Source organism: Panthera uncia, assembly GCF_023721935.1.
Source record: "Panthera uncia isolate 11264 chromosome A1 unlocalized genomic scaffold, Puncia_PCG_1.0 HiC_scaffold_17, whole genome shotgun sequence".
Lineage (NCBI taxonomy): Eukaryota > Metazoa > Chordata > Mammalia > Carnivora > Felidae > Panthera > Panthera uncia.
In genome coordinates, this window is record NW_026057577.1 from 121,247,480 (window position 1) to 121,319,568 (window position 72,089).

The following is a 72,089-nucleotide window of genomic DNA, read 5'->3' on the forward strand; positions in this document are numbered from 1 at the left end:
TTCCAAGCTATGACATGGGATTCTTTAATCAAGTCAATTTTAAATCATATTTTAATTTTTATTAGGCTTTACCCAAAACCCAAAGGGGATACAAAACTGTGATGAGCATGTCTCTAGAAACTTGGGATGCATTATAGAAAAGACAACACACACACATGTACACATGTACACAGGCACACACACATACACATGCACACACAAGTCTAATGTTAAGAAGATATAACTTTATAATGGCACTGACAAACAGAACTTTCTGGCTCAGGTGATCAGGAGGATTCTTGGAAGAGATATGAACTAGACCATGTAGATCCCGGCAATTTCAATAGTCGGAGACTGTAAAGAGGAGGGAGAACATTTTCATAGCAGGGCCATGCAGAGTAACTTAGGGTCTGAAGAATAGACTAGTTGTACTGATGTAAAGAATTCAGGGCACCTTGGTGGCTCCATCGGTTAGGTATCTGACTCTTGTTTTCCGCTTAGGTCATGATCTCACAGCGGTGGGATCGAGGCCCGTGTCAGGGTCTGCACTGACAGTGAGGAGTCTCTTTGGGGTTCTTTCTCTTCCTCTCTCTCTGCCCTTCCCCTGTTCATGTTCTCTCTCTCAAAATAAATACATAAACATTTAAAAAAAAGAATTCATATAAGAGAGCTATGAAAGATAAATTTGGACAAGGTCAAATAAGGTAACCAATGGGTAGCCTTGGTTACCCATTCCAGGAGATTGAATTTTTTTCATTGAAACATGAGGAAGCATGTTTGAACAGGTTGAAGTTGGGTGGTCTCTAAGGATATGGCCATTTCGTACCTTCTCTGACCTCATCTCCTACCAACCATCACCTTGCTTGTTCTACTCTAGCCATAATGACCTTCTTGATCTTTGTCAAATACATCAAGACTTACCTGCCTCAGGGCCTTTGTGCTTACTGCTTAGTGCATTATTACTGCCATGCTTTTCTCCCAGATCTTTGTTTAGCTGGCCCCTCACTTCATTCTTCTGCTGCTCAGCATGTTCCTCAAATAGGGATTTTATCATTACTTTGACACTTTGCTTTGGTTTTCTTCATAGCATGACCTAATATAGCTCTTTCTCACACAGGGACACGTACATTTTTTGTTGTTTATTTGTCATTTGTCTCCTGTAAAGAAAATTGAAAAATAAACTTCATGTGGCATGGGTATCCCAACTCTGTCATGTTTACTCCAGAGCTTAGAACATGGGTAGAACCAAAGGAATATTCAAGAAGTATTTATTAGATGAATTAATAACATCTTAATAGATTAACTAACAAATAACCAAAGAAGAATTTCAGGAAGATTGGCATACAATGGGAATCTATGACAATAATCTAAACATGAGGTAGTAGATTAGCCTGAAATGATCACCTTGGAGATAAAAAAAGAAAAAGAAAAAGAAAAGAAAAGAAAAAAGAAAAGAAAAGAAAAGAAAAAGGAAAGGAGAACGGAAAGGAAAGGAAAGGAAAGAAAAGAAAAAAAAGGATATAAAAGCATGGGTTGCCTCACTAGCTTCAGAAAGCTTATCTGTACACAAGGATTATTGAACTAGAGTTATGATCTCTCATACTTGTCCAAAATGTGACTACAAAATATGTGAGTCTAAGTATTATCAAGAAATGCTGATATCATATCTGAAGGGACAGGGAAAAGTTAGAGATGCCTCAAATTCCACCATGGTGGCTTGGAAAATGTCGATGCTTGTCCACAGCTAGGGAGCGGAAAGAGGAAGCAGAGCCAGAAGAAAGCCAGGGACATTATGGAGAAGGTTGGTACAGAAGGAAGCAGAAAGGCCACATTGTGGATCATATATAAGAAAAAGGAGCTCTTTCAAGACAGAAGGATGGTTGATAGAGTCACACTGGGGAGGATGGGGCCTGGAATGGTACCAGAGAAGATTTTAAGAGGTCTGCATGCCTTTGGAGAGAGACATTTCAACGGAGAAATATAGACTCACAAAAAAAAAGTTGTGTTTTTTTTTTTTTTATTTTAGTTAATTAACATACAGTGCAATATTGATTTCAGGAGTAGAATTCAGTGATTCATCACTTACATATAACACCCACTGCTCATGACAACAATGGCTTCTTTAATGTCCATCACCCATCCAGCACAATTCTTGATAATAAAAAACATAGTTGTCTTCTAGGGTATCGCTTCAATCAGAAAACTAAATCCCAAATATTCCCAGCTTTGAACATCTGCCTCATCCAGTACTCTTCCAATGCACACAAAGCTTTCCTCCTTCTCAGCTCATTGTCCTACCTTAGAAGTTACTGCGTAATTAAATCCCTCATTAGAATTATGAGTATTTTAATTGCCTATGACTTTTTTTTAAGAGGGCTTCACACCGAGTGTGGGGCCTAATATGGGGCTTGAACTCATGACCCTGAGATCAAGACCCTAAGATCAAGATCTGAGCTGAGATTGAGGGTCTAACACTTAACCGACTGAGCCACCCGGGCACGCCTAATTGCCAATGACTCTGTCTTGCCCATTCCCAATCTGTTCTCCAGAAAACTGCCAGGGAGATCTTTGTAAAATTTTCCTTGAATCATATCCTACCACCTGCTCAGAAACCAGTGGTTTCTGGGTCTGTGTGTGAGGCTTACCACCACACACGTGTATATTATCTCAAAATTCCTGTGGACCTGAACTACAGTCATGCCTTAGCTGGGCCCTGTGTCAGGGTTTCACCAGGCCCCCCCAGTCAAGGGATCAGCTGGGTTGTATTTTCATCTACAGAATCAACTGGGAAATAAACAAGTTCCAATCTTATTTGTGTTGTTGGCAAAATTTATTTCTTTGCATCTAGAGTAAGATCCCTGTTTTCTTGCTGGCTTTGGTCTGAGAATTACTCAGTTTCTAGAGGCCACCTTCAGTTCTGTGTCACATGACCCTCTCCAGAAGCTTTCTCACAACACACCAGTTTGCTTCCTCAAATACAGCAACAGAGAAAGGGTCTCTCCTCTCAGAGAGTGCCTAATCCCTTTGTTATGAGTTTTCATCTAATTGAGTCAGGCCCATTCAGGATAATTTCACTTTGATTAACTCAAATTAACTGGTTTGGGACTTCAATCACATTTAGAAAATCTCTTCACCGTTGTCATATGCTGTTGGCTGGAAGTAAGCCATAGGTCTCCCCTTCACTCATGGGGACGGGACTGCACAGGGCATGAACATCAGGGTGGGGACTGTGGGGGCCATCATAGCATTCTGCCTGCCACAGCCTTTAATACATGGTTATCTTTCCTATGTCAGGCTTTATCTACACTGTTGCCTCAGTCTGTTAGACTCTGCATTTCACCCTTCACCCTAGTTAATTTCTAAACATTTTCCAGAACTCAGTTCACATATTATTTCTTCATTTTCCTTTCCTGACTATCCTATAAATAGTACATACTGTTGTTTTTTGCCATAGTGTATTTCAAAAGCTTTATTGAGGTATCATTCACATGTTATATAATTCACCTATATGAAGTATGCAATTACAGGGGCGCTTGGGCGGCTCAGTCGTTTAAGTGTCCGATTTTGGCTCAGGTCGTGATCTGGCGGTCCATGGGTTCGAGTCCCATGTCAGGCTTTGTGCTGACACCTCAGAGCCTGGAGACTGCTCCGGATTCTGTGTCTCCCTCTCTCTCTGCCCCTCCCCGCTCATGCTCTGTCCCTGTCTCTCTCTCTCTCTCTCTCAAAAATAAAGAAACATTAAAAAATTTAAAGTATGCAATTACATAAATTTTAGTATATTCACAGAGTTGTGTGATCATCATCAACTTTAGAATATTTTCAGTATCCCCAAAGGAATTAGCAGCCATTACTGATCCCTCTCTCCTCTTAGCTCTAGTCAAACACTAATCCACTTTTTGTCTCTACACATTTGCCCATTCTGCACACTTCATGCAAGTTGAATCATACAATATGTGGTTTTATATGACTGGCTTTTTCCACTTAGCGTAATGTTTTCAAGGTTCATTCATGTTGTAGTATGTTGTCAGTACTTCATTCCTTTTACTGCATTCAATTCAAGTAACATTCAGTTCTATAGAGATAACACATTCTGTTTATTTATTCATCAACTGTAGACTTTTGCGTTGTTTCCAGCTTGGGGTCACTATGACTAATGCTATTGTGAATGTTCATGCACAAGTTTTTATCTGGACATATGTTTTTCAATTCTCTTGGGATATATCCCTGGGAGTGGAATGAGTGAGTCATATAGTACGTCTATGTTTAGCATTTTGAGAAACTGCCAAACCATTTTCCAAAGTGGCTATACCATTTCACACTGCCACCAGCTATGCATGGGGGGCTCAACTTCTCCACATGTTTGTCAACACTTGTTACTGTCCTTTTTTTTCCCTTGTTTTACAGGTGGATTTTACCAACTTAAAGATAAAAAAAAAATTGACACAAGTAAAGTGTGTAAGTAAATTTAATTTTATGAAAGTAAATGTAATTATGAAAGTAAATGTAATTATCACATTAATAACTAAGAAAAATTATATCATTTCTAGAGATGCAGGTAAATACATCTCACAAAATTGAACGCCCACATATGATAAAACTCTCAGCAAACTAAGAATAGAAGGAACCTCTTCTATCTGGTAAAGGACAGTATAGAAAATACTTACAGTAATATTGTGCTTGAGAGTGAGAAATTGAATTCACTCTTGCTAAGATTGAGAACAGGACAAGAATATCTTCTAACTACTTTTATTCAACATTGTACTGAAGGTTCTAGGCAGTGCATTCTTAGAAAACAAAAGTAAGTAAGAAATATAAATATTGAAAAGGAAGAAGGAAATTATCTTTATTCACAGATAACACAACTGTGTTTCTTTTATATTCAGAGAAAGTCCCTACTTCCCCCCAGCTGCTACTACGGCCAGTAAGTGAATTTAGCAAGGTCACAGTATACTGTCAGGAGATAATTCTTGCTGGGTCTCTCATGTTTCTGCCTGACCACAGGGCATGTGGAGTGTCTGATTGATGATTCATACTCTGGGTATTTGGATTGGCCTCAGCAGGCTGGCTGGAACTTCTCTCTCTGTTTCTACTCATCTGTCTCCAGTGTAATATCCTTAACGCCCAATGAAATCATCCTTGATCATCAGGGCTCATAGGCCTCTCTGCTACCTTCCCTGTCTCACTAAGCTTGCTTTCCCATTTTGTTATTGTAGCTACCCTAGTAAGTATAAAGTGGCATCTCATCATGGTTTTGATTGGCATTTCCTTACTGATTAATGATGCATTTTATCACGTGCTCATGGGCCGTTGGCATGTATTTTTAGGATAAAAGTCTGTTCGAATGATTTGCCTACTTTTAAATTGGGCTATTTGTCCTTATATTATTGAGTTTTCAGAGTTCTTTATATACTCTGGATACAAGTCTCTTATGAGATAAGTGATTTGCAAATATCTCCTCCCATTCTATAGGTTGTCTTTTCTTTTTCTTGTTCGTATCATTTGCAGTGCAAATATGTTTTATTTTGATGAAGTCTGTTTACCTGTTTTTTTCTTTTAGGTCTTGTGCTTTGGTGTGATATTGAAGAAACCATTGCCTAACTCACTAAGATTTATTCCTGTTTTCTTCTAAGAATTTTCTAGATTAGCTTTTACATTTAGGTCTATGATACATTTTGAGTTCATTTTTGCATATGGCCTGAGGGAGAGCTCCCATCTCACCCTTTTGCATGTGGACTTTCCGTTGTCCCTACTCATACCATTTGTTAAAAAGATTATTCTTTCTCCCATTGAATTGTCTAGCACCTTTGTTGAAAATAAATTTGCCATAATATATGAGTTTATTTCTGAACGCTAATTCTATTCCATTGTTTTATATGTCTATCCTTGTGTAAGTACCATACCATCTTGATTGCTATAGCTTTGTAATAAGTTTTAAAGCCAGGAAATATGAGTCCTTCAACTTTGTTCCTTTTTTTTTTAAGATTGTTTTTGCCGTCCTCAGTCTATATCCATTACTTTAAGCCCTTGAGAACACATCCTCCCAGCTTACATAATTCCAGACTGAAATGTCTTTTTTTAGTCCTTCCTGAAATGCCAGACCATTCATCCCTTTGTTTGGAAACATGTTGCATGCCTCCCCAAATTATCCCTGACAGTAACCAACAGTGAGCACAAAAAGCAGCTGGAAATCAAGAACAGGATGGAAAACAAGGGCCTGTTAAGAGAAAATGACAGATTTAGGTCACCAGAAAGTCTTTGAATAGGATATTGTGGGAACAAAGTGAGTGTCACAGTGAAAAATTAGATCATAAGTCTTAGAATAAATTCTTAAAACAGTTTCCTTGTGTTTTTCTTTTCCTCGTGTGGACTGGGTAGATGGTGTTGACTAAGTTAGTTCATGTTCTCAGACTCCAGCAAAATGAAATAAATCTGTGCTGTTTCTCATGTACTTTTTGCAGATCCTGCCTTTTGGCCTCTTGTAGCTAATGTTCATGAGATTTCATGCCAGTTAGAAATTAAGCAGTCCATGCTTTCATTGCACTGAAAAGAAAAAAATAAGTTATCATTTGGAGACATACTTATGTTGAGAGAGTTTCAATAACGTTATCCACATGTGAAGTTTTTTAAGATCACATGTCTACATGCCAACTCTTCATATAGTCACATCGGACCTTATCAGATGACCAGAGAAAGTTACTGCTTTCATTTTAAAGAAGCAGAAACTGAAGTTCCAAGAGGTAAATTGATTCACTTACATAAATGAGCATGGAAGGGACACAAACTGGGATCAAACTGTAGTTTGTAGCAGCTGGGATCAAACTGTAGTTTGTAGCCTCTTTGGGTCACTGTTATAGGTTGAATTGCATCTTCCAAAAAAGATACAGTAAAGTCCTAACCACTGGTACCTGTGAGTGTAAACTTATTTGGAAACAGGGTCTTTCTAGATGCAGTCAAGTTGAGTTCATTAGAGCGGGCTCTAATTAAATATGACTGGTGTCTTCACTTAGGGCCATACTACCCTGAACACGCCCAACCTTGTGTAAATGTGACTGGTGTCATTATGAGAAGAGAAATGCCATGTGACAACAGAGACAAAGATCAGAGTGATGGAGCGGCAAGCCAATGAATGCCAGGGATTGATGGGAACCATCAGAAGCTGGAAGAAGCAAGGAAATACTCTACCCTACAGACTTTGGGGAAAGCATGATCCAACACCTTGATTTTGGACTTCTAGCCTCTAGAACTGTGAGACAATAAATTTTTGTTGTGTGATGCAACCTAACTTGTGGTACAGTGTTAAGACACACCTAGGAAATGAATACAGACAATATGTGCTCCTTAACACCAGACTTTATAACAGGAAATGAGCCTTTTCAGAGCACCAAGCAGTGCCTCACAATTTAAGAATGATTTCTTGCTATTCAAACTCAATTCCATTGCACTAGGACAAATTCAATACTGGCCAGTAACTCATTAGAGTTCAGAGTTCGGTGAGTGTACGTTGAACTGCTGGTTTCTAGGTTGCTTAGGTCTAAACGCTTCCCCGCGATTGTGTATGCTTCTAAAGTTCATGAGCTCACGTTCTTAGGATCGCCTTGGCCTCCCACCTCCTGTGTTCATACCGTCAGTCTCTGCTTTGCTTGAAGACAACCAAAGATCCCCAGCATTTAGAGCCACAACTCAAAGATCATAAGCAGGGTCCTTTATATGGCTGTGTAACCAGTGCTGTCACACAGGGTCCCGAGTTTGGTGCCCTGGTTAATGGTCTTGAAATTCTTAATCTTTCTGACTTTGAATTTGCATTTCTGAAGTGAAGTCTGATGAGCCAATGGAGCTTGTACCTTCTACACAGCTCATCAGAAGCTCTCAGAGGAGTCAAGCTCCTATAGCTACAGCAATACCAAATCGATAAATTACTCCTATCATTCCTTTCCCTCCTTCCAGGTTATACTCTTTCAGTCCCCACACCCATTACCTAGGGTAACTTCCCAAGTAAATTACCTACACATGGGACCCTGTTTAAAGTTTTGTCTTCCGAGGAGGAGAAATGAAGGCTAAGGCAGTTGTGACACGAGACACTAAAGTTTAGTGTTCCTGGAATACAGAAACCTCAGAAAGTAATAATAAAATGAAGCGACCTGTGTGACTTTCCTGAGTTCCTTTCCACCTACCCCTTTTGAAAAATTACTCTGAATCATACACTTATTATTCAACACCATTGCAGAACATGGTCTACTTATGCTATGATAAAATATGCAGATGAACAAGGTAACTGATCATTTTACAAGCTTTGTCAAATGGATGTCTATGCCTGGATAACCACAACCATGAGCAATTATCATGGTAAGACTAAAAAAAAAGAGAGAAAAGAACTGTATTTTTAAAAATTCAAATTTTAAGAAATTTGTGAGTATGATACAAAAAAAAAAAAAAAAAAAGGACAGAAAGGAGCTACACTCTGAGTGAAAGACAGCAGGTTTGGTAGAAGGAAGAATCCACAAGTTTAAATCATACGTCTATTCAATTACCTAATTAATAGAAGTCAGATAATGTGTACCAACGGAACAGTGTGCTGTTCAAATAGATTCCTGTTAAAATGTTAACTAGTGCAAAGCTTACATTCCCTATTCATACCACTGCAGCAAGTCCAGAGAAAATAAACTAATTTCTTTTTTTTTTTTTCAGAATGTTTCTTGCCAAAACAGACAAACAGGGCTGTATAATAGAGCAGGATAAGTAGGAAAATACAAAACAAAAATTATTTCGGAGACACCTGGGGGGCTCAGTCGGTTAAGCATCTGACTTCAGCTCAGGTCATGATCTCACAGTTCGTGGGTTCGAGTCCCATGTCAGGCTCTGTGCTGACAGCTCAGAGCCTGAAGCCGGCTTCAGATCCTGTGTCTCCTTCTCTCTCTGCCCCTCCCCTGCTCATTCTCTCTCTCTCTTAAAAAAATAAATATAAAAAATTAAAAAATATATTTCAGATTTATGCAAGGCTTCCTGGAGTTGAGCAACTTTGGGGGGCTAATTTTTTTTTATCTGATTAGGTCTAAGTTCACCTAATAAAAGGAAACTTTCAGAACTATAGTGCAATAAGAATGATTTTTTAAAGTGAGTTTTCCATGAATCAAAAAGAATTGTTGATACTTGCTTTAGTTATTTGTTGTTAAATAACAAATTACCAGGCAAGTTCGTGCTTCATGCTGACAGCATTAGTTATTTAGCTTACATATCTCCAAATCCAGTAGGCATCTGTGAAGAGGACTCACCTCTGCTCCACGTGGCACCAGCTCAACTGGGGACTACAGGATCACTTCCGAGGTGACTCCTTCATATGCCTGGCTACTGGCTGACAGTTCAGTCACGCAGCTGATGCCCTGAGCTTTGGATCTCCTCATGTGGACCTCTCTGCAAGCTGCTTCCACCTAAGTTTCCTAACAGTGTGGTGACTGGCTTGATTGAATGTCCCAAGAGATTATACAAGGCAAAAAAATAAAAATAAATCACCTTTTATGATTTAGCATAGGAAATCACAAAGTGTTACTGTCACTGACAACCGGATTCCAAAATATTAAAAAATAGACCCCACTCCTCCATGAAGGCAGTATCAAAGTCAAGTTGTGAGACGAATCTGTAGAAAGAACATATTGTTGCAGTTACCACTGTAACAAGAGTGAATAAAGGAAAGAGATAAAAACCTTGCATAGAGCTGGTTTCATAGGAAAACTTTTTTGATAACAATATTTGACACATTATTTTTTGTAAAACTGTAGATCGAGACATAGCAATAAAATAAAACAAATCTGAATTTACGGGCTCTGCAAAACTCAGAAAAAAATTAACTTGAGCGGAAGGTGAAAGGGACACCACCGCTTAAGAATACAACCTCGGCCAACCTTTTGATCATCTATAAACCCGAACTTCCTCATCTCTAAATTGGAGTTATTATATTATGACAGTTGGGACATACAATAAAATGTTTTATGTAAAGCAAAAAGTTATCAAATGCGTTCAGACAACAATTATTTGCTTCCTTTCCTGTGCATTGCCTTTCCCTGGCTGTTACCACTGACCACTGAGATCCACAATGTGATAAATCAAATAACAAATATTAAAAGAGATTATTTCTGGAATTATAGTCCACTGAGAAAATTCTAGATAGTGGGCTGTGGAGTGATATATTATAAATTGTCTTTGTTGTCTATTAACTAAATATTTCATTAGAAAAAAATCATTTAACAAGTTAAGTGCTATGTGGGTGTACTTTAGTCTTGGCTTAAATATTCAGAGGCAAAATGTTGTCTACCCAAGAAAAACACAATTAAGGAAGCCTTGGGGAACAGTAAAATTAAAAACAAAAATGGAAAACACCCTACTCTACGTTCAGCAAAAGCAGGAAATGGGTTGTATGAAGGAAATAACGAGATGGGAGCATGGAAGACACTTAAAATACTAATAAAAAATTAGAACCCACGAAGTCAGTGGGATCAGGATCAAGGTGCATTTCTAGAACATTAGGAGCCGTCAAAATATTGAAATCTTTAAAATTAATTATTAGTATTTAATCACAGTTAAACAAATAAATACAAGTAAAGGTGAATGCAGAAAGACAAAGAAAGGAGCAAGAATGACTAACGTTTGGGAAAATGGTAAGTAGGAGGGAAAGTTTGACACATGAAATCTATGCAATCTGGTCAAAAGGAAAACAGGGCCAAGCATTTATTAATAATTGCTTATAAATACATAAAGAGTTTCTAAAAGAATTTCTGCTTTTCCTTTGCTTTCCCTAAAATTTTAATAAAGGGGCTTAGCCAATGACAAAGCTTCAAGTACAGTGGTTTTTAAGCACCTGAGACAAACTGTGAAATTAGGTTTACAGTCAGTCTAGAAAGGAAAGGGAAAACTTTTCACTTTGAAGTATTTATGTGTTTCTAGCCACAAATCACAAACTAGACTGATGACGACTACCAAAATATGATATTCTAGAAAGTAGACTCCCATGGGAAAAAATGAATTACTCTGAAAAAATTACATATGGCCTGAACATTTATGTAATGAAACAGATAAATGCCGTTCTGTTGGCAGTTCCTATGAGAATTCCTTTGATGGAGGAATTGATATTTAAAAGTCATCAATAATCTTGGCTGTGGTGGAGTAAGGCAGACAGTAAGGTGCCTAGAGTACACGCAGTGAGCGGAGTGGTTTTTGTGTTGCTTCTCAGGGGAAGGAGGAAGATGCGTGGGGGCGGGGAGGGTCGACCATGACACCAAGAGACTAAGCTCTGTGAGCCTGACCTTAACACATCTCTTCATCGGCACATTTTTAAAAACTTGATAATGGAATATCACTCAGCCTTGAAAAAGAAAGAAATCCTGTTATTTGCAACAACATGGAAACACCTGAAAGTCCTCATACTAATTGAATACTAAGTGGAATAAGCCGACAGAGACATAGATTGTATCCCTTATATTTGGTATCTAGAAAAAAAAAAAAAAAAGCCAAGTCATAGAAACAGAGAATAGGAAAGCATTTGCCAGAGACTGGAGGAGGGGGAAATGAGGAGTTTGTCAAAAGGTACAAATGTTTGGCTGTAAGATGAAGAAGGTCTGAGGTCTAATGTAAAACATGGTGACTATAGTTGGTAACGCTGGTATCTTGTAACTGAAATCTGCTAATGGAGTAGAACTTACCTGTTCTCAAAAAAGATAAATATGTGAGACGATGGTTCTGTTATTAAACTTGGAGGCAACCATTTCACAATGTTTATGTATATCAAACCATCACTTTGTACACTTTAAATGTCTTACAATTTTATTTATCAATTATGCTTTAGTAAAGCTGGAAAAAGAACTTTACAAAACGCTTGCTCAGAATAACCAGATTTCTTATGAAAACAGTTGAAGGAAGCTGAGATTTGCACCTACCGTGCTGTGGGGATGGAGGTACTCAGTGAGGTGCTAAGTGCAGAGTGAGGTGGTGCAGTTAGTAAGGGGACAAGGGATTGTCTGCAGAAGATTTAAAGACATTCATAAAACCAACTAAGTGGTTTGTCTGCTTTGATGAGCGATTCTGAACAACATAAAGTGACACAACACTCATCCTCAAAAAAAACTTTTTTTGTTGCTGCTCTAAGTTCTAAATCTAAACAATTGTCCTTAGTACTGTTGAAATTAAATAATCTATGAAGAAGCTACAAATTTGCATGTGTCTTATCCTTATCTTTTAATAGGCATTGTGCTCTACATGGAAGTTAGTTTGGAGAAATCCTGATTAAACCAGCAGCCCCCAAAACATGCAGACTTGGCATCATGTGTTTGTCTCAAGACTAAGAACTCAATTCTCATTTCCATTTGATCATCATTATGGTATCATTGTTCATTTCAAATTGACTGTTAAAAGGAGAAATATGTTGTATCAGAAGTGAGCTCAGATTTTCCCAAGCAATACATAGAAATTATAATTTGGAAGGGAATATATCATTTGAAAGTTGCTGGAATTGATACAAACAGATATGATAGTTTTACAATTTCCTGAATGTATTATGAAATGGGATTTTTATGGGTGTTTTCTTAACATTCTTATGTTTATAACTTTTCCTAAAAGAAAAGGATATTAGGTAAAAAAAAATGAAATTTAAATAAAGTATGTGCTTTAGTTAATAATAATGCATATATTAGTTCATTAGTTGTAATAAATGTACCATTTTTTAATGCTTATTCTTGTGAGTGAGAGAGAGAGGCATGAGCAGGGGAGGGGCAGAGAGAGAGAGAGACACAGAATCTGAAACAGGCTCCAGGCTCTGAGCCGTCAGCACAGAGACCGACGTGGGACTCGAACTCATGAACCAAGGGATCATACCTGAGCCGAAGTCAAATGCTTAACTGACTGAGCCACCCAGGTGCCCCTATAAATGTACCATTCTAATGTAAGATGTTAATAGGGGAAACTGAGCATTAAAATTCATAATTTTTCTGTAAATCTAAAAATGTTCTGAAAAGTAAAGTTTAAACACTCTTAAAAATGTTCTAACAATTCATATGACCATTGCTGCGTATGAAAGAAATATCTCTAAATTAAAATAAAAAATTGCTTTTGATCAATTATGAGCAAATATCAATGAAAAAAATGTCCTGCTGTCTATTGAACATGAACATACAAATAAAAATAATATCTATAAAGTCATTTCAATTTTTCAGAAGTTAGAGATTGAAAACAGATACTGTAATGTGATTATTTGCAGGCTAAAATGTGGTTGTAAGTTTTTATTTCTTGTTTCAAAAGGTGCATCAGTATAGATAAAAATATTAGCCCATGATTTTCCCTTTCTGTACTGTTATATTTATTTTATTTTTAATGTATTTTTGCTGGCATACTTATACATATTTAACATATAATGAAGTACAATAACCAAGAATTTCCATTCTTTTTTCTGGCCATTAGTATTTTTTACCGACTTCATGATTAGAACTGAAAATATTTTGTTTTGTAGAAAGAGAGTTTTACTAAAAAATTATCCACTTCAAATTGTACCAGTGGGTAGATCCAAACAGCATCAAGATAGAATAAATTCTGATGATTAGTAAAAATCTTGTCAAGGGTCATATTATGATCCCAGGGCCAGGAGAATTCAACTGTTACCTTGGTTCCATACTCAAAATAACAACAACAAACAAAACAAAACAGAAATTGGGATGTGGGTATGTGTGTAGAAGCTAGGTATTTTATAGAGACACAAGAGTGACTCTTCTATATCTAGAAAAGGAGTTTTCCTACTAGTTTGTTTCCAGCAACTATTCTTCTCAAATACATTGTCTTCATGTAGGACACTCGTTGTCAGGATTTGTTTTTTCCCATCCCAACACGCAGGATTATCGCCGTTTTAATGTCCAGGCAGAGGGGAAGGAGGACAGAAAAATCAAAACATGACCATAGGTATATATTGGAATTTCTGAAGTTCAGTATGTGGTGTAAATATGATCTCCCAGATGATTCATGGTTCTGAATAATCTACCCCCAGGGGGTATGACCCCATCTTCTTGCAATCCCAATTAACGGATGTTGACTGTTCATTGTATGATCATTGGGTTTCTCAATTGCATTCTTCCCATTAGCTCATCACATTATTGGTATCCTAGTCTATCTTTGGGGCTGGCTAATCTTCTGGCCATGCTGGATCTCTCTTCATCTCAGCTCAAAAACTTTATTAATAATATTCATGATTCCTAAATTCCAAACATCACTATCTCATATCACACACCACACTACCTGGCTTCACTTTTAGGATCTGTCCTCATTATCTCGTCTTTTGGTATTTACAATATTTGAGAAAGAGGAGGAGGAAGAAGAGTGTGGAGTTTATTCCCAAAAAGTTCAAAAGAAGAATCTGCAATTGTTCATCATTTTTGTTTTCATAACCAGGATTTGGTGTCATTCTTAGGTTTTAGACCACTGGTTACACAGTCTCATTTTCCAAGCTTAGGAAATAAATACAAAATATAAATACAAAGATAGTTGATCAATTTTACACTCATATGGCTCTCAGATTTTCAAGGATAGTAAAAATTATTTACTATTTTGTCCTTTAAGAATATTCATATTTAGCTGATTGTATGTCCTTGTTTTCTGTACAATATATAATTATACCCTTTCAAATTCAATAAGAGTATATTGAAGTTCCTTTATAGCATCATATACTTAATGGATAAATTATTTGAGTCCTTCCCCGCAAAGCCAGTTTTCCAATTTCTATTATTTTTATGACTCCTCTTGTGAGTGAATATTGTCATTGCAACAATAAAACAGACAGCTAAGAGGATCAAGTTAGAGAAAAAAATAAGTCATCATCAAAGTCAGTAAATGCACTCAGGATCTCCCTCAGCCCCCACAAATGGACCCATGCTTATTTCAGCATTTGGAGTAGCAAAGTGACTCTGGGTTCTGCCAAACATGGACACAATATGCTCTCCTCCAAACCCTATATGTTTCTTTCCCACTTAGTCTGTTCCCAACTTTAATGAACTATGTTCCAGAAGTCCATTAATTGAGTCTATTTGGATTTGTAATGCATTTTCCCAGAGAAATGTGATGAGCATATTTCCAGGCCTGCCCACAAACTCTATTTATTCACAGAATGTTAGAGCTAGAGGGACTTAAAAAATCATTTAATCTAACCATTTTAAAACCATAATTTGCTGAAATGATAACAGCTGCCCCCAGAGAAACTTTGGAGACCTTCTTGAGTTTGTTGAGGCTCCTCTGTGTCCTGACAGGGCCAGTTTATTTGTGGTTATAGAAGACAACATCCAAGGAGCTGTACCAAGAACTGTGGTTATCCTGGGAAAATCTTTGTGAAAGCAAGAACATTCTCTAGGTTTGGAGATCCATCAGGGAAGGAGCTCTAGCAGCAAAGCAAAGCAAATCATTCCCTGAGTAGAAGTGTCTCACTAGGAAGCAGGAACTCTCAGTCTAGAATTTCTCTACATAAACAAGATTTATCTGTTTTATCATTACTTTCCTTTACTGAGTTGACTTTACATGGTAGTTTTCTTGAGCAGATGATGAAAGGAAGCATCATCTCAGTTAGCACCAAGACACTACACCTACTCAGGGAACTTGGAATGGCAGCAATGTCACAGAACACAGCTTGTGCAATCTCACATTTATTTCCCAAATGCTTAGGCTTAGGATGGTTTACCCTCTATAGACTCCATACAACATCAGGAAGAAATCAAACATTATCCTTAGATGGTAGAATCCCAATGGAGCAAAATAACACTCATAAATTTCTTCTTCCTAGCAAGAAGGATCACAGAACAAGATTGTCCCACCTTTTCTTTTTAAAGCCATGTCCCTTTTTGTTAATTATCTAAAGAGAATCTCATCTTCTTAATCCCCATTAATTAACTAAAAAAAAAACTCATCTCCTTCACTTAGTTTTCCCTAAGATGACAAGGACCATCATAAAGACTTACTGTCCTAGGACTGATTGAGTTTTTGTTTGTTCTTTTGTTTGTTTTTGTGTTTTGTTTTGTTTGTGTAGAGAAAACAAAAACCCATAGTATTCTATTTGGTTGTCTATGAAATATTATGATATTATGATCATAAATAGTGACTTTTTACTTCTTACTGGTGAAATCAGATAATTTTTCAGGTATTTAACACAAACTCTGGAGTCAGACTCAAAATTTTGTCCCACTATTTTAATACTTATAAACTTGGGAAAGTTACCAGATCATGCCAAGCCTTAGTTTTTACCACCAGTGAAATGGTGATAATAATAGCATTAAATTCATAGGGCAGTTTTAATAATTAAAAGAGTAGGAATACTCAGGGAGGAGGGCAGAGTAGGGGGGTCCTGAGCTCACCTTATCCCACAAACACAATTAGTTAACACCCATATCATTGTAAGTAACCCAGAAAATGATCTGAAGACTGGCAGAATAGACTCTCCACAGCTAAATGTTGAGAAGAGGCCACATCAAAGAGGGTAGGATGGATAGAGACACAGTCAGGAGCAAAATGGACACACTAGACTGCCTGCAGGAGGAAAAGACACAGTGGGCATGGAGAGGTAGATGAGCAGACTTCCACACTAGGCACTGCAGGCATAAGGGACCCTCACAGGGATGACAGATCCCCATAACAATTGACCTGGCTTTACAAATTGTTACAATCAGAGGGGCTTAGCAACTAGAACTTTAAAAATTAGTGGACTCAACTCTGTGAGAACCATAGGAAACTAAATTCCCACCCAGAAAGAGACAGCATAACAAACAGCCATGCTGAGATACAGCATAAAAGTAATTTGAAAAACACCTAGTGTATACAGGAAGGAGATTAATTTACTAACCTCAGAGTGTGTGCTGGATGAGCAGGGATCTTCAGGATACTTCTTCAAGAACCAAAGAGCTGGCAGATGCCATTTCCCTCCCATACCACCCCAGCCTAGATACCTGAACATCTATAGGAATCAAGTCAGTGCCAACACTCTCCTCCTAGCTTACTAACAGCATGCCCTGACCCTGCACACTTCTGTAAGTCCATCCTCAACAACCCGGTCAGCCTTGAGGGAAATTTTCTCAGATAGCTGATGGTACCCTCCTGAAGCAGACCAGCATGGATCTTGAGGGCACTGTGCAACCCATTCCCAAGTTTTCTGTGGACCTACCCCCTCCAATCTGGGGTAAGCCTTGAAGGGAATATTCCCAGGCAGATCAGCATGGACCTTACTGGCACCACAAACCTCACGCCCTTGTTCTCCTGCAGATCTGTCCCCTCAATATGGCCTTGGCTAGAACCTATCCAAAGCCATGCCACAAACCTGGCAGTGTGCAAGCAGCCTGACAAGGGTCAGCACCATTCCAAAGTGACTTCTGCCCCAGGGAGAAAGGAAGATAACCACACACACCAGTCCCATTGCAGCCCTAGTAGTGGGCTAGGGGCAGACATCTGGTTAGACTATAAGCCCTGCCCACCAAAAAAGCTTCTCAGAAGACAACATGAGGAAAGTACTCTGATGTTCTGTGCTACTGCATCTCTGTCAAATATTTAGTCTGACTCAACTCAAGCCCAAGGTGGCCCTAGTCTAGCCCACTAACAAAACAGAGACCAAACCCAGCCCACAACATGCAAATAAAGCCATTGTAGATGACTGGACTGAAGGCAAATGTGGCTCAGCCACAAGAGTAGGGCATAGACAACACATATTGGAGACACCCTAGAAGTACAAAATTCTGATGAACAGGGGACATTGCACTGCAGGGCACTACAGATCATCTTCATCATAAGGCCACTACTTTCAAGAGCAGGAGATGTAGCTGACTTTCCTAACACATAAAAAGAGACACAGAGAGTTAGATAAAATGAGGAGACAGAGGAATATGTCCCAAATGAAAGGACAGGAAAAAATCACAGCAAGAGAGCTAAATTAAATGGAGATAAGTAATATGTTTGATAGGGAATTTAGAATAATGGTCATAAAGATACTCACTGGACTTGAGAAGAGAGTGGGGGACATTAGTGACACCCTTAACAATGAAATAGAAAATATAAAAAAGAACCAATCAGAGATGAAGAGCTCAATAACTGTAATTAAAATTACACTAGATGGAATAAAGAGTAGACTAGAGGGAGCAAAAGAAAGGATGAGCAATCTGGAAGGCACAGTCATGGAAAACAATCAAGAACAGGAGAAAGAAAAAATAATGATAAAAAATGAAAATAAACTTAGGGAACTCAGTAACACCATAAAGCATAATAACATTCATATTATAGGGATCACAGGAAGAAAAGAGAGAGAAAAGGGGGAAGAAAATGTATTTGAAGAAAAAAAGAGCTGAAAACTTCCCAAATCTGTGAAAAGAAACAGAAATCCAGATCCAGAAGGCACAGGAAGCTCCCAAGAAAATCAATCCAAGGAGGATCACACCAAAACATACAGCAATAAATAGAGAATTTTAAAAGCAGCAAGAGAAAAGAAAACAGTTACATACAAGGAAAACCCCATAAGTCTATCAGCTGATTTTTCAGGAGAAACTTGGCAGGCCAGAAGGGAACAACATGATATATTTAAAGTGCTAAAAGAAAAAAAAAAACAAACCCAAAACTTACAACCAGGAATACTCTAACCAGCAAGGCTACCATTCAGAATAGAAAAAGAGATAAGAGTTTCTCAGACAACCAAACATTAAAGGAATTAATTATCACTAAACTAGCCCTTCAAGGATTGTTAAAGGGGACTCATTTAGTGGAAAGGAAAGACCATACACAGGAGTAAGAAAATTAAGAAGCACAAAAGCAGTAAAATTAAGGGTATCTAGATCCTGAAAAACTTAACAGAAGACCATGGGGGAGGGGAAGGAAAAAAAAAAAAAAAAGAGGTTAGAGAGGGAGGGAGCCAAAACGTAAGAGACTCTTAAAAACTGAGAGTAAACTGCAGGTTGATGGGTGGTGGGAGGGACGGAAGAGTGGGTGATGGGTATTGAGGAGGGCACCTGTTGGGATGGACACTGGGTGTTGTATGGAAACCAATTTGAGAATAAATTTCATATTTAAAAAAACATAAAAAAATTAAGGGTATCTATAAAAATCAGGCAAGGGATTCGCAAAATAAAAGTATGTAAAGTATGACACCATGTAGCTAAAACGTGGAGGTGAGGAGGAGAGGAATAAAAGAATGAATTCAAATTTAACTGGCCATCAACTTAATAGACACTGCTATATGCATAAGATGTTATATACAAACCGAATGGTAACCACAAACCAAAAACCAATAATAATTATGCAAAAAAATAAAAAATAGAGAAAGGAACCCAAGTAAGCAAACCATGAGAAACTAAACTAAGGCAAGCCAGCAGAACATGAGAAAATAGAGCAAGAGAAGAAGAGAACAGAGTAGAACTACGAAGACAACCATAAATTAAGTAACAAATGGCAATAAGTACATATCTATCAATAATTACTTTGGATGTAAATGGGCTAAATTCTCCAATCAAGACATAGGGTAATGGAATGGATTAAAAATAAGGACCATCTATATGATGCCTATAGGAGACACTTTTCTGACCTAAAGACACATGCAGATTGAAAGTGAAGGTATGGAGAGGCATTTATCATGCAAGTGGAAGTGAAAAGAAAGCCAGTGTAGCACTACTTCCACTGGACAACATAAACCTTAAAATGAAAACTGTAACAAGAGACAAAGAACACTTTTAATCATAAAGAGAACAGCTTAACAAGAAGATATAACACCCAACATGGGAGCACCCAAATACATAAAGCAGCTAATAACAAACATAAAGAAAGTAATCAATAGTAATATTATAGCAGTAGGTAACTTTAAAACCCCACTTAAATCAATGGGTAGATCATTTAAACAGAAAATCAACAAGGAAACATTGGCTTTGAATGACACTTTGGACCAGATGGATCTAATAGATATACTTAGAACATTCCACCCTAAAACAGCAGAATACACATTCTTTTCAAGTGCATATGGAACATTCTCCAAAAAGATCACATATTAATCCACAAAACAAGTCTCATAAAATTCAAGACTGAAACCATACCATGCATCTTTTCTGACCACAATACTATTAAGCTAGAAATCAACCACAAGAAAAAATCTGGAAATAACCCAAATACATGGAGGTTAAATAACATGCAACTAAACAATGAATGGGTCAACCAAGAAATAAAAGAGAAAAAAATACATGAAGATAAATTAAAAAGAAAACACAATGGTTCAAAAATTTTGGGATGCTGCAAAAGCTGTTCTAAGAGGGAAGTATAGAGCAATACAGACCTACATCAAGAAGCAAGAAAAATCTCAAATAAACAAACTAATCTCACACCTAAAGGAGCCATAAGAAGAACAAACAAAACCTCAAACTAATAGAGGAAGAGAATAATAAAGATTAGAGCATAAATAAATGAACTTGAAACTAAAAACAAAACAAAACAATAGAACAACAGATCAATGAAACCAGGAGCTAGTTCTTTAAAAAGATCTGAAGAAAATGATAACCTTCAGCCAGACTCAAGGAGAAAGGGAGAGAGAGAGAGAGAGAGAGAGAGAGAGAGAGAGAAAAGACTCAAATAAACAAAATCAGAAGTAAAATAGGAGAAATAACAAATGCCACAGAAATACAAAGGATTATATGAGGATATTTAGAAAACTATATGTTAACAAATTGGACAACCTAGAAGCAATGGATAAATTCCTAGAAACATATAACCTCCTAAAACTAAACCAGGAAGAAATAGAAAGTTGAATCAATTAGTTACCATTATGAAATTGAATCATCAATAGATAACACTCCCAACAAACAAAAGTCTCAGGACCAGACATTGTCACAGGTGAATTCTACCAAACATTTAAAGAAGAATTAATACTTATTTTTTTCAAAGTATTTCAAAAAAGAAAAAAGAAAAAAGCTTCTAAACTCTATGAGACCAGAATTATCCTGATACCAAAATCATATAAAGACACTACCAAAAAAAATTAATAAAATAAATTAATAAAATAAAATAAAATAATAAGAGAAAGAGAGAACTACCGGCCAATGTCCCTGATGAACACAGATGCAAAAATCCCCAACAAATAATTAGCAAACTGAATCCAACAACGTATTTAAAAAATCATTTACCACAATCAAGTGGGACTTATTTTTGAGATGAAAATATGGTTCAATATTCACAAATCAATCAACATGATACATCACATCAACAAAAGAATGATAAAAACTATACGATCATTTCAATAGATGCAGAAAAACCATTTGACAAAGTATAACATGCATTCATGATAAAAACCCTCAACAAAGTAGGTTTAGAGGGAACATACCTCAACATAATAAAAGCTGTATATGAAAAACCCACAACTATCATTATACTCAATGGTGAAAAACTGGGAGCTTTTCCCCTAATATCAGGAACAAGACAAGGATGTCCACTGTCACCACTTTTATTCAACATAGTACCAGAAGTCCTAACCACAGCAATCAGTCACAACAAAAAATAAAAACTGAAAAAAAATTAAAAAATAGAAGTCCAAGTTGGTAAGGAAGAAGTGAAACTTTAACTGTTTTCAGATGACATGATACTATATATACAAAACCCTAAATATCTACCAAAAACACTACTAAAATTGATAAATGTGACAGGAAGGTAGCAGGATACAAAATCAATATACAGAAATCCACTTAATTTCTATACACTAATAATGAAGTAGCAGAAAGAGAAACTAAGAAACCAATCCCGTATAAATTGCACCAGAAGTAATAAAATACTTAGGAATAAACTTAGGGAGGTGAAAGACCTATACTCCGAAAACTATAAAACACTGATGAAAGAAACTGAACACAACACAAAGGGAAAAATATTCCAGGCTCATGGATTGGAAGAATAAATATTGTTAAAATGGCCATATTACTCAAAGCAATCTACAGATTTAATGCAATCCCTATCAAAATACCAACAGCATTTTTTACAGAACTAGAACATATCATCCTAAAATTTGTTTGAAACCACACAAGACCCTGAATAGTCAGAGAAATCTTGAAAAAGATGAACAAATCTGGAGGTATCACAATCACAGATATCAGGAGATACTACAAAGCTGTAGTGATCAAAGCAATATGGTACTGGGACAAAAATAGATACAGAGCAGTGGAACAGAATAGAGAGCCCAGAAATAAATTCACAATTATATGGTCAATTAATCTGTGGCAAGAAGACAAGAATATGCAATGGGAAAAAAGACAGTCTCTTCAACAAATAGTGTTGGAAAAACTGGACAGCTACATCCAAAAGAATGAAACTGGACCACTTTTTTACACCATACACAAAAATAAACTCAACATTGGTTAAAGATCTAAACATGAGACCTAAAACCATAAAAATCCTAGAAGAGAGCACAGGAAGTAATTTCTCTGATATCAACCATAGCAACAGTTTTCTAGATATCTCCTAAGGCAAGGGCAACAAAAGCAAGAATAAACTTTTGGAAGTACATCGAAATGCAATGCTTTTGGACAGTGAAGGAAATAATCAACAATACTAAAAGACAACCTACTGAATTGAATGGGAGAAGATATTTGCAAATGACACATCTGATAAAGGGTTAGTATCCAAAATATATAAAGAACTTATACAACTCAAGACCAAAAACCAAATAGTTAAATTAAAAAATGGGCAGAAGAGACATGCCTGGGTGACTCAGTAAGTTAAGTGTCCAACTTCAGCTCAGGTTATGATCTCTCAGTTCATGGGTTCGAGCCCTGCATTGGGCTCTGTGCTGACAGCTTAGAGCCTGGAGCCTGCTTCAGTTTCTGTGTCTCCCTTTCTCTCTCTGCCCCTCTCCCCCTCTCAAAAATAAATAAAACATAGAAAAATTTTTTAAATGGGCAGAAGACATAAATGGACATTTCTCCAAAGAAGACATCCAGATGGCCAGCAGACACATGAAAAGATGCTCAACATCACTTATCATCAGGGGAATGCAAATCAATACCACAAGGAGATATCACCTCACACTTACCAGAATGGCTAAAATCAAAAACACAAGAAACAGCAAGTGTTGATGTTGATGAGGATGTAGAGAAAAGGGAAGCCCTCTTGCATTGTTGGTGAGAATGCAAACTGGTGTAGCCACTGTGGAAAATAGTATGAAAGTTCCTCAAATATTAAAATTAGAGCTACCATAAGATCCAGTAATTCCACTACTGGGTATTTACCCAAAGAATACAAAAACACTAATTTGAAAAGATATACACACCCCTACGTTTACTGCAGCATTGTTTACAATAGCCAAATTAAGGCTGCAACTGACATGTCTATTGATAGATAAATGGATAAAGAAAGAATGGCATATATACAACGGAATATTAGTCATAACAACTTATGAAATTTGCCATTTGCAACAACATATATGGATCTAGAGGGTAATGCTAAGCCAAATAATTCAGTCAGAGAAAGACAAGTACTATAAGATTTCACTCATATGTAGAATTTAAGAAACAAAACAAATAAACACAAAGGGGGAAACAAGAAAGAAAGACCAAGAAACACTTTTAACTATAGGAAACAAACTGGTAGTTATCAGAGGGGGAGGTGGGTGGAAGGATGGGTGAAATAAATGCTAGGGATTTAAGAGTACACTAACGATGAGCACTGAGTCTTGTATAGAATTGTCGAATCACTATTCGACACTACACCTGAAACTAATATAACACTGTATGTTAACTCTCCTGGAATTTTTATAAAATGGTTAACTTTCAAAAGAAACATTAATTATTGCTTGTTATTTGTTAAAAAAATTAGAAAAGTAATGTATCTAAATGGGCTGGCACAATAACTGGCACAGAACAAATATTCAGAGAGTGTGCAGTCTTTACAGTTGTTAATATTGTTATTTATGTCATTAGTTTTGTTTTAAATCCAACATACTTTTTTTCGATCACTTGGCTTCTACATGCTTTGCCATAACTGTGTAGGTTTTAGTCTTATTTACATAAAACAATCTTTCCTAATTTACTACAAGTATCTTTAAAAAATTTTTTTAATGTTTATTTAATTTTGAGAGACAGACAGAGCTTGAGCAGTGGAAGGGCAGAGAGAGAATCCAAAGCAGGCTACAGGCTCCAAGTTGTCAGCACAGAGCTCGATGTGGGGCTCAAACTCATAAACTGTGAGATCATGACCTGGGCCAAAGTCAGACACTTAACCAACTGAGCCACCCAGGTGGCCAAGTACCTTTTATTTTTTTAAAAAAATTGTTTTCCTTTAAGAGTTATTTTGGCAGTATTCACTCATGTTTCCAATTTGTTTTAATAATTCCGAAGGCAGCACCCTCTTCTTCTTTCCCCTATTTTCCATTCAGTGTGATATTGCGTGAACACAGGCTACGTCATGATTGACAACAAACACATGAATGTTTAATATCAATTCCTGGAACTTTTCACTACCCAACAGATTCATAAAGGGTAAGCACCATGCTTTATTATTTTCTTTTCCTTTCCATTCTTCCATCCACGAAATGCGAGTAAACTTTCCAACTAATAGATCATCACTTAACACATTGAACTAAGTAATTTGGAATTTTTGCCATTAACTACCCATCATCAATATAATTGTCTATTTATTTTTGTGGTCTATTGTCTTCCTCCTCCAACTAATTGATAAAGACGTTAAGGATATTGAATTTGAAGTTAAGATATATTACTTCTGTCGCTTCAGATTTGTCACTACATTGTAAAGTTATTTTTCCTTCAAGTCAAATATCACAGAACACAAGGACACACACAGTAGCCTGGAATTTAATTTTCTGAGACTGTTGACACTGGGCTGTGAATGTCATCCAAATAGGACATTTTGTACTGTCCACTGGAACATAGTGAGACTGAAATTTAAAAGGCTGAAGAATCTCACTAAATATGTTACTGTCTTAAATAATTGGTATTATTTTTCCTAGTATGCCCTTCCCCAAAAAATGACTATAAAAGATATGTCAAGGCACATCAAGTCGCGATCACACAATGTTTCTTGATTTTGTTAAGTAAACTGAAAATAAAATCTGGTAGAAAGATTTTAACAAGATATGTAGGAAGCAGGGATCTTAGATGCTTTCCAGACTTCTGATTTGTCTGTAATTTTTATGACCTTTCCTATTTTTCACTATCAAATACACGTTTTTAATAATAACAAGGCACAACTAATTGACTTCCATTGCAACAACATTGGAACATTACTCATCATTTAAGAATAAAAATGAGTAACATATTCCTTTTATTAAAGTCTATACACTTTTTAAATTTATGGGTTTAGTTCCCTTGAGGAAATTTTGTGTTTGCCAATTAAAGAGCAGCATTGCTGTAACTTTTCCTATTTATATTTGCTTTGTCAAAAATACTGTTTTTATCATTTTCTAAATGAAAATCCAATAGGAAAACCACTTTCTAGAATATCTAATACTCGTTTTTATTAAAAAGCTATATGTGTCATCATTTGTTTATCTATTTGCTTGTTTCCTGCCCTTGTTATAGTTCCTGGCCTTCATTGACTTTGGACTCTGGATCATTTGATGTGCTTTGGCATATGAGCAGATGTGACATTTGCCACTGTCAGAGCTAAACAAAGCCAGACACTAGTTAAAGTGATGAAGATAGATTTTATTCAATAATAAACTCTTGCAATAGGAAAAGGCGCCCAACATGAACTGAACTCTGCTTTGTGCAGAGGCGACTGGGTATTTTAAAAGGAGAACGTGGGAGCAGGGAGCGAGGGTGGCAGAGACATTAGCAGTCAGGTAGTTTCCAGTTTTGTGGAAATACAAAATGTGGGAAGGGGAGTCGGTTAATGTGACCAGGCCTCTGTGTTTGTTCATTGGTACTTAATTGGAGAGGAAACACATTTTTGCATCTTTATGACAGGAGGCAGCCGTGTTAGAAATTAAGCCCTTACCTTCCCTCAGAAGCTGGGAGCTGGAGTTATCTCCCTAAATGTCTGCATTACAAAGAGATAGCTCTAGGGGTGCCTGGGTGGCTCAGTCAGTTAAGTGTCTGACTTCAGCTCAGGTCATGATCTCTCAGTTTGTGAGTTCGAGCCCTGTGCTGCCAGCTCAGACCCTGGAACCTGCTTCAGATTCTGTGTCTCCCTCTCTCTCTGCCCCTCCCCTATTCATGCTCTGTCTCTCAATAATAAATAAGTGTTTAAAAAAATTAATAAAAAAAAACCAAAGAGATAGTGCTAGGTCTCAGGTCCTTGAGGAGATGGCTCTGGTTGGTAGAAGAGTTAAATCTCAAAGAGCCAGAGGAAGGATTTAAAATTGCAAGCTTTCTCAACTGACTGTTCTAAGAGGGGGTTCAGGAGTCTGCCTATCACCAGGTTTAGGCTGGAACAAACTGTAAATTCTCCTGGCAAGACTGAGCTTTCTCAGGCAAGCATTTCAGGAGGGGCTGGGGTCTTCTTAGGGGTGGGAACTTGAGCTACTAGAAACTATGCTTGTGTTTGTTCAAGTTTTCTGGGGGGGACAGGCCGGGGTGGGGGTGAGGCAGGGTGCAAAATCATTTGTGCTGAGAAGCTGATGTTTGTTTGTTTTTTTAATAGCACAAGATTGAGGTCTGGTAGAGAAAGGGCTCAAGGGATCCTGACCAGAGTTTGATCAAAGAGAGAGTTTTTGTCACCACAGTGACCAAAAAAAGCTTTAAATACCACAGAATGATTTGTATGCTCTTGCATTGTCATTCCATTACAATAATGGTTATCCTCAAAAGTAGCTACCGAAAGATATATGGAGCTAAATCAAACCCAAGAAAATTCAACAGAGCTCAGAAAAGCCTACTGGTAGATCTAAACAGCATTCAACAGAGTTCAAAAAGTTGTAATAAGCACAACAGAGTCCAGTGGAGGCCAAAATAGGGGCATATAATCACAGCAAGAAATAATGCTGTTTCCCATAAGCCACCAACATTGAAGTTGTTTACTGCTGTGGCAAAGCTGACTGATACACCATGGATCATCGTCCCAGATGTTTATTCATCTCATCCTTCCTCCTCTTTATTCAGCCATGGAAGGTAAACTACATCTATTCATTCCCAAATAGGTTCATAAAACAAAGAAGATACAACTGTAATTAGGTGAGGTCTACTTGCTTCTTAACTTTCCCAAGTAATGCATAAAATACAAAAAGAAAGGGGATGGGGTATCTCTTTCATCCGTATTATGGAGAATGTTTTCATTTACAAAAAATAAAGCTTTTGATTCCTTAAGCTTAGAAAACTGTCATCAGCAGCAGTTGTTAATCAGAACATATCCAAACTCCTTATTGTAACAGGTAAGATTCTTCATAAGCTGGCCCAAACCTATACTTCTTTCTGTTCTAGTGGTATAGAACTACCCACCTCTCCCTGAATGTTTTTTCTTGTCTGTGACCGTTGCACATACTGTTCCTCTGCCAAACATACCTGCCATTACATTTCTCTATGTAGTGAATTCCCATTTCTCTATGAGTTGCAGGCCAAATGTACCCTCTTTTATGAAACTTTTCTCAGTGTGGTTGTTCCCCAATGTCCCAATCACTCCCTCATATTCATCAAATTCTACCTCAACTTCAAGATCTAGTATAATTTTAAGTGTTTCCAATGGCCATGTGTTTGTTCAAGTTTCCTAGTAGGGAAGCACTCATCCGATAGCCTAGTTTTACACTTCTTTGACTTCCTTAGCCCTCAGTGTTTTTCACACCTATGCTACGTCACCCACCCATATCAAAGGCATCAAGAGAAATTGTTTCACCTCTGAAATATTAAGTTCTATGCCTTTTTTCTGATTACAACTGCCTCCTCTAAATCTTTTTCCTAATGTGACAATTTTTCGGTCTTATCAAGTATTGACCCTTTTTTTGATCATTCCATCAACACTGTCCTACCCAGCCTCAACCTCAAGGGATAGCTCATTAGGGAAACGCTTGCTTTAACCTGCAACTGCTTTTATTCAGACACACATACCCTGTAGACCTTCAATTAGTAATGCAGTAATTTTCATCATTTTATACTAATCTAACATTCTGAGGATTTTAAAAGAAAAACCACAAACTTTTTTCTTTCTTTCTTTCTTTCTTTCTTTCTTTCTTTCTTTCTTTCTACCTAGTATACTCTTAGCTTCAGGTAATGGAAAAGCTAAATGAAAATGCTTTAAACAATAAGGGTGTTTATTTTCTCATGTAACAAGAAATCCAAAAGAATTGGGCTTCCACTGTTGATTTATTAGATTGGTATCTTGGTGTGGTCTTTGGGCTTATGCGTCTAACATTGAAAAATTGCTGCTGCAGTCCCATACATCACTCATAGAACAATATTCAGACCAAGAAGATAGGAGTTTATTCCTATTCATTTGTTTGAATAAGATGAAAGCATCTCTGAAAATCCTCTTAGTGTGTTTCCCCTAAGCTTTCATTGGCCAGATTTGGGCCATAAGCCATGGACATAAAAGCAGAAGAGAAAGTAAGGATTTTAGTAGGAGTTTGGATTTGTCCCCAAGCATTGCCTGGCTTTCAGATAGGCAACAATCAGGGTTTCCTAGACATTAATAATGTTGCTTATAAATGCATAGTCCCCATTTCAGCTGGACTTTCAGTATTGCTTGACAATATACCTCCTTGTCCTAGTGCTTCTCAAACTTTAATGTCCACACAAATCACCTGGGAATATTTAGAAATGAAGATTTGATTCAGTAGGTAGGGTCCTGAAATATGCATCTCGATTAAGCTACTAGGAGATGCCCAAAGCCACCTGATCGCTTGCTACACTTGGAGTCACAAGACTCTATTCCCTTCTTCCTTTCAAATATTTGTCATCACTCTTCATTAGCCTAACACCATCCCTATAACTCTCAGGAAATGACTTCATTCCCTATATCACAGATAAAATGGACCCCATAAGGTAGTGAACCCTTAATTTAAGAGGTCATATTGTATGAACATCAAAAGAATGGCCTTTAGCATTAAAGAGCTGAGGTTTCCAACTCCAGTTATACTATTTCCTCCCCTGTAATAATTTTCATCATCTTGAACCTTTCTGAGACCCAAATTCTTAACGTATAAAAATGAAAATATGAATGCCAAACTCTTGGGGCTTTTGATGATTGAAATCATGTGGGTACATCTCATTTCAGTTTCTTGGTTGCAAACAAAAAAACAATTTAACTTAGAAACAAAATTGAAAGAAAATATATTAAGTAGTGTATTGGTTAATATTAGTTTTGAGTGTAAGAGAAAAAAACGCCCAAAATAACAAATTAGCAACTCATTACTATCTCCTATTCAAGGGTTTGGAGATATCCTGTCCAGGTTGGTATGGCACTCCGTAGTGATGGAAACTCAGGCTGGGATACATCTAGTTGTTGAGAATATACATTTCAAGCATATGCTTGGAAATGGAGGTGGGCTCACTACGCTATTGGGCTTCCTGTGAGATGGAATGAAATTAAAACTACTGAGTCAGCCCAGATCTGACTCCCAGTCTGGACTCAATGAAACCTGAAAGGTCTGCTAATTTTCTTTTGCCCAGTTTATATTTACTCTGATAAATGAATCTAGGTATATTAGAGAACAGTAAGAAGACAATTTACAAAAAGTACCTGCCTCAAAGTTACACAACTTTTTCATTCAAGTGATGCTAGATCTGAATTTGGGGTGAGACGTGTTGACTTTATACCGTGATGGCTCAAATTAGGCCTCTCAGGGCCAGACCTAGAGTCCTTTTAGTTACACAAATCAAATGTAACATAGTGAGTCGCACATAAAGTTTCATCCTGCGTTCAGATCTTTCTAATGACTACTACACACTTTATGTCTACTTTGATAAACATAGACCATCCGCTGTCTGGAAGTTTCTAGGAGTTTAGAACTGCCATTGGTCTCTGCCAACTTGAGATTCTCTCATTTCTACTGAAATGCGGGAACATATTTCAGTAGCACTCACTTTGCGCATGCTTATAAACAACAGAAAACTATCAAAAAATTGCTTTTCAAATCTGCAGATGTTCCACTGACCTATATTACTATCACACACAAATTACAGACACTCACACAAACATAACCATATAAATAAAGGAGAAGTACATATGAGATATTTGTTGTATCAATCTACAACAAATTAAATAATAAAATAGTCCTTTACAATAGCTTGGGAAATTCTACTAATGCATCTATGTATCTCGTAAGGGTCCATGAAATTCTGGTTATAAAACTTTGAGAAGAAAATCAAACACTAACAAATGTGATTTAAGCATGTGTATATTTCTTTGTTTCCAGTGTAGTGTTCTCTCATCATTTGTGTATTTAACATTCTGTATTTCAGCTATATATAACCAACCCAGAAGTTTCTTGGCCTGCGTTATTTTGCCATTTTGCAGGGTCAACCGCTTGAATTTTGCTTTGAGGCTGGTATATCCAAGTCACCTCATAACTAAGCCTTGTCTGACCCAACATCTATCACACTTATAAAATTTATAGTAGAAATTTTATATTGCCACTGTATTAAGCAATATCTGAATTTCTCATGAGGTTCTTTCAAATGCTTTTAAAGGTCAACATTAATTAAACAATCATTATGGTCAACATTAAGTAAACATTATAATAGAAAGAGAAAGATATCTAAATAATGTCAAATATATAAACAGCAAGAATAACAAAGTACATATATACATGTACACTCAAGAAAATGAGAAGACAAGTCACAGACTGGAAAAAATATTTGCAAAAGACATATCTGATAAAGGACTGTTATTCAAAATATACAAAGAACTCTTAAAGCTCAATAATAAGAAAATGAACAACTTGATTAAAAGATGGGCAAAGATCTGAACAGACACCTCAGCAAAGAAGATATACAGATGGCAAATAAACATATGAAAGCGTGTTAAAGATCATATGCAATTAAGAAATTGCAAATTAAAACGATATGCCCTGTACATCTATTAAAGTAGCAAAAATCCAAAATACCGACAACATTAAATGTTGGCAAGGACGTAAAGCAAAAGAAATTCTCATTCATTGTTGGCAAGAATGCAAAATGGTACAGCCACTTTGGAAGAAAGTTTGGCAGTTTCTTACAAAACCAATCATACTTTTACCATAAAATTCAGCAATTGTACTCCTTGGTATTTACCCAAAGGAGTTGAACAGTTATATCCACACACAAAACTTGTATATGGATATTTATGGAAGCTTTATTCACAATTACCAAAAGTTAGAAGCAACGAAGACATCTTTTAATAGGTGAATGGATTAGGTGGTACAATTCAGTGAGAGAGTGGAATGTTTTTCAGCCCTAAAGAGAAATGAGCCATCAAGACATGAAAAAACATAGAAGACCCATAGAACTACGTGGAAAAAGTCCATCTGAGGAAGCTACATATTGTGTGATATCAATTATATGATACTCTGGAAAAGGCAAAACTATGAAGACAGTAAAAAGATTAATGGTAAGGAAGGGGTGGTGGAGGGAGGGATGAATTGGCCAAGCAGAGGATTTTTTAGGGCAGTGAAACTAGTTTGTATGATACTATAATGGTAAATAGGTGTCATACATTTGTCAAAAGCTACAGAATGCACATAGAGTGAGCTCTAATGTGAACTATGGAATGTGGGTGATAATGATGTGACCATAGAGGTTCATAGATTGGAACAAATGTACCACTGTTGTGTGGGATGTTGACAGTGGGGAAGACTGTGCCTCTATAGGGGCAGGGAGTATATAGGAACTCTCAGTGTTCTGCTTACTTTTGCTATGAACCTGAAAAATAAAGCCAATTAAAAGAAAAAGACACACATGCAGAATTTATTCATAATCAACTTACAAGCACTTTAATAATTTTACAGTTTAGAATAATAATTACAAAGAAACCTTAAAATGGCATTGTATTTATTAGGATGAGGTCATGAGAATAGACATATCATCCATTGTTGTGTAAAAAGCATGCTGCTTATAACCAATTAATTGGCAAGACATTCTCTAGAAATGGGCCTGATCAATTCAACATGGAACATTTATCCAGTAATGTGTTCCCTCGCAAAGTCATATGTTTACCAAAGATTAAAGACTCTATTACAATGCCAAAGGTTTTGTTTCAATTAAAATGTTTTAATGCTAGTAATTCCATAACTCGCTCAGAAAACAGACAATTGGGAAAAATTATACTTATTAAGAACAAGTGTTGCCTTTACTGGAAGGAAGATAACGCAAATTTTAATGCCCTACATATATTAAAATTAACATGAAAATTCTGGTGCACATATCTTTTAGCCCTTCTGGCTTGTTTTCTGATTGTGTCATTTGTCTTAGCTCTTCATCATTTAACAACTCATGGAGTTGAGTGTGTGTTACTTTGTTCTTTCTTTCTTATATTCCACATATGAATTCAAATAGCCTACTCTCATATAAAATAATCATCTTATTAAACATTGTGACAGAGAATAGATTAGTATATGGGAATTTGGTGACCACTCTCCTGTAGCAAACAATTTATATTCTTCAACCTTTTCACTTCTTTTTTTCCAATTTTAAAGAAATCTTAAAAACACCTAGAATAAGGTTCAATAAATTAAATCATTATTGTATTGTATCATTAGTAGCTTTAGAAGAGTTTAGTGTATGGAGAAAATATGAGGAACATAATATATAATAAAAGTATCATCTCATTCAGATATGAGATCCCTTAACCCTGATATCATTCATATTTGTATTTTTCAATAATTTGGGCATTTGGAAAAATTCAATCGGATTCTTACTTTGATGCTGTTAAAAAACGAAGATGAAATAAATGCTTGCATGTGTGGTAGGCTGAATAACAGCCCCAAAGATTTCCAGGTCCTAATCTTTAGAACCTGTGAACGTCACCTTATATTGCAAAAGGGAGTTTGCAGATATGATTCAGTTAAGGATCTTGAGATAGATTATACTGGAATATCCTCAATGTAATCACCTGTGTGCTTATAGGAAAAGGGATGGTAAAGGGAAATCTGGCTACAGAAGAGAAGGGGCAGTAGAAGAAAGGAGTTGGAGTGATGCGAGAAAGGGATCATAAGCAGGATACAGTCCAGAAGCTAGAAATTAGTGGAAGCGAATTCTCCCTCAAGCATCCAGAACGAAACAGCCCTGCCACCATTTTGAGCCCAGTGAAACTGATTTCTCACTTTTCGCCTCCAGAACTGTTAAGAGAATAAATATGCTGTTTTAAGCCACCCAGTTTGTGGTAATTTTTTTCAGCAGCCATAGGAAACGAAAATCATGTGTAAAAGTAAAATGACAAAATATGTATCAAATACATACGGTATGTATACTGAAGTGTTTGGGACAAGTAATTTGTGTCTGTAAATTACTTTGAAATGCATAAAAACAGACTGATATGATGAATAAAGTGATGGAAAGATGGATATATATATATTTTTAATTTTTAATGTTTATGTACCTATTTATTAATTAATTAATTTATTTTTTGAGAGAGAGACAAAGACAGAGTGTGAGCAGGGGAGGGGCAGAGAGAGAGGGAGACACAGAATCCAAAGCAGGCTCCAAGGTCCGAGCTGTCAGCACAGAGCCTGACGCGGGGCTCCAACTCCCGGACCATGAGATCATGACCTGAGCCAATGTTGGAAGCTTAACCAACTGAGCCACCCAGGCACCCCAGATGTCAAACTTTAATATGGGTAAATATCACTGGTGCTTGATAAAAAACACAAATACTTGGACTCTCACCTTTCAGTTGAAGGTGAAGCCCAAGCAGAAATCTGCATTTTTAACAAGCACCCAGCTGTTCTGATACCCACATTCAACAGGAAACACTTTGTAAACTGGACCAATTATACTTTAAAATATATATTGATGTTGAAAGAAAGCACCCTATGAGGACAATTTTTATCTTTACTCTAAGTTCACACTACCATGAACATATATGTATACATGGAGAGAGAGAGGGAGAGGTTGTAACAAATGAGAATATATATAAAACTTTTAGTCCAGGGGCTGGAATGTACAGAATACTTATTATGTGCCAGTATGGTAAGGGCTTTACATACATTCTCATTTAATTTTCACAATAATCTTAAGTGGATTGTATCATTATCTTCATTTTACAAATATTATTGCAGGATTAGAGAAGGCAAGTTATTTACCCAAGGGCATATAGCTGAAGAATTGATATGTCCAGAATTCAATATTCAATCTCAAGATTTCTAACTTCAAATCATATATACATATGATATTTAAGTTTTATTAGAAGTTATATATATTACATATAACATATCTATGTTTGTATATGTAGTTTTTCAATGGATATGTGTGTGTGTGTGTATATATATATATATATCCTATATATAAGCTACTATATATATATATATATATATATATATATATATAATGTAAGGCACCATTAGTAGAACATACATTTCAAGTTATTTTCCTAGTTTGTAAATGAATTTAGGTCACACTTCTACTGGGTTCTTTTTGTTCATTGACATATATATATTTACATTTATATATTTATGTATTTATATACATGTGCTTTATGTATGATATATACACAGATATATAGCCTACTATAAATAATATGTTTTATATATCTATGAATTTATATATGTATATGTTCATACATATATAAAACATATATGCTTATGCATATATATCACACACAATGTTCACCTTCGATGAACAAAGAAGTATGACCTAAATTCATTTGTAAGCTAGGAAAATAATTCAAAACATATGTTCTACTTATGGTTGATCAGTAGCTTAAATTTTACAGAAGATGCCAATTCATGAGTGTGCACAATCTCTTGGTTGTAAGGCAGAAATTTTTTATTTGGTTTTTGGTCTTCAAAGAATAGGAGGAAAGATACAACAGCTTTAAGAGATAGTTTGGGTTCACAGCAGAGATAATCCATCATTGTGCTAATCCCTGTTTAGAACTGGGCAAAATCCAGACGCATCAGAGTTCCCTCCAGACATTCCTTCAGTATTATCTTTGGAAAATCAAGTTGCTCTATATTAACCACACAAATGAAAATCTTAATGCTTTAGCCAAATGAATGGCTTTGTTAGACCTTACTTATTTAACCTGCTTCTTCTTTCTGTTCATTTCAAAATGTTTTCTTCTTTAATTGTGCTTTATGTGTTTGCTTGTTATCTATCTTGATTATTAGCCAGATTACTTTTTAAAGCCAGCTGGAATCTGTTTTCAATTTTTGTTTTAGAATGGTCAACCACAGTGTTCCCAGAATTTGGCCTGAAGTTTTCAATTAGGTTGCAATGACTTTTAACTTGAAAATATTGTTGTTCTTTCTGGCTGCATACGTAACAAGGAAGGAAAAAACAACTTTCTCCTTACTTTGATAGTCTTCCACCAAATAATAAAAACCTGACTCAAAACACTAAAGTAGATAATTTCATTGAATCTGATGGGAAGTAAGATGATGAAAATGGAGTGGCACTAAAAATTTTGGCGATAAATTAACTTTGCCCGCTTTTTAAAGGAAATCTAACACGATCAAAACAAACTCTGAGTTGAATTTAAAAATAGTGGGTTTTTTTCTATCTTTACAGTTTGATTACTATAAAGATATTTTTGACTTTGACTTTTGTAGTGTTTTCATTATAAAGAACTCCAATTTCAGTCTAGTTTTCAATTCTATTTCAGGAGGGTTTACAAAGGCATGAGAAGAGTTGAATGCAAAGTTTAACTATAGGTAGAAAGTATTCATCTAAATCCTAAATGCAACAGTTTTATGTATTTCTCTCCTGAGGGACATAGGCAGCTTGTGGCAGAGGGATTGTCATTTTACCTGTGGTTTACTTGTCACTTAATAAAAGACATTTTTTCCATTGATTTCCAGAGCTACCATTGCCAGTGGGCTATGATGCTGAGACAGGAAGCTGCTCCACAGCACCATGATGCCAGGGTCGACAAATTGGCCTCTGCCCCATAGCTAAAAGATTGTGCACCATGTTTCATGAGAAGATAACCATTTTCTATGGGGTAAATCTTAAGAAGGGAAGACATATTCTTGACTTAACTACCTATTTCTAGTGCTGAAGCTATGGAGTTCTATTCTCCCTGATTTTCCACATCCTATCGTTTGAATCTGGGAGGTAGTGAAATAGATTTGTTGGGTAAGATTTGATCAAAGAATACTCAAGCATTATCACTATGACCAAAAGTTCTTCAATGAAGCCTTGACATATTTATTGAATACTTAGGGTTTTACTCAGACTCCGATTGAAAACTAACATTTCATTAAGGAAAATATATTTGCCAACATACTTAAAATGCCAGTAGTATTCAGTGAAAAAAAAAATGAAAGTATAAGATAAAAATATTAATGCATATGTTGTAGGTATTCAACTGCCAGTAACTATAAACAAACATCACATTCCAACCATTCCCCCATATTGGCACTTTCTTTTCCTCATGATTTTCTAGTGACGAGGCTACCAGTCATTGATTTAATGACTAAATCAATAGTCATTGATTTAGAGAGACAAAATACCAATTATTTTGTTGCATCTTATGTGTTATTATATATCACAAATGCAGGACATATTCTAATAAATCTTTAATAAATACAATAACAACAATCATTCATTGCTAACTAGATGCCAAGCGTCCTACTCAATGCTTTATGTGCATATTTTTCCATTTAATCCTCATAACAACCTTGAGAAATAAGCATTGTGTTTACCTCCCTCGGATAGAGAAAGAATTTACAATTAAGTGAGCTTAAGTAACTTGTCTAATGTCATTCTGTCAAGCGTCTATTGATTCTTATGTAATTCATGCTGTTGCTTCTAATTCAATATGCTGAGCAGCCATGTCTCTCACTAGAGCAGAAATAACAGAGATGCATTTCTTTCAGCTTTATTACTGTGTATTGAAGAATGACCATATTTGCAGACATTTGTTCCATGGAAGAAAAACCAAATAATGAACAATTGGAGTCGAACCAATAGAGTAACCTACCAGTTACACATAGAGATTGTACTAAGGAAGGGCGCTTGGGTGGCTCAGTCGGTAAAGCGTCCAACTTCGGCGGCTCAGGTCATGATCTCGTGGTCTGTGAGTTCGAGCCCCACATCAGGCTCTGTGCTGACAGCTCAGAGCCTAGAGTCTGCTTTGGATTCTATGTCCCCCCCCCCCCGCCCCCGCCTCCACCTCTCTGCCCTTCTCCTACTCTGGCTCTGGCTCTCAAAAATAAATAAGTGTTAAAAAAAAATGAAAAAGATAAAGAAATTGTACTAAGGTGATTAAAAATGTAATTATGAATTTGGACAAGTAATTACCTTTTACACTACAATCAATTTTGCCATCCAAAATATACCAACTGTGTTATTAGAATCATTAGCTAGCATGAAAGATCTGAAGCAAATTGTCCAGCTACTAAAAAATATATAAAAACTAACTAACATGCGTTATTGTTGAACAACCAAAAGGATTTATTAACTGAGAGCAAAAGAATGTGAACATCATGTTTGCGAGGCAGAAATACTATCAACAGCTACCTTGTCCCTTCCCTATATAAAGACTTTGTGATCAACACCTCTTCTAAGAGCATTACAAGTCGTTCTGGAAAATGTTGTCTCTTTTTCTGAGTAAGTTCCCTGGCCTCACTTCAGCAGAGAATCTTGTAAAAAGTGGAGCCAAAAGTCAATGGCTCTGGCATGTCGTACCCTGAAGATGATTCTCAGCAGTAAAAATCATTCTTCCTTAAATATAGGCAAGATTGTTCATTGCCAGCAATTTACTAGTATGCTTCTTTTTTTCCCCTCATTCTCATTTTCCATCAACCATGACCCTTCCACAATGCTTTTTAATGGTACAGTAAAAATAACAATATGTTAATTTCTCCAAAGCTCATAGGCTTACCTCTAAAAGGCATCCCTGGGACTCACAACTCTGAGTCTTTGTGAAAAAAATAAACTAGAAATATATATCAAAATAAAAAGTGAGAACTGAGACTACCCGTAGCAACATGACTCAGTTGTACAATAAGACTTTGCCCAGGAAAGATGAGACTATAAGCTAGTAAATATTATTTTCTTCAAGATAGTTGCACAGATTAGCTTATCTGAGACAATAGTTTGATTACTTGGGCAAAGAGCTGTCTTGTCAAATAATAGTTTATCCATCAAATCTTCCCTTAAGACATTCACCTTACTCTGTTCGCCAATCCTAAACTATCTTGTCACAAATTTTGCCCGATCTCCGTCATCTTTCCACCTTGAAACACTTTCCCAGACTCCAAACCCCTATAAACATCCTATCAGACTTCCCTCTTGTGAGATACTGGTTCAGATATATCAAGGTGGTGTTCTATCTCACTGCAGTGACTTCCATTCTATTCAGTTTTGCTTCATTAAATGGTTGTTTTGTAATATTTTAGAGAATTCAATAAAAGAATGTCAGTATGGTACAGAGATCTGAAATCTTCCAAGTCTAATCATCAGGAAAAGCTGTTTTCAGTTTAATCCGTTTTACAAGCATCTTTGTTATTCAAGACTTCAGGGAACAGAATAAAATGGTCCACCACAACCAACGGATATGAAAATTTCATGGAGATAATATCAAGATTATTTAACATAGTCTCATAGATTGTGAGTGTAGATCAAAAATGCTGTTTAGTGGTGGGTTTCAAAGTGTCAGCAGTTTTTTAAAGTGCAAAGGGAGTGCAGAAGACAGAATTTCACTTTTTTCAATTTGTGTGTGCATTTCTCACAAATTAAATCCAGACTTTGTTTCCTAGAGCAACATTTGGAAGATATTTTTTAAATAGACCAATGACTAATTATTTGCCTACTTAACAAATAAGTAGGTTAGGGAAGATAATTCTTTTATCTTGTTATTTTAAAAATCAATCACAAAACTTTTAAAAGGGAGAAACAATTGACTTAAATTCATAAAAGTAAAAAAGCTTAAGCTAATTCAACTATAGGGCTCTAAATAAACATTTGTCCAAAGCTTCTATTTCAGTTATTTCTGTTTTCATGAAGTATTGTCAACTGGATTATTTAAGAAGAAATCTTTAAGACAGCTGTAAAATGTAACAGTTGTGTTAATAATTGTCTGTTTGATTACATGGTATAAATACCTTTTCACTGCAAAGACATTAATATCTTATGATAACTATACATATCACCTATGTGAACTGACTCGGTACTAACATTAATTGATTAAACACCTTTTCATATTGTCCCCTTTTTCATTCTTAGTAGAAAGTGTTAATGCAGGGGATCTAACTTTGGTTCATGGACAAATTATTTAGCCTTTCAAAAAGTGGAAAGACTATGGACATGAAGACATTTCTACCTCATTTTGGCAAAATCCCCAAGATAAAACACTATAAAACCTACTTCATTAGACAAGATGGGAGATGGGACCAAAACAAAACAAAACAAAACAAAAAAACAAAGAAAAATAAAATGCACAAATTAAGGTCTCAATGACTTAGCCTGTCACAGAACCATCCTGTGGAATGCTGAAAGATATAAGAGAACTTCTCTCCAGCCATTCACTTTTTAGACAGGAGAGGAAACACGAAGCCTAATTAAAAAAAAAAACAAAACAAAAAAAAAACAAACAAAAAAAACCCTTAATAAATGCAAGGAAATTGCATTAAAACCTTAAAAGAAAGGTTTTGTGCCAGCAAAACACTTGCTTTATCATCAGGCTATCAAACTATCCAATGAAGAATATTGATATGCTAATTATAAAGAATAAGCAAGAATGTTTTCAGCAGAGGTATGAAGTAACTTGTAACCATGCTGTGGAGGCTACTTTTTAAAAATAGTGATTTCAGGGTGCCTGAATGACTCAGTCTATTAAGCATCCAACTTGGGCCCAGGTTATGATCTCCAGTTCATGGGTTCGAGCTCAGCATCAGGCTCTGTGCTGACAGCTCAGAGCCTGGAGTCTGCTTGGGATTCTGTGTCTCCCTCTCTCTTTGCCCCTCCCTTGTTCACGCTCTCTCTCTCTCTCTCAAAAATAAATAAGCACTAAAAAAAAAATAGTGATTTTGAAGTTTCTATTTATTTTTCATTGTTTAGACATATGGGGAAGAATAACAATGTAGATCATTCAAAGTTACAATTAACTTACTAACTTACATTAATTTATATTTGGTTTAGTGAAATCCTTTAGAAGTTTTATTTTGATATGTAATTTCTGGGGTGATGTCTACCATTGCCAAGCAGTCATAGAGCATTAATGAGAGGTGGGAGACTAGGAAGCATGTCAGCCTCTGAGATCAAGGCTCTGTGTCTTAGACTCTGAGCTCAGCTCGGCATCTGACACTTAGTAGGTACTCACTTCTCATGTGTGAAGGGATGTCCTTAAGGACCTGAGTTAAAGGACCCGAACATCTCAACTCTACGTGTCAATCCTAACAACTGTTTTACATAATACCTTCTCTTAAGAGAGTGGCTGCGAACAGAGTCTACATCCATTCTTCCAGCAGCAGGATTGGACTGGTTAGAGGCTCCGGTGGCCTGAGTTCAAATTCCGTCTCCAGTGCTCGCTCGCCGTGTGACTCCTGGCAGGATCTTTACCTTCCTTGGAGCGGCGTCCCTTGCCGGGAAATGGAGAGAAGAGGGGCAGCTGCCAGAGAGGATTTGAAGGGTGAGGACTAATGAGGTAACCCGTGCAGAGTGGTGAGTGTGGGTTGCCGGGTCCAGGGACGGCATCAATAAATATCAGTTATCACTATTACTCACATGCTAAAATGATTTCATAAAATCTTTTGAACGCTGACTGTATTTATATCCTGTGGCTGCTCTAGCAAAGTACCACAAATTAAGTGGCTTACAACAACAGAAATTCGGTCTCTCAGGGTTCTGGAGGCCAGAAGTCCCAAATCAGTATCACTGGGCAGAAATCAGGATCATTGTCGTCAGGGCCACACGGTCCCTCAGAGGCTCCCGTAAAGAAGCTCGTCTGTTCCTTGCCCTCTCCAGCTTCCGGAGGCTGCTGGTGTTCCTCGGCTATGGTGCATTTGTCCTATGTCCTGCCTCTGTCCTCCCCCTGTCTCCTGTTCTGTGTGTTTCTGTTAATCTCTCTCTGCCTCCCTCTTGTAAGGATGCACATAATTGGACTGAGGGCCCATTCTGATAATCTCTTCATTGTCAAGATTTTACACATAATCCTATCTCAAGTCCTTTTTTTACCATACAAGGTAACCTTCACAGGGCCTGGAGACCAAGACCTGGGTACCTTTTGGGGAACCATTACAAAGCCTACCAAATGAACATTTAGTGCTTTAAAATTAAAGAATTTGCTTGCCCAGCTACATACTATGGGTGTAATTCCTGTTTTATCTCTCTCTTTCTCTTATTCCTCCTCCCTCCCTCACCATCTCCCTCCCTCTCTCTCTCTTCTTTTCTCCTTTTCCTCCAAACCCTGTCCCATATGCCTCACTATATGTAAGTCAAGTGTCTTGACCAAATAGAGCTGTTTTTGTTTTTGTCTTCTTACCTACATGGAAGACTGGTAAAGGCAGTCGCCAGCTCTTGCTGAGGGGCTCCCTCAAGTCAGGATCTGCATCTTTGAGAGGTCCTGCCTGTGATCCTTCTGAATTTTCTAGCGTGATTATTCCTCATGGCCACAAAATGGCTGAGCCAGACGCAGGCATGCGAGGCAGGAAGAAAAGAGAACGTTTCCACCAGCTTCTGTCTATCAGTGAACCAAAACTTTCCTTGAAAACTCTCAGGAGACATCCCTTTATATTTGGCTGGAAGTATATCCTCCATCACAAGATACAGGGAGGCTGGGAAAAGAAAAAATACAGCTTTTCTAGAGGGGAGAGTAGAAGGCATCCAGATCGGAGATCAAGGATCACTGTTGTGTACCAATGAGACTCCTTACCTGAGGGGATGCTGGAGGGAGGGCAGAGGCGGGAAGAGAAGGCAGAGGGAGAGAAGCAGAGGGGTGGAATCCTAACTGAGCTGCCACTACGAGGCAGGCAGTACACCTGATAAATCCACACAGTTTCTCATTTCATCTTCACCACAGTTTTTTGAAATTAATCTTAATGTTCCCATCTTGCAGAGAAGACGATTGAGGTTCAGAAAATTTTAAAAGCACATGCTGGTACAGAGCTAATAGGTGGGGAGGGCAGAAATGAAACTTAAGTGTGTCTAGATCCAGATTCCATGCTCTTTCTAGTACTTTTGAATGAATTATCATCCCCATTAGATCATCTGTGGCTGACATTTTCCCCTCATAGCCGCTCTTCTTCAGATGCTGTTATTATCTTAACGGTGTTGACCAAAACTCAGAGCACTTCACCAAAACCGTAAATCACTCCGGGGCTGCAGGTATGGGGGCTGCTAACGCTCCTGTTGTAACACAAACGTGCTGGGAGAGACAGGGCCCGGTCAGCACATTGCAGGGCACAGTCAAGATGCAAATGGGGCGCCATGAGCCTGGGACCTTGGCCTCACCACCCTGAGCGTGGGCTTCCCGGGCTTCCTGGGGCACGTGGGATACTTCCGCCCAGAATGACTAGGGAAGTGGAATTTGTTGGTGGCAAGCACTAACAGGAATGCAGCTCAAGTACTGGTGTTGACATTCGGAGTTAAGTCAGCCTTGTGTCTCCAGATCTGCCCTTACAGACACGGGTTTCCCAGTATGTTGCGGAGAGATTCTTACACAGAAGAAATTCCACTGGTGGAGAAACTGGCTTATTCTTGAAAGAGGGCAACTCTTTTGTTAAAAGTGTCTACAAGCACAGGAAAGTTTAGTCAAGAGGAAAAAATAGATTTCCAAAATCTGTCCCAGAACTGAATCAACCATTTTGAATGATCAGAATCGCATCCTCTCCTACCTCATCTCCTTCCCCTTCGGCTAATCTTTCCGTGCTTTCTGTTCCTGTTGGGTGTATATGATTCAAACTCAACCCTTTATGTATGCTTTACAAACCCAAAAAAGAAAAAAAAAAAATGTCAGCCTACCTAAGACAACACACTGTACAACCCAAAACTAGTTTAAATTTATGTTTTGCTCTGATAAAGTGGTAACGATTGTAGCGACACAAATAAGCTTGTATCAAGAGGGTCTCAGATTCTAAAACTGAATTCCCTCCCTTACGGTTAAAGAATGTTCAGAACGGTGAAGACCTAAAAAATAGGATTTCATAATTTGCACATTCTTGGGACAGATAGGGATCGCGGACTTTCTTCATCCACAAAAGGAAGCACTGGCCCATCTACCTATGGCTCTGGAGGAACAGGGAAGCCTGATGGAACAGGAGTGAGGATACCAACCCCTGGCAGAGATCCAACCCCCTCAAAGTGAGGAAATCCAAAGGAAAAAAAGAAGATCTCTTCTCAGTTTCTTTGGAACACAGATTGGGTTCGGATCAAGTTTCTGCATCATCCAGTGAGCCTGGCTCACCAGACACCTGTGCCCACACTTGACAACTTGTGCTGATTCCTGGCCAGTAAGAGTGACTCCAGAGACTGCCAATGCCAGCAGGATCACCACCAGAGACCCCATGTATGACAGTAACCTACGCTAGCCTTGCTGGGTTTGTGGAGGCTCTGGCTCCCCCTACAGCTGCCCAGAGAAGCCAGGTAATACAAACAGGAGGTGCAAGGGAGTTATTCCCATAGTGGGTGAACTCGGACCAATGTAACACAGGAGTTGAGGAAAAGCCAGAGATACATTACTCACCCCTCTTCTTCCTCTGCGGCAGTTAGTATACACAGTAGGTCTATACAACTTTTCTAAAGACGTTCTGCAAGGTGAGTGACCAGTTGTGTTTTTTTGTTTTTTTTGTTTTTTTGTTTTTTTTTTTTGCAAAGCTAGAGACAGCTCAGTAATGCACCTACTGTCCTTGTCTCTAGTTTTCCTGGGACTGAACCCCCAATAAAGCATTAGCTTGTGTTTGCTTTGGACTTCATTTTCCGAGGCACCCATGTTAAGAGGGTATGATAACAGTCATATCTGCCCCCAGAAGTAGTTTATTAAGCAGGGGTGACAGGGCTTTAGTATGAGGCATTTGTAGTTTCAAATGTATGGAACTGAGTGTGATAGGATCCGGGGATGGCCACAGGTCTAGGTCATAGCCAGTATGAATGCGAGAAACTAACCCCTCCTGTGAAAATGTAAGTGGAAATAGGAATCACATGTTTCCATGCCCAACTAAGATGGGAGATCAGAGAGAGAAAGGGCATAGCTCTGGGAGGCTGTGCTCCACCTAACCTCTCAAATCACACGGTTCTCTGGATGGGGGGGGGTTCTCTGGATGGGGGCAGACAGTAATGGTACAGGGTTCCAAAGAATTAAAAGCAGGGAGAGGTGTTTAGGAATGGAAAATAAATTGTTTAACTGTGATGTAAAGGACAGATAAGAGTTCCTGGACAATTTCCCCTCCATCTTCTTCCTGTCTTTATTCCACTTTCCACTGCCTCTGTGTTTGCAAATTCTGTCTTGCTATTAGGTTTTAATGAAACCAGTATGTTTATCATAGTCAATGGCAGACACGGTCATTTGCACCTCAAGGTTATATTATTTTTTTCCTCAGACGGATTCAGCTGGCAGCTTCTGTAGATTCCTTTGCACAAAAAGTGACACCAAAGTTCTAATGGCAAGAAGCAAACTCTATACCTCAGCAATTCTGCAAGCAAGATCAAGTATTGCCAACTGATCTTTTCTTTTCCTCAAGGGGGAAAAAAAACCAACAACAACGGGCTAGAATAAAAAATGTGGACAAGAAAACACGCTCACATATTGTAACTGTTTGATGGGCTTCGGAGTTTTCTAGAATTCTAAATGTGTGGTTGATGCTGCAGCAGCCCCTGCAAAGCCATCACTTACCACGATGTCAGAAGATCTTGGACACTGGGAACAGACTTGATTAGTATGACTAACTTTCATAGTCTCAAAGCTTCAGACATCAGCAACAGAAAGGAGCCGAGCAGACACTGGATAAATAATAAAGAATGAGAAACATGTTGCGACATTCACTTTCAAATTATATTTTCAATTTTTTTCTTACATCCACAAATTTCTAGTAAAATGAAATTACGTGGTTTCATTAAATTATCTAGATGTCATTTAAGAAAAAAAAGGAAAACAACTTTAGTATAATTTCAAATGTCTCCTTCATGTCAGACACAAGCATGCTAAAGTGTTTCTTGTATAAAAATTTCCACCTGTTCCCACTGTCCAGTCAACCTACGGAACCATATCTTTCCTGCCCTTTGTGGTCAGACTTCTCAAATGAGACTTTCCACTTTTTCATACTATGTCCACTCCTTTCTCACAATAATTTTTTTGCCCCAATCAGTTTTATTTAACTTTTTCTCAAAGTCCACTGGCCTTTTCTCAATCTCCTCAAACGTTTTGAAATACGTTACTCTGGTTTCAATCGTCCTTGTTGACAGGTCCCTACAACATCACGTGCACCTGAAAATCCCACTAACTTTCATCACATCATCAGTGTCTCCTAAAAGCCAGCATTCTCCAGAAGGTCCCTAGGACCTCAGCCTTTTTCTCTCTCAGACTGACTCATCTCCTCCCGTGACGACAAATACCCACCACTCCTGTGTCTATCTCTTCAACAACAACAACAAAAAAATTAATGGTTATTTATTTTTGAGAGATAGAGACAGAGAATGAGTGGGGGAGGGGCAGAGAGAGATGGAGACACAGAATCCCAAGCAGGCTCCAGGCTCTGAGCTGTCAGCACAGAGCCTGACACGGGGCTCGAACTCACCGACCATGGGATCACGACCTGAGCCAAAGTCCGATGCTTAACAAACTGAGCCACCCAGGCACCCCTCTCTTCAATTTCACTCTCATTGAAACAGTAGACCTGCTTGTCAACTGCTAAGTTAAATCAGCATCATAGAACTTCTACAAACTCCCTTTTGTCCAAACCTGATCCTTCTCTTTCTAGCTAGCTTCCCCCCAACCAGGAATAAAATACGAGAGTTATCTTTGACTCTTTCTTTTGAACTTCTAACATCCAATCACTTGCTCAGTTCTCTCACCTCTACATCTGCAGTTGTTTCCTCATCTAAACTTGGTCTTTACTACCACGCTCACAGCCAAGTTCCCATTACCGCTGTTCTATACCACTCGAACAGACATTCACCCTGCCTTTCCACATCCTTTGGCTCTTCCTTTGCTTGTCAGTTCTTCTCTTAATGTACAATTGTGACCTTGGCACTCCTGACTCAAAAGCCATCTACTCTTTCTCCTTTTTCTACACAATAAAGATCAATGTCTAGTTTAGTATCTACAGTCCCTCATAATTATGGTGTTAGCAGGCTTTATACCTTAAAAATTCTTGTGTAGAATGTATTGTTTGGGCAACCTAAAGGGACTTAAAACAAAGAAGGGAAAAAAGGCAAAAACAAAATAAAAGAGAAATTTTATTTGTCTTCTATTTTCCATTGGATGGTGAAACACTTTTTTTTTTTTAAACAATGATTGTATTGCCATCTGCTGGAATTATTAGAGCACATTTGAAGCAATGTTTTTCTCAGGCTGAAAGTCTTGACTTCAGTTTTCAAACATTATCTCTAAATACAACTTTTAATGCCTAATATAACTGCAGATGTTAGTTTCATATGAGAATTGCTTTGATTCCAAGCACACAAAATTACAATTAACAAATTAGCGTGACCTTTGCTTGTAATACACTAGGAGCATTCGCCTTTATTACTGAGAATATCCTAGTGAGCCCAAGAATGAGATGATTGCCTTTATGGAGAAATAAGGTATCTTTTTTAATATCAGGTTACTTCCAAAAAACCATTTTTTTGATGGTACTCAAGAATTCAAATTTTTCTCAATATTTAAGACTCAGAACTAGAATTACCTTTTCCAATGAAGGATTCCCAAGCCACCTTATGCTCTTTGATTTTATATAACTTACTATGGGCATTTCACTTTTAGGGAGGCTAAACATAATTGCATTGTATTGACATGAAACATTGCCTGTGTTTGTCCCTCCATAATCAGTAGTGGTTAAAAATCTGGTCTCTAAAGTCAAGCTGCATGCTTCAAAATGTGAATTTGCCATTTACTAATTAATATTTTTGTAACTCGCTTCCTCCTCTGTGAAATGGAGATAACAATATTTCCTTCACAGGGTTGTTAGGAAGATTACAATAGCAAGAACTTTAAAATCACTCAAAGCATCACTTGCCATGTAGTAAGCACCTAAAATTATTAGCCTTTATCAATCAGATTATTACAGATATGATTATTATCACCCAATAACCCAAAGAGGTAGCAGTGAGTCCCACATAGAGCAGGTTTAAAATGAGTATTATTAAATGACAGATTTTTATTAGCTATTTAAAAATGATTTAGATTTCTTAAAAGTTAGATTCTTTGAGGCATAATATACATACAGTAAAATTCATCAATTTTGACGGTACAATTTAATGACAACTGTTTAAGTTTCACTCAGCTTCTTAAATCTGTATTTATATTTTTATTATAGTGGAGAAGTTTTCAGTCATTATTTTTCAAGTTTTTTTCAGCATGATACTCTTTTATCCTTCTGTTCTGTGACTCCAATAATATGAACATTAGAACTTTGTGTGGTGAGATTGTTCCCTGAGTCTCTTTTTTCACTTTTTTAAAACTTTTTTCTCTCTGTTGTTGAGGTTGAATAATTTCTATTTCTCCATATTCAAGTTTACTGGATCTTCTGTCATCTCTTTTCTACTGTTGAGGCTACTCGGTGAGTTTCCCTTTTTAATTTTGGATACTGTATCGTACTTCTAAATTTTCTCTTTAGCCCTTCTTCATGTTTTATATTTATTTCTTGATATTTTTTATTTTAATATTTGTTTCAAGAATGTTCACAATTGCTCATTTTCTATAATAGATACTTTAAAGTCTTTGTCAGACAGCAACATGCAGAAAAATGAACCTGGACCACTTTCTTACACCATACACAAAAATAAACTCAAAATGGATGAAAGACCTCAATGTAAGACAGGAAGCCATCAAAATCCTCAAGGAGAAAGCAGGCAAAAACCTCTTTGATCTTGCCTGCAGCAACTTCTTACCCAACGCATCTCCAGAGGCAAGGGAAACAAAAGCAAAAATGAACTACTGGGACCTCATCAAAATAAAAAGCTTCTGCACAGCGAAGGAAACAATCAGCAAAACTAAAAGGCAACTGACAGAATGGGAGAACATATTTGCAAATGACATGTCAGATAAAGGGTTAGTATCCAAAATCTATAAAGAACTTATCAAACTCAACACCCAAAAAACAAATAATCCAGTTAAGAAATGGGCAAAAGACATGAATAGACACTTCTCCAAAGAAGACATCCAGATGGCCCAGATGGCCAACCGACACATGAAAAAATGCTCAACATCACTCATCATCAGGGAAATACAAATCAAAACCACAGTGAGATACCACCTCATACCTGTCAGAATGGCTAACATTAACAACTCAGGCAACAACAGATGTTGGCAAGGATGCGGAGAAAGAGGATCTCTTTTGCATTGTTGGTGGGAATGCAAGCTGGTGCAGCCACTCTGGAAAACAGTAGGGAGGTTCCTCAAAAAATTAAAAATAGAACTATCCTATGACCCAGCAATTGCGCTACTAGGTATCTATCCAAGGGATACAGGTGTGCTGTTTTGAAGGGGCACATGCACCCCAATGTTTATAGCAGCACTATCAACCATAACTAAAGTATGGAAGAGCCCAAATTTCCATTGATGGATGAATGGATAAAGAAGGTGTGGTATATATATACAATGGAGTTACCCAGCAATCAAAAAGAATGAAATCTTGCCATCTGCAACTACATGGATGGAACTGGAAGGTATTATGCTAAGTGAAATCAGTCAGTCAGAGAAAGACAAATATCATATGACTTCACTCATATGAGGACTTTAAGACACAGAACAGATGAACACAAGGGAAGGGAAGCAAAAATAAGATAAAAAACAGGGAGGGGAACAAAACATAAAAGACTGTTAAATAAGGAGAACAGAGGATTACTGGAGGGGTTGTGGGAGAGGAGATGGGATAAATGGATAAGGGGCATTAAGAAATCTACTCCTGAAATCATTGTTGCACTATATACTAACTAACTTGGATGTAAATAAAAAAAAAAAAAAAAAAAAAAAGTCTTTGTCAGATAATTCTAAGCAGGGGAAGGAAAGAAACTTTAACTCAGAATGGAATTCAGAAGTTTGACTTTTACATGGCATTGGTATTTTCCTTACTGCATGAAACTATTCTGGTAAAAAAAAGAAAACAATGACTAGAGAATATTATTATCTGAGAATGACGAGTATGAAACCTGTCCTAGATTTTATTTAGAGGTAGGAGGTTTTCTTAGGCGGTTAGATTTCTGATAATTTTGCATATCAACTAACTATACGTGATTCATTAGTTACCTCTCTCTGTGGCATATGTTATCCTTCCTCAACTTAAAATCAATACTCTGGGGGCACCTAGGTGGCTCAGTTGGTTGGGCATCCAACTTTGGCATGATTCGTGGGTTCAAGCCCTGCATCAGGCTCAGTGCTGACAGCTCAGAGCCTGGGGCCTGCTAAAGATTCTGCGTCTCCCTCTCTCTCTGCCCCTCCTCTGCTCACACTCTGTCTCTCTCTTTCTCAAAAATAAATAAACATTAAAACAAAATTTAAAATCAATACTCTGATTCAATTTTTGTTGAAATTTTTATAGAAATATTTCCAATGAGGATATAGGGACAGTTCACTTGTTAGGTTCTTGTATGTCCAAAAATGCCACACACCTCACCCCCACCTCAATTCATAAACAGTATCTTGAGAACAAACATCTATGGTCACAGAACTTTTCACTCCCAAATCCATAATGTTGCTTCATCATTTTACTGAGTTACAAATAAGACCAACAGTGTTATCAGTCTTCACTTCGTAACCCTGTTTCTCTGTCTGGAAGCTTAATAAGGAGTGCTCCTAATCCCACAGGTTTATTAATTGCCCTAAAACGTGGCCAGGATGGTTTCCTTTTTTAATAAATTCTTCCAGCACTCAGGTGGTCTTTATCATCTAAAAACTTAAGTCTTCATCCAACCCATGGGGATTTCTTCCATTAATTCTTTGGGTTTTGTTATTCTTCTTTTTCTTTCTCTCTTTTGGAAAGTTTTATTATTTTGAATAATTTATTTCTCAGTTTATCCTACATGTCTCTTTTTGTTTCTATTTTCCATTTCTTTTCTTTTTCTGTATTCTGATATGCTTCTTTAAGCTAGCATTGCCAATTCAATAACCAGCAGTGTCTATACTGGTTTTTGCAATCTTTTTTTTTTCAAACTATGCATATTGTCTAATTTTTTAATTTTTTTAAAGTTGTCCCCATTTATGCCACTGAATCCAGAATCCAGCTTAATGGAGCTCACCTATTCTAATTTTTTAGAGGGACGGCTCTCTTTCAGTCTACCAGCACTTATTAAAAGTACTGTATTCCACCAGCACTGACAAAAGATGAAATAAACTATGTAAATGCTTAGAATCAGAAGAAAATGAGTATTTTACTGAAGTGTAGTCAAAGGAAGAAACAATTGAAGAAGAAAAAGAAAAGATAGAATGAGGGGGAAACCGGATTACTGAAAGAAAAGAAAGAAAAATGGAGACAGAATTTTGTGGTTGAAAAGCTGGACAGCAATCTGAGGAGCCCTGGAAAGAGCTCCACGTGGGCTGCTCTGTGTCCCTTACAAGGGGTGAAGGGCACAAAGCACAGGCCGAGTTTAGTGAGGAGCTGAAGAGGCAGAGATTGTGGAGAAAAGGATGCTCTCAGAACTCTTAGAGGAAGATTGATGGGCCAAGGAGAAGCGAGAAGCTCAAGAAGCAAGGAGACAGAAATTACTGGAAAAGAACATAGCCCTGGGGTCACTGAGGTGACAGGCTTGGGCAGCTGGCTGAGCTTCTCCAGCACCTGGGTTTTGCCCCAGACTCCTGCAGATCTTCTCAGAGCTGAAAAACCTGAGGACCTAGGGTTTATCTTTATCTTTTCATTCTCTCTTATCTGCACTCTCTTTATTTTGGTGGTCAGTTTAAATTTGAAATGTGGTAAATATCTTCTGCTCCCAGAATTCACAGGCCACCTGTGTGGACAATTCCAAGTCATACCACTAGATGGGGAGCGTGACATATCTTTCCCGCCTGAGAAAAGTAAGGAAGGATTCTATCAGGTGACTCTGAGATTTTCTTATCTGAATTTTGATTGTCTTTCAAGTTTGGGAAGGATCTACCTCTTTTGAAAGAGGTGGGCAAAAATAATCTCACTTAAACCTTAAGAAAGTGTTTCTATAAGTGAGGGAAAGAATGAGTAATTTCCCAGCCCTACACCTCACAGCATTAGCAACGTGAAATGTTTGTTTCAGAAAGTGCAAAGAACAGATGCGTGTCGGGGGGCGGGGGCGGTGCATGATAGGTGGAGGGGGGGAGGAGGAAGTGTGCTTAAAAAAAAGAGAGAGAGTTCTTCTGCCAAGAGTTTCTTGTCTGGGATTTGGATTAAAAATTCCACTCAGATACTAGTTGTTAAGTGCCATTTAAAAAAATGTCACCCCCAAATCTGCCTCCAGGATGGGCTGGAAAACTTACTTGCTTCATTGACCTTGGCTGTTCATCTTGTTCCACTGAAATGAGCAGTTTATTTTTTCTAAAAGTAAATGCCTGAAACTGTGTTATAGATACTAATAGATAAGATGAAACTGCTTTCTGTGACCACTATTCAAGGGCTGAAGGTCAAAGTTCACATTCACTCATTTATTAAAGTAAAATCTGTTGCCTTACTCAATTCAGCATGATGGTAGTTCATCTTTAATATTGCCCTTTAAGGGAGGTAGAAGAATGAATCTAATATTATGAATTTCATATTCACAGGTGAGCCATACCTGACTGACAGAGTTGTCATAAGGCTTAAATGACATGACGTATAATGTGCCTAACACAGCCTGACCCAAAGCAGGAACCTGCTCAATTTTTCAAAAAAAAAAAAATTGCCTTCATTCAACACGGAAGAGAAACACAGAGAGCTTAAACGTATCTTTCATTTTGAAGGAAAAAGATATAATGACTCAGGTCAACAAAAGTTTGCTTTGAGTTGTGCAACCAAAAAATTAACATTCTATTTTGTTAAAGAAGCAACTTATGAGATGTTATGAGATGCACATTGACCTATAGTCAGGAATGATTCCCCCCCCCCCCCCCCGGTGTACATCTGATTAACCGGGCTTCACCAGCACAGAGGTTGGCCATAGACCTTTCCACAGTGGTCTGCATCCTGGACTTAACGCGGAACATGGAACTGGTGATGACACTAGTTAGGAAGCCACAACAGTATGGCTACTTCAAGTGAGCATTTTCATCTGGCAGGGCTAGGAAGAGCCACTGATGCTCCCAGAACTCCCAATGTGTGCTTGTCTAATGATGGACCTTAGGAAGCAGAGGTAGCTATCTGAGATCTTTAGATCATGGTAAGGAGGCTAGCACCTGCCAGAAGTGTATTTCACTCATTTATCCCAAAGAAGATACTTCAAACAGGGTCAGAAGGAACTACTTAACTGAGAGTTAAAAAGGCAAAAAAATTTAAGGTTCAGCCAACAAAATATGATATGGAACTTGGGAGAAGCTGAATTTGTGACTGTCTATGTCCCCAAGTCACCAGTACCATACATTGACAACTTGATTGGAACCTCTGGAGGAGTCTGGGAACAGTAAGACAAAGGTCTTCTTGAGCGATCAGCCGGGATGGTGTTCTTTCCCCGAGGCAGTTTTGTAGATAGTTGATGTGTAAGCAAGAGTGGAATAAAGACCCAGATGCCAAGCAGGGTCCTGACAATGGCCTGATTATGCTCCAGGCATAACTTTGGCCAATCCCTGATCATAAACATCCTTCTTCCTTAAGTCACTAGATGAAATAATACACTATGTGCTGAGAACATACCTAGAGCAGTCACTCAACACAGATTATCTCAACCTTCACAGTGATCCTATGGAGTCTTAATATTACTATCTCCATTTTACAGATGAGAGAACTGAGTCGAGGGAAGATAAATTTTCTCACAAGTAATAAGAGGTAAAACTAAGATTCAAACCAAAGTACTTTGACCCAAAGCCTCTGGTTGTATCCACTAAAATTGACTATTTCTCAAAGTAGAATCCCCCGTTTGTATCAATAGGTACCTGATGGAAGTGTTATCCTTACTATCTCAGACAGAAAAATAATTTACATGTTATGGAAGTAAAGATGTGAGTAGCATAGGGAGCAAGGTGATTAACTCTGGGTTTAGGCACCATATCAAGGCAAGAGATTAAGAAAATGAATTAGACGTTTGTCAGGCAAATAGGATTGGGAAGGCGAGGGAGTCCAGGCAGAAGAACGTGACATGTTTGTGTAACTGGAAGCAGATTGATTTAGCTGGAGTGTGAGTCACAGGTGACTAAATGAAGCCGGCCAGCTAGACAAGAATCAGATCTGATCAAGGAGAGCTTTGGGCTAGATAAGAATCAGATCTGATGAAGAATTCTTTCTCCAAGCTTTAGAGGTTTGGATGGTTTATCCTATGGATGATATTGAGTCACTAAAAGATTCTAGGTATTCAATTCAATCTAGAAAAGATTCTAGGATGTTGGTAACATAATTAGGTTGTCATAGCAACGGTAACAAACTGGAAATAGTTTCTGCTATATTATATTCCACAGCAGATTCACTGCACTTAATTTTGTCATTAAACAGTTATGGCCATCTCAGAGGAATCCACACAGCCAGGGAGCATTGAATGGAATGAAGAACTTATGGCTAAAAACCTCACACATCCCCTCCAAGGCAGTGAACATAGACATGGATGCTTTGTTCCGACCCCCCCAGTGCCACGTAGCTTCCTCCATCTGATCTCCAGGAATTTAGAATACTTCACTTGTCCCTTTTTTTCAGACTGCTTGCCCGTGGTGCAATCAAACTGTACTTCTCAGTATTTATGTATGCAATTCAAGGTTTCATTTGAGAGTTGACTTTCCTGACACAAGTGAGTTGATAATCTTGGAAACCCTTGCACTGATTCTAATAAAATTTTTTCATGCTTATTTATTTATTTTGAGAGAGAGGGAGAGAACACACGAACAAAGAAGGGGCAGAGAGGGAGGGGGAGAGAGAGAATCCCAAGCAGGCTCCACACTGTCAGTGCAGAGCCCGATGCGGGGCTCGATCCGCGAGACCATGACCTGTGCTGAAATCAGGAGTCAGATGCTTAACTGACTGAGCCAGGCAGGTGCCCCTGCACTGGTTCTAAATAGGGAGTTGAAGTCTCTCTACTACTAAGGCATCAATCTTGTTTGTTTCACACTAACAAATATAGATGTACATATGTACATATATATGTGCACAGAGAGATGTATACATACCAATATATATATACGTAGACATATACCCATTTAGATTCACTTTATTTTTAAATTTGATTCTTACAAGTTAAAGGAAAATATTCTTCTAATATTATGAATTTCATATTCACAGGTGAGCCATACCTGACTGACAGAGTTGTCATAAGGCTTAAATGACATGACATGTGTGCCTAACACAGTCTGACCCAAAGCAGGAACTTGCTCCTAGTCCCACCTTCCTCACTTCTAGCAGATGAGAAGTGGATGTAAGGAATTCCATACTGTACTTGTCCGGATAGAGTCAGACAAAGGATAGAAATCTACCTCAAACTATATTAAATAAAAAGGATTTTTTTTTCTTTTGTAATAAGTAGTTTCAGAAAAGAGTAGATCCGGGGCCTCAATTGGATCCGGTCTGTTAGAGCTCCCTTCTCCTTCTCCTTTCCCCACCCCCTGACTCTCTTCTTTCTTTCTTCTTTCCTGTTCCTTGCTTGATGTTGGCTGGATTCTCAGGAGACTTTTCTCCAGAAGTGACAAGAACAGTTGCCAGCATCGCTAGACTTAAACTTTACCAGCTGAGCAGTCTCAAAAAGGAAGAACACTTCTTTCCAGTACCTTCACCAAGAATGCCCCAAAGGGCTAGCATGACCAAAAAGCCATGCAAGTCCTGAGAATCATTAGAAAATTATCAGCACAAAATCTTTGTGTCAAACTGGTGCATTGTACTTAGGATACTGCATGGAATTCCGGTTAATTCAAATAAGGAAAAAGAAAAAAAAGCTGGCAAATATTCAATCAAAGGCAACCACTTTGACAAAGGTGTGAAGAAGATTCCATATTGGGTCATAAAGCAAAGGTTAGATTCTGGCCTAGAAAAATGAAGGCTTTAAGCTTACACATAATAAATTCGAATACATTAGGAGCCTAACATAGACCAATGACCAGTGTTCTTACAGTGAGAGACACACACATAGAGAGGAAACTCATGTGAAAATGAAGGCAGAGATTGGAGGGAGGCAGCTATAAGCCAAGGAACTCCAGGAACTGTTGGCAACTCCCAGCAGCTAGGAGAGAGGGTGGGACAGACCTCCTTCCAAGCCTCCACAACCGTGAGAGGAGAAAGTTCCGTTGTTGAAGCAGTCCGGTTTGTGTTACTGCAACCCTAGGAAACCAACAGAGATGGCAATCGGTGCAATCGGATGAAAATTAAAGTTCTAAGTGAGAGACTTTGGTTCAGTCTACCCTTTTACAACCTACACCAAAAGCCAGTTTATCCTGCTGAGAGTTTTATTTGTCTTACCTGTAAAAAGGAAAAACAGTATTTCTGCTGCCAACTCAGAGGATTACATGAAAATGGAATCAAAATTTTTAAAGCTATACTGAGTACTTCAAAATGTGTCCAGTGGAACCTGAGGGTCTATAAAGATGAGTTCTATGGTGAAGCAAGTTGAGAAAATCCTGTATATATGGCTTTTCTCGAGAAGACTCACAGCACAGGCAATTATGTAAAAGGCAAAGAAGGAAGACTTGTAACTTAGAGTGTGTTTAGTCTTATTTAACTCAGTCTGCCCCAAATTTACTTGACCATGAAATATTACTTTTGATGAACTCCAGTTAATATCTTGCTGATGTTTGTCTTCCTTTGGAACACAGTTTGGGAAACACTGCACTAGGTGACCATATGATACTCCATCTTTTGGGGGTAGGCACTTAGGAATTGTTGACCTAGGGTGAAATGGACAGCGCTTGGGAACTCTGCAGAAATCATCCATTTGCGCTTGGGGGAACGTTGCTGCTTTTGCTTATCACCCACGTGGCTAATTTGATTTGATTTGGGAGAGCTGTGTAAACGGAGTGACGGGTCTCATAAAATGCATACCGCACCCCAGCGTCCAGGAGCAACAGAAGTTCCTCTGCTTCCAGAAAGATGGCAGGAAGGAAACAAACCTTTGCTAAGACTCCTCCGCTTTCTGGACCCCCATGACAGGCAGCAAAAAATGTTCTGCAGCAGATTCACAAGTGTTATTTCACTTCACATAGTCCTTGTGATCTTAACGTTTGCATCTTATAACCTTCATGTGAAAAAGATACTTAGGTATGAATGTATATTTCCTTTAAAGGAAAAAAAAAGAACTTAAAATTACATTATTTTTTAGCACTTTTGTGGGCAATAGGACATAAAATAAAGCATGTACTGAACAGTCTAGTCCAGAATTCCACGTCTATTTTTATATTAAAAAAGACCCTTCCAGGACTTTCATCTCGTCTGACCATCAACAGTTAACTGTCCTAACAACTCCTGAGCCACAAGTGAATTCCTTCATTGTCCTGGCTGTGAGAATAAAGCAGTGAATGTGACATTGTCGCTGGCCTCCTGGAGCTTGTATTTAGAGGCAGGAGGGCAAGCACAAGGAAAGGAACAAACATAAATATATGTAAGGTGATGATAACACCATGGAGAGAAATTAGGCTGAGAGGCAGAATTGCGAGGTAAGCATGTAGTTTCATATGCTGGGTCAGGGAGGGCCTCGCTGGGCAAGGGGCTTTGAGCAGAACCTGGTAGAAATGTAGAACTAGGCGGGACACCTGAGGAGGGAGAAGAGAGAGCCAGGTTGAGGAGGAACCAAATGCAAGCTTCCGCCCTGCTCTGGGAGAATACTTAGCACATTCATTGAACCGCAAGAAAGCCCAGTGTGGCTGGAGCAGACTAATTAAGGGGCAAAGAAGTAAGAGGTGAGGTCAGAGTGTGGCGAGTGGGAGCAAGGACATGGGTCACGTAGGGATTCATAGGACATGGTAAGACTGCTTTTACATGGAGTGAGTGGAGAAGTAATTTAGGATTTTAAGGATATGACTTATATTTACAAAAGTCCTCTATGTGGAGGATGTAACCACGGTGTGGGGAAGGAAGAAGCTTGAAGTTGAAGAAGTTGAAGTAAGAAGACCAGTCAGAGGCTGTAGATCCAAATTACACGAACCGAGGGATGACAGTGCCTCAGACCAGGGCTATAGCCGTAGGGATGGTGGGGAGTGTGGATGTGTCTTAAAGACAAAGCTGACAGGATTGTCTGACAGAGAGCATGTGAGATAGAGAGAAACAGAGAAGTCAAGGATAAATGTGCAGTTTAGACCTAAGCATCCAAAGGGATGAAAGTCCATTAGATGAGATGGAGTGACTGGGCAGGAACAGGATTTTTTCTGCTCTCTCTCTTTCTCTGTGTCTCTGTCTCTGTCTGTCTGTCTCCCTCTGTTTTGGTGAGAGAGAGTGGGCGGATGGAGAAGGGAGAATCAAGAGTGTGGTTAGGGATAAATTCAGTCTAAGATTCCTTTTAACATCCAAACAGAGATGGTACGTTGGCAGTTAGATATAGTAATGTGGCGTTCAGGTCGGACTCTGGGCCCGGTGATGTCATCTGCTTATTAATGACACTTAAATTCATGAAACTAGACAAGACCACTCAGGCATTGAGTGCAGACAAGGAAAAATAAAGGGCAGAAGACTGAGTCTTGGGGTTTATCAATGTTTAAAGGGTCATTTTTATACAGCCAAAGGATAGTGCCTTGGTTCAGGCGGCATGGCTGGAGAGCGAGCAAATCAGCATCCTTTACCACAGCCTATGGAGTTCTTCATCATTTAGCATGTTTATATTCTTATCACGAGAGAGACAGTTCAGCAAGGTATCTGAAAATGTTGCTGGTGCCTTCTGATGATGGGGTACCTATGAAAGGACTCTAACAAACCTGGCGAATTAGCAAGAACCAGCCTTCTAATCACATTGGTTCCACTAGGCATATAAAGCCAGACACTCTTGATTTCTTGGGGTACAGATAAAAAGTTATAGTTTCAAGATCATAAACACTGTGTATCACATTCTGTCTAATATATGCAATCATTTATTGAGTGCTACTGTGTCAGGCATTGGCTTATCATTTCTATGCTGGATACTTCCCAGGCCTCTCCATACCCACTTTCCACCATGCCCCCCACTGTACCCCAGATATACTGATCAGTATGGACCATATCAAGTGGCTCCTTTATCTTCAGTTCCACACAACTGTCCTTCTGCATTCCAGTCCTTACCCTCTCCATCACCTCTTCTGGTCGTAGACCTGTGGGTTGGGGGAGGGGTGCAGTCCTCTGCATGACTAGTCCTATTCATGGCTAGCCAAAGAATAGAATACTAGCCATTATGCCACTTTCCCTATGGCCTACCCACAACTTTATAAGTTGTCCCTTCCTTAATTGTCCCATTTGAGCGTCTCATCTCTTTCCTTTGAGAACCCTGAGTAATACAGCTTTAGAATGTTGTCTTATTAGGCCACCCCCCTGCACCATGTCAGATGATGCAGTTTTAATCCTCATTTTACAAATAAAAAAGAGAGGTGGTTTGCCTGAATGCACACCAAAAGGGGAAGTCAGGATTTAAACCTGGGTTTGTCTAACTCCAAAGCCTGTACTCTCAACCATTTTACTATATTGCAATGAAAAAAGTAATTCTAATCAATAGCAATCACAAAATCACAAACAACTATGAGGTTACAAATAAATCAATTCACAATGTATTTAAAATAATTTTAGAAATAACTGCTTATTACGTGACAGCATTTCATAAGCATTAGCTCATTTGATGCTTACTCTAACCCCATTATTATCATCATTTTAGAGATTAAAAAAAAAAAAAACTTATCCTCTAACAAGTATCCCCTCCATAAAAGAACTTTCACAGTAAAGTCTCAGTGAGAAATTTGTCTTTTATAAAAGATACAAGGGTGACACACTGGGAAACAGATGCTGACATATCCCGTAGCAAACAAATTCATAACTTCCTAGTAATTTTTGTCTTCGAGGTTGGCTCCTGATTCACTCTACCTGTGAGAGCTCAGCTCTCCTCCTCTGCCAATGCTGTTCTCCGCACTGATCATCCAGCTCTCCCCTCTCCCAGGTCCCCTTCCTTCCCCAACACATCTATGCCTCTCCCATTTTGACAAATATCAATGTTCTACCCCAAGTATATACCCCAGACTATGTACCTAAATCCATCCTGATTTGGACTGTGGGTGGGTGAGTCTTCCCTTTAGAATAATCTAACTTCTTAAGAGAGTAATTAAAAATATCTACCCATTGATCTGTCATTTATCATGTATTGTTCTCTGTCTGGTTATATATGTGTGTATATTTATGGATGTGTTTTGAATTACATCAGTGGTTAGTCTCTAGAATGGTGTAGAGGGTGTGATTTAACCTCCAAGCTAACTAGTTATCCTGAAACAATTTTATGGTTGCTGTCAGAGGATAAGAGAAAAGAAATAAAGAACTGAGAAAGAGACACTCAGAATTTAAATAATTTTTCAATGTCACAACCAATAAATGGCAGAACTGTGAGGTGAATGCTGCGAAATCCGTGTTAACTTTTATGTTATTTTGCAGTGGGACTGCTGTAGGCTCACAAATGTTTGGTATTGTTTTTTTCTCATTGACAAGGAAAGAAAAATTAGTCATATTTAACCTACAAGTTAGGTTGAAGCATTTTGAACAGATTATACTTCTTTGCCAGAAATGCAGTGAAACTGACAACTTCCCAAATGTCTGCGTGCAGTGCACTCTGAATTGCTCCTGTGGTCAATATTGCCAATAAGTAGAAGCAGACCAAGTTTTAACCATCAGGCTCCTCTGTGCATTTGACAATCACTGTGACTTGCTAACCACTAATTGACAAACGAAGGTTTTCTGAGAACCTGTCTTGTGCCTGATGCTGAGTGAGAAAACTCTGTGTGGGGTTTTAAAATTTTAACAGGTTTTCATTTGATCCAAACGGAGGTATAAAACAGTCTTTCACCATGTAAGATAATACATATTTCTGTGTCAAATTACATGCTTGAACTACAGATATCAAAGAAGAGAAAAGGGTCGGAGTGGTCCAGAGGTGTTCACGGATGAGGCAAGCTGATACCTTTCCAGGTAGAATTTTGATTACTCCCTCTCTGGCTTCAGGATACTAATTGGTAGATGCTCATTATTAGATATCCGTCCTTTAGTTCGACACGCTTCTGAAATGAGTTTTAAAGCAAAAATGGCAACAATTACTACTAAAGGTAATAATTGTTTTCAACATTTTCAGTTAGTACAGAGGGTTCTTGCCACTTCTGATGTTGATAGGAGTAGGTCCTGAGAGCATTTTCCACAGCTGGTGTGGAGCATGCATTGTTCCTGCTGTTGAGCTCCTAGAATCTCAGCTCTCTGTAGACTCTCTACAGTCAAGGACACCAGGCGGTAAGGAGAGCACACCAGTTGCCCCCAGAAGCCTCCTCCTTCGACCCCTGCTCAGTGCAGGCAATGAAAAATAATCAGTCCAAAATTTCTGTGGGTCCATGACTTTCAGACTCTCATCGCGCTTCGTGTGGGGCCTGTCAGGATCACGCTAGCATGTTTTATTCACTCTAGAGGGGTCCTTGGGGTCCTATATCACAAACACAAGCTTTTACAGGGTCACCAATGAGGAAATTTTGTGGGGAGAAAAGAGATTATGTTCTTTTCTAGTGTTACTTCTGAATCTTTTTTGTTCTACTCTTCATAAAACTTTCTGCTCACCCAAGAAGTAGAGCCATCCTGCCAATTCCTCCCTAAGTAGCCATCACTTGATTCCCTCCACATGCCTGGCCAGGATATCTGAATATGTAATAAGAATCTTTAAACACCCCCCAGGCTGGGGAGCAGAACAGTTAAAAAGTAGCGGCCATTCTTCTGTATCGGCCGGATGACGTCAATATCACAGAGCGTTAGTACATTTACAGAAAAAAACCAACGTGGGAAGGGTAAAGGGAAATTTTGGCTCTCCTTTTGAAAACCCAAAGCAATAATAGTGGCTGGCAATCAAAGTTCAAAAGGCCTGAAGCATAATTAGTCTGGTAAAGTCTCAGTGGTTCATATGGTTTAGGGATTTAAGGAATGGCATTAAAATGCCAATAAACATCATAATCCACAGAATAAAGTTTTTAGAGCTATTGGTTTTTGTTTTCTGGGTTTGTTTTTGTTTTTTTTTTTTTAAAGAAAAGAGGCCTTTTGCCTTTATGAGTTTCTTCATGGGGATTTCATTTCAGGAGCTTGGGTTTTAGAGAAATAAATAAACCAAATTCCAAGGAGCATTGAAGCCTCACCAAGAGGTGACATTTTAGAAGCTGATCATGTCAGAACTAAACAAGGAATTGGGGCTGGGGCCATTAGAATTACTAGTTTTCATATAGAGGTGGCTTCTGAAGGGCTTTGGGGTACATATCCCTTCTTAGAATCAACCATGCTTTGCTCCCATTTTAAAAATCATTTCTCATTTGAAAGTAGAGATTTTTTCCAAGTGTGTTTCTGAAATCCTTTGGGGCTGTGGAGGAAGCCAGATGGGCAGTCTCTGGGCCCCCACTCTAGCTCTAGCTTTATTCCCATTTATTCATTTTGAATTTATGTGAAACATTTACCAATAAACGGATGGAAATATTTAGTTTGTAAAAGGGTTTTACTAAAAAAAAAAAAAAAAAAAAACACTAAACTGCTACTACTAAATTAAATTGCTTTTGCCAAAAAAAAGTTAAGAACAACAAATCATCCGCAAATTTAAAAACTGCCGAGTCAAGGTGTCACTTGCAGTTAGCAGTATATTAAAATGTCCCCATGCAGTGTGGAACAAGAGTGCAATAGCAATGCATTCACAACTTGCTTGGCAAAACCAGGGTCTAAGGATGGAGGCCCAAAGTCTCAAATATGATAGGGCCAGGGGATGGGGAAAACTGGGACCTGTTAGATGTCCAAAAGGATGAGGAGGATGAAGGAAGGCTAAAGCCCCAGGGAGGTGACACATTTCAGGTAGGTGGTAGAGTGTGCAGTATAAGAATGTGGAAATTTTCATAGAAGATACGAAAAGGGGCAGAGACATTGAAAGGAGTTGATACAGGAAGTGAGGGTGGTCTGGCTGTTACATCTGTCACCCTGTTGATCACCAGGGTTGACTTGGCTGATCTGACTGTCTAGGTGGGTACCCCCTTTCTCCCTCACTGCTTCATGTGTGTCCCTCTTGAAGCTGTGCACTCTGTCAAAGAGGATGACCTTCCCTGATAGAGGAGGACTGTTCTTTGGTCAAGGGTATATGAATAGCTGTGCTCCCCTACTAGAACCTCCAAACAAGCTCTCAAGCTCTATTTGTAAAAGTAGGTGAGTCAAGCTTCCAAGCCTCCAGACATCCAAATGGGGCACTGCATGTGGTAGTCTGCCTTTTGAAAGAAAGAAAGAAAGAAAGAAAGAAAGAAAGAAAGAAAGAAAGAAGAAAAGAAAGAAAGAAAGAAAGAAAGAAAGAAGAGGAAGAAAGAAGGAAAGAAAGAAAGAGGAAGGAGGAAAGACAAAGAAAGAAAGAGAAAGAAAGAAAAAAGAGGAAGAAAGAAGGAAAGAAAGAAAGAAAGAAAGAAAGAGAAAGAGAGAGAAAGGAAGGAAAGAAGGAAGGAAGGAAGGGAGAAAAAGAAAGAAGAAAGAAAGAAAGAAAGAAAGAAAGGAAGAAAGAAAAAGAAAAGAAAGAGAGTTGATAGATAATAGTAAATGGAAGAGTCAACTGAAATGCCATATAAGCAATGGCACATCAAGTGCAGAGGCCTTCAATCAAATGCAAGTTTCAAAGGAAATGGCTCAGAACCAGTTACAGGATTTTGGGCCTGTCACCCACTTCAAGGGCATGGAGATTCCCCAGATGGGAGATTAAAAGGAAGATGGAAGAGAACAGCTTGAGACAGAGAATTGTACTGTGAGTTCCACCCTCCACCCCAGGAGGAGGCAGGGTTGAGACCCACCTCCTCACTAGCAAGAAGGATTTCAAAGGAGACGACATGGAGAATCTGCTTTTGTTGTCTGAGTTTGGGAAGTTTCTCTGACACACACCAGAGCAAGAGACCTTCTGGAGTCCCATGGGGTAGAGAGCTCTGCAGCTAGGACATAATTTTATTCCCTCCAACTGCAAGCCAAGATGCCTAGGGCCAGACGGAAGAATGCCAGCCTGGGGCCTTTTTAGACAGGATCCTAAGGACAGGTCTAAAAGAATTTCTACCCAAGGAGAAGGGGATCCCTACTGAGAAAATCTGTAATAAAATGAAGCACCAGAAATTTGAAGGCTGGAGGGGTGAACCAGAGGCCAAAGGTGAAAAGAACTGTTATCTGATCCTATCCGAGGGCCCTGGCAGGTTGGGAGTTCTGGAAGAATAAGTGTGAGGCTCTGAAAGCAAGAAGCCATGGACAGGCATGACATTTAAGTAGGTTTTTTCCTGTCCCTTGATCTGCATTCTCTCCCCCTCCTTCAGCCGTAGAGTCAGATGGAAGAGCTATTGAGTGGCAGGAAAGGTTGGAAAGAAAGCAAGCCCATGACACCCCTTTCACTAGACAGACTTGTCCAGAACCAGCTCTGGCAAATGGATGACAAGTCTTATTTTTGAATGCAGACTGCGGTGTTAATTAATGTAGGATGACTGAAGATCCTACTTTCTGAAATAAGACTGCGTTTTGTAACTTTAGCAGTTTGGGACCTCTTTTTAAAAAATAAGAAGGACTGGAAATATCATGGTGCCTGATTGTTGCCTTCCAAAGGCAGAAAAACAAAACAAAACAAACAAAGAAACAAACAAAAAATATTCCTCAATGAATTAATCCTGATAACTCAGCTTGTTTATTACACCAGTTAAAGGTCCTTGTAAGCTAGTTGATAACCATTCCCACTGTGCTGTCCAGGGTAGGTCTTAACCCTGAGCTTAAAGTGAAATCCCCACACACTGTGGTCAGGGGAATAATAATAAGCGGGAAAAAAACCTTGGAGGATTTGGGAGGTTGATTGTCTGGTTGCTCATTTGGTGTCTTTGAGTTTTATCTTGCAAAAGATTCTTGCAGGTACATTCAGTCTACAAAGTGTTTTGATCTCACTACATGCCAGCATTCTCTATAACCCCACACACTGCAGTAGAAAGAATATCTCATGCACACACACACACGCACACACACACACACGTGTGTGTGTGCGTGTGTGTATAGTGTGTATATATATATATATACATGTATATATATATCATATAGAGATATATTCATATATCTAGATATCTAGATAGATAGATGGTAGATAGATAGACAGATAGATAGATAAATAGATAGATGTTTGGGGGGTTTTATTTTTACTTTTTTAAAGTGGACCCATGAGAAAAGTAAGGGAAAGCTCTTAGTTTATAGGGAAATAGGATGCAATGGCTTACTTACTCTAACCCTAAAAGTTTTCCTGTTTTCCTTTCTTTCTTTGTTTTTTGGGGATGCAGGAAAGTAGTTTAAGTCTCCTCTCAAAATATAAACTATCTGAGTCTGTCTTTGTTTGCTTCTCTCAGCAAGATCATTCACAACTTCTCACTAAAGGGAAACATCGTCACAGAACAAGAAAGAAAATGATTTCTTAGGAGAAAATGAAGTTTGCATTCCTGAGACCAAGAGAACAGGCATGATGTAACAGACCGTAAGATTAACAACACGTTGCCTGTTAGACTCGGCAGGAAATAGAACTGGAATGATGGCTCAAGATTTATAGGAAAAGAGCCTTGTTTCTTTGGGGTTTCAGGAAGCATTTCTAATGAGCTGTTTTATTCATAAAGTATTTCTGAATATTTTATCAGAACAGTAAAGAGTAGTCTCCTGAAAAAACATCCAGTTCTGAAGCTTGTGTATCATGATAGCTGGAAGATTGGACTTGTGGGTCCAATAAAAAGAGAGTGGCATTGATCACTGTCATATCAAATTTTCACCTTATCACAGGTGATGCCAAGGTGCATTTACTCATCCACACACTTAATACATGCCTAGAATTAAAGTCACTTGATAGTTTAGAAGACAAATCAAGCTCCAACCTGTTGCTAGCTGAGTGATGGTAACAAGGTCACTTAAACTCCCTAGGCCTCAGTTTTCTTACTTTAAAACAGGAATAATAACAGTCATGACGTCATAGGATTTTTGTAAAGATTAAGTGGACTAATGGTGACATGATGGCCATGAGAAAGAAGTGCTCAGATTTCATGCTGAGGGAATGCAATTGATGAACAACCCCAGCTACTGTCCTTTTGGCTTGACTGCCATATTCCCACAGGGCTGCTCCTAGTCAATGACCAAGCATGGCGTGGGTACCAATGCAGGTCACTTCTATGAGATAGGAGACTCTTGAAAAGATGACTTCAGCTTGAAGACTCCTATTGGCTTGACAGAACATTTCTTGGAACTACACTGCAGCATGAGACCAATCCTCCTTCCCCTTCTCTCCTTCCACAACGTCAGACCATCATTGTGGTATGAAGGCTCCTGCCACTTTCTGCTACCACTTCCTCCCTTTTTTATCCTTCACAGGCTTTTCACCCACAATTAACCTTTCATGTCATCCCATCTTAATGCATCCAAACTAACACTGGTTAGTTAAAAAAAACAGTATCTAGTATATAGTATGATCTCAATAAACACCACTTTTTTTATTATTATTATTAGCAAAGAGAGTGATGGGTAGCATAAACATGGAATGCTTGCTGCTATTCAAAGGAAGGAAAAATCACTTCAAACCAAAACATTCAAAAAATTCCACATATGAGATAGATTTTGAGCTAGCTGGAAGAATCTTTAAAGTGAGGTTTGTTAAAGACTGGGGACAGTTTGAGCTAGGAGAATGATAAAAGCAGAAACACAGAGACTGATAAGTGGAAATGCTTCTAAATTGGCTGGAATGCAGCATGCGTGTGCGGTGGTGGTGCCGTGGGTCCATAAAAGCAGGTTGGGGCTAAACTGTGGGAGAGATTTATATTAGTTTTGCCGTTGTAACAAGCAAGCCCCAAATTTCAGTGGCTTACAACAACAAAGGTTTGTTTCTCATTTGTGTTACGTGTTGGTGGCTGTGGGTCAGCTGCTATGGCTCTATTTCATGCCATGTCTTCTTGTCTTCTTCAGAGACCCTAGCTGAAGGAGCAGACCCTACCGGGGGAACGTGGTTTCTCAAGGAAAAGGACTGACAGGAGCGATCAATGGTTTTTGAAGCTTCTGCCAGAGGCAAGGTATGTGTAATGTCTACTCACGTTCCATTGGCCAAAACAAGTCATATGGCCGAGCCTAACGTCAGTAGGGCAAAGAACACCCCTCCAACACAGGAGGCACTAAAAGTCACATGGTGATAGATGCCAGAGTATAATCTTCTCACAGCAAGGAGGACTGAATATTTGGTACCAATACATCAATCTACCACAGGACAGAAATTATGCAGTTGACCAAATTTAAACACTTAATATTTTTTTAATTGGCCAGTGATACCATCAGGGTTGTCTTTGTGTGTGGAGGAGAAGGTGGAATGGAGGAGTGGAAAGAAGATTAAAACTACACTGATCCAGGCGAGACACGATGACAGGCAGGCTGGAATTGACCATGCCCTCTACTCCAAGACCCAGCTCCCTAGTCTTTATTCTGACACCTGTACAAGCAGATGAAGAAGAAAAATTAAATGAGGAACAATCAAATCACTTTATACACATCTGTATAGTGGAGAAGGCAGAGCCAATTCTCAGGTGAAGCCTCGGAAAACTATGAAAGAGAAGTTGAATTTTGCTTCAGAGCCCACTCTCCTCCCTCTACCTCCATGCTCCTGGGATTCCACAATTTCCATCCCTATGAACCAAGCCCCAGACCAAAGTAGTCTCATTTTGTCCTCAAGATGGCCAGGTCTTTCCACCTGTGACTCAGAAAAGGCCCTCCCAAACTCTCCTGGGTAATACCCACTTCAAGCCTCTGGCCTGTAGATTGTGTTTCAACCCACTTTCCTCAAGAACCACACTTGCCATCATGACCGTAACCTGCCTCCTCATGGTTACCCTAATTGGCTAGCTGTTCCCGTTAAAAAATGCATTCACTACTTTACTCTCCTGTCATGAAATACTTAGATTTTAAAAGTATTTCTAAAAGAGAGAATAACTTAACCTCCCAAAAGCAGTCTATTATATAAGCCAGTGGAAGGAAATAATCTTAAACAAGGAAACCATTTAGGAGCAGATCTTAAACCAGATCAATAGGCAAGCGCCTGGTGTGTTTGTGGCCCAGCTGGGCCACTCCCCAGGAGGGTTTGTGGACTGTGTCACACGTTATTTCCCGGTCCGCACAGTGTGCAGATTGACCATAGGATACCAACATGGTATTCTATAATCCTGTAAGTGCATTTTAACATGAGTGGTGGATTTGGAGCCAGAAACCAATGTCTGAACATCCAAGGCCCGATAATGACCATTCTATACACTACAGAAATTCTCAGGGATGTCAGTTCACTTGTTCTAATTCTTCCACAGCCATGGACAAACTGTCTCCAAGTCACTGATTTCCACAGGAACCAGAAAGAAGGTCATGTCAGGAAAAGGGGTGACCCAAACCACACTGATTCGGCGAGTGGGTCCGGCCTCATCCTGAGTTGCAAGACATCTTTCACCACCAGAGCCCTCAGGACTCCAGTGCAGGCAGTTCTATTTTTTTTTTTTTTCCTTCTAACTTAATTCTAACGCCTGACCCTTGGGTGAATAAATAACCTCCCACCTTCTTACCAGTGCATCAGGTCACATAATAATCATCGCACCATCTACCTCAGGCACAGAGAGGCAAAGGCCTCCAACCCCAGCTTCCAGATTTTCTTTTCTCAAGAAGTAGTACATCTGGTTAGACCTGAAAATACATTGCTTGAGGTCAACTGCCCCTGAGCCACTTCTGAAATCCTGCCACGCTATCAAGTAAGGCCGAAGGAGGAAGTCACCCGGAGGTCTGGTTACTCTGACTTGGAAGTCCCACCACCACATTGGTGCCACAGTGCCTGGGACTCTGTGGGAATTAGGCACCAAGATCCCTTCCACGAGAGAGAAAGGGAGAGAGAGAGAGAGAGAGAGCCGTTGCTCCTGCTGCAGGTAAGTTAAGAGGCATCCGCGTATGAATAAATTTTGCAAAGTTTGTGTGGAGTAAGCAACAGAACAGGGCAAGACAGAGAAACCTGAGCTGTGAGCCGCTGGGACACTTGGACTGACTTGGCAGATGACAGGTTTTGTTACAGATTTTTAAAATAATGTTGCTTTAAGAACAGAGAGAAAACCAAGCCAAGAAACATCAACAGTAAGTTTTCCTCCTTTTTCCCCCTAAGATATGCTGAAGCCAGGTTTAATTTTATGTCAGGAAAGAATTCCCTCCTGAGACTTTCCTGGCCACGGTTCAGTTGAGGATAATGTTTTCCAGCCATGTTTCCAGAGTCCCTCAAAAGTTGAAAGGAAAATGGCAAACAGCCGTGAAGCCTTCGTATTGAACCAGCAGGGGGAGCTGTTACGATAAAGAAGTGGGTGGCTCCTCTTCTACCAAGTGATTTCTGACTCCCAGTTGCCATTCTCTACCTGTAGGGATACCTACAGGATGAAATATTTACAGATGCCAGCAGCTTTTATACTTCTGATTTTAACGCAGAGCCTTATATGTGATATTTTCAATCAAAAGCAGAAAAGAGTCTTAGATGTTTGTACAATTTGCCAGCAGCTGGCGAAGCATAACAGCATTCCACAATGACTTTCATCAGCGCGTAATGAAGCGTATCTCAGACAGTATATTGCAACCCCAAAGTCTCTAGTGAAAGTAGATGTTTGAAATAGAACTTCCAGGGTATTAAAAAAGAGCCATTATAACAACATCACCAAAATGTACCTTCTCTTACTGTAAAAGGTATTTTGATGCTGCCCAGATCAGTGATTCTGATTTTCAAATTACTTGAGTCCATTTAAAAATTGAGGAGGAGGAAGGTAAGGAAGCCAACCCCACTGCTTATCTTTAGAAACAGTCTCTGTTCTTTGTCTTGGGTTGTTTGAAGTCCTACATTAAAACACACAGTGTTAAGAATTAAATGACCATTAATATTTTAGGCAATCCTCATGCTCGCCTACCTCTGATTACTAGGTTCCTTCTAGCATTGGCAAAACCCTTATGTTCAGAACCTGCTGGAGCTAAATTCGACTATTATTGGTGTCTTTAACATACATTACTGTGACTATAGCTTATACGTGATTGTCGAGGATGCCCCCAAGAGTAGTAAATGTAGGCTTCCAGGGACAGCCAGATAAAAGGAGTGCTGAAGTTCAGGAAGCCAGACTCCAGGAGAAGAGAGAGGTAATGGGGGAATTGGCTGGAACATAGAAAATTCAAGACAAGAGGAATCTTTCCAGGAGGAAATTGAAAATCAAAGGTCTCTCTGACCAAGTGTATGGGCAATATAATCACTTTAAAGGCTGATATTATGTGGTCCAAGGGATTCCATTATAGTGGAGTGCCTCAAGTTTTCAGACGGATTATGGGAAAATGATCTGAGAAAGCAAGACATTGTTCAGAAAATAGACTGAAATTAGTGCAGGGCTTACAGGAACAGAATTGACAAATAAGCGACATAGTATGGAAAATATAGGTATGCAGCAGAAACAGAAGAATTCAGAGTACAGAGAGAGAATCAGACACAAGTTGTTCAAGAATGGCCTAGATTTCTTTCTGAATAGTTTTGGGAGAAATTACTGTTAATATCCTATAATATAATAAAATACTGTGCATTTTTGCTTTCTAAAGATGAATAAACATGCCAGCTATTTCCAAACATGGCTGACTTACAGTAATATGCCTTCTGATATACTGATCAACAGAGTCCTCAGTGGTTCCAGAAAGTTCCCAGTCATTCAGCAACTGGTTAGGTACTCATTCTAAACTTTGATCTGAGCAGGAGCTTCCATCTATCTTTGATTTATCCTTACACTATGAGTCAGAACCATGCTTTGGATCGGTACAAGGTAGTACATTCTTACATATCTTTCATGGGGACCTCTGACCATGTTTTCATCTCCAGAGGGCTTACCAACAGCAGACCAATGGTGTTACCTGTTGAAATCAAGGATAAGTCAGTAACAGAAAACGTGCTTGGATAGTGGTTTGGGATTGAAATTTGTTCTTTTCCTGAAGAATTTCTATGCATTTCAATGGGTTTATATAAGTACCTCGTTTACTAAGCAGTGTTAACTCAAAAGAAATATGAAGTTTTTACATTTCTCAGTCATTCTTCCTAAGTATACTATTCTAAGTATTAATCCCCTTCAGGGCATCCAAGAAGGCCCCATCATTTTCCAGTTGTTTTCAGTTATTACGCCTCAGCCCAACCAGCCATCGGGCATGAATTTATCCTCACCTCTGCCCTCCTCCACTTTACCCAGTACAAGTATAAACTGCTTGGGGGTCTATCTCAAGGACACCACCACCTTGTATTCTCATTCTAGGATTACTTCCAGGGTTTGGAGCTGAGAGGTGGGGCAGGGAAAGGGAAGAGGGTCATGCTAACAGGTCCTGCCATAACCTCTCTCTAAAGGCAATAAAAACAGAGAGAAAATGTGCACCTGGAGAAGTCAGGTAGATTCTAAAGAAGAGATGGTATTTGAGTCGGTTGTTGAAATATGAATAGCCTCAATCAGGCAGGGGGAAAAATTGGAGAATGCATTTTAGGCAAAGAAAATAATGGCATGTGCAAGGACAAAAGATATAAATGTTGTGGTGACTAGTGCACCTGCCTTTGAGGCGGGTGGTCAGAGTGTGGGGAAGGATGGCCCTGGCAGAGCCATTGAGGCTAACCTGCAAACGGCATTGTAGTATCTCTTCAGGCATTTGGGATTTTTCTGTATTTGAAATGGGGACTTATCGATGGTGTTAAAGAAAGAGGATGATATACAGAATGTCTGACTTCAGCAGGGGAGAGATAAGAAACCGGGGCGTTCGGAGATCACGGCTGTGATCATCTGGAGGATAACTGTGAGTACGTGAACTAAGTGTATGTCAATGGGGAAGGAAGAGAAGGAGCAGAGACGAGGACTCTTTAATAGGATCAAATGGAGAAGGAGTCAGTGGTTTTAAGCTTAGTGCGGGACGTATAAAAATACTCTCCCTGAGATGGGAACAGAGGAGGAGCTGGGCGAGAAGATAATGGGCACGGTTTGGGACATGTTAAATTTGAGGTGACCATGCAACATCTAGGAGAAGCTGCTCAGGGGGCATTTGGGCTGGAGTTTAGGAGAGAAGCCTGGGCTGAACATGGGGGAAATCAGTGAATGGATGAGGCTTGAAGCTAGGTGAGTGGATGTGAGAATGTCTAGTTAGGATATGTACAAAGAAAGCAGGATGCTAAGGATAGAGCATTTAAAGGAGAGAACCAGGGGGGAGAAAAGCTAGTGAAGAGGGGTGAGAAAAGTTGTCAAGAGAAGAAATCAAGATGGACCGGTCAGTGTCTCAAAAGCAAGGCGGAGTAATGTCAACCAGACAGTGGTCCTGGGGTAAATGTTACAGAAAAGTTATATGGGATAAAAACCAGAAAAAAAAAAAAAAGTTTATACGATAAAGAAATCGGGAAGTACTGGGTGATGCTGGCTTTAACAAGACCATATTGCTTTTGGGTTTTAGGTATTTGAAATGAATGTCTTAAAATAGCCGTTTCCGAGAACTTTTGGCTGTCTATTGGATCCGAAATCTCTGCAAATGCTGATTTTTTTTTTTCTCACGGTACATGAAATGTGCTTATATCCTTACATTTTTCTTTAGGATAAACAATTTTTGAGCAAATAAGCAAAAAGGAAGAGACATTCATCCTTTTTTT